Source organism: Pan troglodytes, chromosome X (assembly GCF_028858775.2).
Source record: "Pan troglodytes isolate AG18354 chromosome X, NHGRI_mPanTro3-v2.0_pri, whole genome shotgun sequence".
Classification (NCBI taxonomy): Eukaryota; Metazoa; Chordata; class Mammalia; order Primates; family Hominidae; genus Pan; species Pan troglodytes.
In genome coordinates this window covers 3,962,781-4,034,869 of record NC_072421.2, presented here as the reverse complement: position 1 = coordinate 4,034,869, position 72,089 = coordinate 3,962,781, and the positions used below count along the sequence as shown (strand labels likewise).

Sequence of the window (72,089 nt, the reverse complement as noted above, 5' to 3'; positions counted from 1 at the left end):
AAGAGGCAATTGGAATTTTTTCAGACTAATTGCTTTCAATCCCAATTTGATCCCTCTCCCCTCACTGCTATTTTCTTAAAAATCCTGTCTCCTTGGTACTCTCTTAAGACTAAGAAAACATGGATGAACCCAGAGGACATCATGCCAGGGGAAATAAGCCAGGCACAGAAAAACACCCTATGATCTCACTTATATGTGGAATCTAAAAAATTGAGCTCATGGAAACAGACAGCAGAACAGTGGTTCCCAGGGGCTTCGGGGTTGGAGATCAGGAAGATGGTGATCAAAGGGTACAAAGTTTTAGTTAGAGAGGAGGAATAAGTCTTAGGGATGTATTCTACAGCATGGTGACCATAGTTAATAATAAGGTAATGTATATTTCATAGTGGCTAAGAGAGTGGATTTTAAATGTTCTCACCACATATACAGAAATAATAAGTAGTTGATGTGATGAATACAGCAATTAGCCCAATTTAATCATTCCACAAGGCCGGGCAGGGTGGCTCATGCCTGTAATCCCAGCACTTTGGGAGGCCGAGGCGGGCAGATCACTTGAGGTCAGGAGTTCAAGAGAAGCCTGGCCAACATGGTGAAACCCCGTCTCTACTGAAAATACAAAAATTAGCCAGGCATGGTGGTGCAGACCTGTAATCCCAGCTACTTGGGAGGCTGGGACAGGAGAATAGCTTGAACCCGTGAGGCAGAGATTGCAGTGAGCGGAGATCCCACCACTGCACTCTAGCCTGGGCAACAGAGCAGGACTCTGTCTCAAAAAAAGCAACTAAAAATCAAAGTGGCTGAGAGAGTGGATTTTTAAATGTTCTCACCACACACACAAAACGAATAAGTAGGTGAAGCAATGAATATGGCAATTAGCTCAATTTAATCCTTCCACAAGGTATGCATATTTCAAAATATCACACTGTACTCCATACATACATACATACATTGATTGTTTGTAAATTAAAAATTAAATTTATCTGGGTGCATTAAATTTTATGGTTCACTTTTGCTCACTTTTGAATCATAGTTATTGCTAACATAGCACATACTCTCCTATATATTTTTTTCTGCCAATTTTGAATTTCTAAGATTCACCCATAATGCTGCCTGTAGATTTAGTTATTAAGCCTGGAGACCCAGGAGGGCTGATGGTATGAGTTCCAGTCTGAAGGTCTGAGACCCAGGAGAGCCAAGGGTGTGACTTTCAGTCTCAGTCTGAAGGTCTAAGACCTGAGAAAGCCAAGGATGTGAGTTCCATTCTGAGTCTGAAGTCCTGAGACCCAGGAGAGCCAATGGTGTGAGTTCCAGTGTGACAGCCTGAGATCCAGGAAAGCTGATGGTGTGAGTTCCAGTGTGATGACCTGAGACCCAGGAGAGCTGATGGTGTGAGTTCCTGTGTGAAGGCCTGAGACTGAGAAGAGCTGATGATGAGAGTTCCAGTCTGAGCATGGAGGCCTGAGACCCAGGAGAGCTGATGATGAGAGTTCCAGTCTGAGTCTGAAGGTCTGAGACCCAGGAGAGCTGAGGGTGTGAGTTCCTGTGTGAAGGCCTGAGACTGAGAAGAGCTGATGATGTGAGTTCCAGTCTGAGCATGGAGGCCTGAGACCCAGGAGAGCTGATGATGAGAGTTCCAGTCTGAGTCTGAAGGTCTGAGACCCAGGAGAGCTGAGGGTGTGAGTTCCTGTGTGAAGGCCTGAGACTGAGAAGAGCTGATGACATGAGTTCCAGTCTGAGTATGGAGGACTGAGACCCAGGAGAACTGATGGTGAGAGTTCCAGTCTGAGTTTGAAGGTCTGAGTCCCAGGAGAGCTGAGGGTGTGAGTTCCAGTCTGAGTCTGAAGGCCCAAGACCCAGAAGAGCTGATGGTGAGAGCTCCAGTCTGACTCTGAAGGTCTGAGACCAGGAGAGCCAATGGTAAGAGTTGCAGCCTGAGTCTAATGTGGAGTCAGGAGTAAAACTATTGTCCCAGCTTGAAGACAGGCAGAGAGAGCAAATTCTTTGTTACTCCATTTTTTTCTTTGTTCTATGTCCACCCTCATAACAGAGGACAATCCTTTTTCATATAATGACTTTTTTTCTTCTGGATAGATACCCAGGAGTGGGGTTGCTGGATCGAATGGTAGTTCTACTTTTAGTTATTTAAGGAATCTCCACACTGTTTTCCACAGTGGCCAACAACTTTTCTGTTTTCTTGTCTTTCCTCCCTGTTCCCTAATGACACCACCGTTGAACCAATTGCTCTGTTACCCACATAACAGAAGACAATCCACTCTACTAAGTCTACTGATTCATTCATTAATCTCAACCAGAATAATATTCATAAACACATCTAGAGTAACATTTGACCAAATATGTGGGAACCCCATGGCGCAGCCAGGTTGACACATATAATTAGCCATGACAATGCCTATGTATGTACTTGTTTGTGTGTGTATGTATGTATGTATGCATGACTCTTACTATGCATTAAGCACTGAACTAGCACAGAATAAAAAATATTATACCTTTTGCTGGAAAACATTCACTGTAGTAATATTCTGCGGTCATCTGAAAACAGTGTTTGCTGTTTCCAAATACAAATGAAAGAATGAAGGATCAGAAAAAAATAGATAATGTAGCCATTTAGCCAGCAATATGGAATGGATAACTGTGATTCCATGTAAAAAATCTGTGCTTAAACATTGATAAAAGACTAATGCAGCCACTCTCTAAGGTGTTTCTGTGTTTTCTGGGCCCCTCATTGCTCAGAAAAGGATGCCCCTCTGGTCATCCTGCTGTGCCCATGGCATTTGGAGCACCTTCCTCCTGGTAGCCTTGCTGCTAGAAGGGGTAACTGAGACTGCTTCCTCCGTCACGTCCCTCTCTTGAAAACTTGTGTTCCCTGTTTATTTATTTGTCACAATATTTGGTCATGTTTACATATTGCTTAAAGATTCTTTGCACCTTCTGCAGGGTGGATTCAAACTCAGCTTCCTTGGCAAAGGTGACAGCCCTTGGCAAAATGCATTTATTCATTTTAAATAAGTTTTTCCTCTCCATCACCAATGAAACTGTCAGCCTCACCATTCAGGTCCCATTCACCCAACGTGGGAGATGATGCATTCTCACTCTGTTTCATGAAGATGCAATTGCTACTGTCACTTCACCCAGGCATTCTTTTCACATTGGAAAGGCGATGGTTTGTAAAATTGTCTCTGAATTCATAGAAACTACCAAATAACCTTTAACTTGGCAGAAGATCAAAGACATAACAATCTATTAACCCAAAAGGCACAAGTGGCAAAGAATCTTTATGCTGTATATCAACATGCCCAAATATTGCAATAAATATTATGCGAAACATATTCCTTTGGGCTGGTATGTTTTTGAGAAGCAAGCTTTGCTATGGCTCTAATATTTCAAACCACAGTAGAATTTCTCTTTGACGGGGTCACCCAGGCACCTTATCTGTCAAAGTTCGATGAGGCAAACAAACAGGGCATGTCTCATCATCTGCGAAATCCAAATACGCGTATTTCCCACTAATGAATCCCTAATTAGGTCTAATAAAATGTTATTCTGGTCAACAATCCCATGGTAAGACATACCATGAAGTGACTCAACACAGCTTGCTCATGTTTTCTGTCGAGAAACCAACAATTAATTTCAGCTATGGAACTTTGCATTTAAAGCTGGGCAGAGAAAATTTATAATAGGAGTAGACTTTTTTTTTTTTTTTTCTTGAGATGGAGTCTCGTTCTATCACCCAGGCTGGAGTGCAGTGGTGCAATCTCGGCTCCCTGCAAGCTCTGCCTCCTGGGTTCACACCATTCTCCTGCCTCAGCCTCCCGAGTAGCTGGGACTACAGGTGCCCGCCATCACGCCCGGCTAATTTTTTTGTATTTTTAGTAGAGACGGGGTTTCACTGTGTTAGCCAGCATGGTCTCGATCTCCTGACCTTGTGATCTGCCAGCCTCGGCCTTCCAAAGTGCTGGGATTACAGGCGTAAGCCACCCGCGCCCAGCCAGGAGTAGACTTTTAAACTCAATTTGACAAGCACCATTTGGTCTTTTTCTTGAATACTAGATTGATAGTTAATGAGCTGGAGTCTTCCCTCATCCTGACTTTTGGGTAGGTCATTCAGTTGTAAAGAACTTGCCTCCATGTTTACAATAGTCATAGCTCATGAATGCATGAATAATAATAAGTATTGAGACATTAGTATTAGTAGGTAGTGTCTGTCGTAATAGACGAATCACTTGTTTAGGTTGATTATGGTATGCCCATTCTAAACTCATATGGCATATTTGCCATATGAAATATTGATGAGTATTGGTGCTGACAAGATAGAGACGGTAAAGAGTAGAGAGTGGTCCAAGAAGGCTACATGCACCAGCTAACAACCAGCTCCTTTCTGTTGGATTATTTCTGTACACTCTACTTCACCTTCCACTCTGTATTGCAGCAGTCCCCAACCTTTTTGGCACCAAGGACAGGTTTCATGTAAGACAATTTTTACAGGGATCTGGGGCAGGACAATGGCATCGGGATGATTCAAGCACATTACATTGATTGTGCACTTTATTTCTATTACTGTTACATTGGAATACATAATGAAATAATTCTACAACTTACCATAATGTAGAATCAGTGGGAGCCCTGAGCTTGTTTTCCTGCAACTGGAAGGTCCCATCTGGGGATGATGGGAGACAATGACAGATCATCAGGCATTAGATTATCTTAAGGAGCGTCAACCTAGATCCCTTGCATGGGTAGTTCACAGTAGGGTTCATGCTCCTATGAGAATCTAATGCCACTACTGATCTGACAGGAGGCGGAACTCATGTGGTTATGTGAGCGATGGGGAATGGCTGTCAATACAGATGAAGCTTTGCTTGCTCGCCCACCTGCTGATCACTTCCTGTCATGTGGCTCGCTTTGTAACAGGCGGTGGACTGGTACTGGTCCATGGCCTGGGGGTTGGGGACCCCTGTTCTATTGGATGGGAATAAATATTACCAAAGTGACCATAGAGAGAGAGATTGGATGCCAGGTCTACAAGCAAAGAACACCAAGGGATTAATGAAATTCACCAAAAGCGAACAGAGCGGCAGATTTTTTCAGAGCCTCCAGAAAGAACCAACTGTGCCGACACCTTGATTTCAGACTTCTGCTCTTCAGAGCCGTAAGGCAATAAATTTATGCTGTTTTAAACCACTCGTCATACAGAATTTGGTGATAGCAGCCCTAGCAAAAGAAAAAATGCACCCAACTTTTTTGGTAAATTGTGTCGTGGAGAGAGTGGAAGTTTTGGGAATTTTCACAACCCATCAGACACAGGGGGAGATTGTCCTAAACATTATGAAATGCATCCCAACATTGCAGTTGCCCGGACATACTTAGCAGCAGTACCAAGGATTGCTTGCTCTTACTGACTCCTTAACATTCTGTCCAGCCTTATAATTCAGTTATGATGATGTTTTATGATTTATTATTATTATAAGTCTTGTTATAATAAGCAAAAGGGCCAATCAAAATATCTGCATCCAAAGCCTTGCAAAATTACAGTATCACACAAGCTCAAAAACATGTAAACATTGGCTCTGCGCTCCGAAAATTTGCTGCCAAACACGAAAGATAAATTATTCCTGAGTGTGGGCCCATACGCAGTCATCAGCCAATTAGACTTTATCTTGTATTTCTTCCACTGCCAAAAGGTTTCTTAGTAGCAATTAAGGTTCAGTTCCTCCAGTGAACGTTGCAGGGAGGGGACTTCAAGAACCTTTTCCAGGATGAGAGCAGGGGATGAGAGTTCATGCTTTCATGGAGGCACTGTCATGGATGCCAACGTCCAGACGGATTCGTGCACTACAGGATGAGCTGTGGTCTTCACTGCTCTCACCTCCCCTGTCCTATCTGTTTCGTGTGTGCATGTTCTCAGCCACTCTTCCTGAGTTCATGCCAGTCAGCCTTTGTTTCCATTGACTGCATCATCATGATTGCAGTGGGGACTCCTCTGACTCAAATGGCCGTGAAGGCAGTAGACCTTTCTTCCTCCTCCTCCTTCTCCTCTGCCGCTTCCTTTTCCTTTTTCTTCTCCTCTCTTCATCTTCTTTCTCCTCTTCCTCTCTTCCTCCTCCCTCTGCTCTTCTTTCTCCTCCTCTCTTCTCTTCCTCTCTCCCTCTGCCTCCTCTCTTCCTCCTTCTCCTCCTCCTCTTCTCTTCCTCTCTCCCTCTGCCTCCTCTCTTCCTCCTTCTCCTCCTTCTCATCTTTCTCCTCCTCCTCCTCCTTCTTTTTCTCCTCCTCCTCCTTCTTTTTCTCCTCCTCCTCCTTCTCCTCCTACGGTGATACCCTGCAGTTTTTCTTCTAATCAATCTTCCTACTTTATCCTTCGTAAAGCCATCTTGTCTGTTAAATGTTGCGACTGAATTTTAAATATGCTCCAAAGAAGACTTACAACAATAATGCAAACCCTCATGGGTCCACCATTCAGCTTAAGTGATAGAAGCTTTCTAGTCTCCGAGAGAATGCTGGCATTTTCATGTCCCCCCGGAGCAATCCCAAGCTTCCCTTGTGTTTCTAACTCATCTCTCTCTACCTGAAGCCATCCACACCTACAATTTCAATGACCACTTATGCATAAATGATTCATATATGTACCCATAGAAATATATTTATATATACACATGCATATATGTAAGTGATATATATAGTCTGTATAATATACATTTTATATTATATAATGATTATATATTACATTATATAATATATTTTATTGATATATAAAAACATATTTATATAATTATATATTATATTAATATATAATATACATCATCATATGTTATATATCATATTTATATATGATAATATATTATATATTACATATTATTATGTATATCATCTAATATTCCCTTTTGTGAATATTATATATTTACATATATTATGTAATATATAATAAATTTAAATATATTAAATATATTTAATATAATAAAAATTAATACATTATGCAAATAATATATTATATATTACATATATTATGCATAATATATGTAATATATAATATATGATATATGATATTTTAATTGCAAAACATAATTAACAAATGTATGCATAATGTCTCAGTTTTTCTGTCTAATATAATAAATACTGACAAGTGTAAGCTCCATCAGTAAAACCTCTCTGAGGTCCTTGGTAATTTTTTAGAGTGCAAAGAGTGCTTGAGACCAAAAGAGCTTGAGAACCAGGGTTTGAAGACGTGCAAGGAAAGCTAGGAAAAGGCTCTTCCAAGGATGGTACAAAGCACAGGGGGAAGGTTTTCTGGATATATTATGTAATATGTATAATATTATACAATGTTATATAATGTATAATAAAATATATTTTCTGTTTTATATAATTTCTATGTAGTATATAAATATATTCTGTACAATATTTATTTTATATATAACATATAAATATATGTTATATATTATGTTATATGAAAATACTATATATAATTATATAAAATAATAGATATATAATAATCATATAAAATATAAATATACTATATGAGTATTATTATATGGTATTTACTATATATGATTATTATATAGTATATAGTATATATTTTATATTATATATAATATAATAATAATATACAACATACGATATATAATTTATGAAAAATAAATATATAAAATATAAATATATTAGTAATATATCATCATATATAACACATAGCATATAATATTGCCTTGGGTAAATATATAATATATTATATATAATATGATATATAATATATTATATATAATATGACATATAATATATTATATATAATATGATATATAATATGACATATAATATATTATATATAATATGATATATAATATGATATATAATATATTATATATAATATGATATAATATATTATATATAATATGATATAATATATTATATATAATATGATATATAATATATTATATATAATATGATATAATATATTATATATAATATGATATATAATATAATATATAATACATATTACATATAAATGTATATTATACATTATGTATATATACATTACATATAATATGTATTATATAATGTATTATATACATTACATATATAATATGTATTATATAATGTATTATATACATTACATATATAATATGTATTATATGCTGTATTATATACATTACATATATAATATGTATTATATAATGTATTATATACATTACAAATATAATGTATTATATATTATATATTATATAATAATATAGTGTATATATATAAAATATATTATTATGCATAATATATCATAATATATGCAATATATAAAATATATATACATAATATATTGTTATGCATATATTATATATATTGTTATTATGCATAATATATGTAATATAATATGTTATGCATGCATAATATATGTAATATATAAAATATATTTTTGCATAATATATGTAATAGATTATATTATATACAATAATGTATTTTATATAACAATAATATATTATATATTATTGTACATAATAATATATATTATATACAATAGTATATTATATAAAATAATAATATATTATATATTATTGCACATAGTAATATATATTCTATATTATATATAATAATATGTTATATATAATTAGACATAATATATTATATATAATTAAACATAACATATTATATAGAATACATAATATATAATATATATTATACATAATATATAATATATAATATATATTATACATAATATATAATATATAATACATAATATATGTAATATATTATATAGTTACACAAGGCAATATTATATGTTATGTATTATGTAAGATGATATATTATTAATATATTTATATTTTATATTTTTTCATAAATTATATTTTGTATGTTGTATATTAATAATATATTATATATAATATAAAATATATAATATATACTATATAATAATCATATATAGTATATAACATATAATACTCATAATATATTTATATATTTTATGATTATATATTATATCTATCATTTTATATAATTATATATAATATTTTCATATAACATAATATATAACATATATTTATATGTTATATATAAAATAAATATTGTGCATAATATATTTATATACTACATATAAATTATATAAAACATAAAATATATTTTATTATACATTATATAACTATTGTAGAATATTATACATATTACATAATACATCCAGAAAACCTTCCCCGTGTGCTTTGTACCATCCTTGTAATAGCCTTTTCCTAGCTTTCCTTGCACATCTTCAAACCCTGGTTCTCAAGCTCTTTTGGTCTCAAGCACTCTTTGCACTCTAAAAAATTACCAAGGACCTCAACGAGGTTTTACTGATGGAGCTTACACTGGTCAATATTTATTATATTAGACAGAAAAACTGAGACATTATACATACATTTATTAATTCACTTCAACATCACAAAATCCCTTATGCATTTTATACAATTCACATTTTGAAATAAAAAGTTATATTTTCCAAAACAGAAGAAAAGAGTTAGCAGAATGGCATGCCAGTGAGCTCTACAATGGGATGAAGGCAGAGTTTATGAAGGGACCTCAGTGCTGTCTGTAAAATCCAGGGTTCTGGAGAAGATGCAGCAAAGACCCGCTTCAGTTCTACACGCGTGCAGTGAAGAAGCAGAAGTCCAACTCATGCACGTCCAGGTTGGACGTGAACAGCAAGCGGTTCTTGGTCATTTTGAGTCAGAGACCTCAGTGAACCCTTGCAAATCCGTCCACTTTTGACCAGATCAAGCCCTGCTACCCACCACCTCAAAGTTTACAGTCCATTCATGGCTTGAGAGTGTATTCACCCTCAAGTCTATTCACCCTTGACCTTGCAGAAGTGAGACCTGGTGGGGATTCCCTCTGCATCCCCTGCCGGAGGAGGAGAGGGTTGCAATGACCTGGGAAGGCTTTGGCAGAGCTTAGGAGCAGGACCGAGACAGGGAGCTGAGAACCCAGAGTGGCCCCTGACTGCACTGCTGGCATTCTTCCCCCGATTCTCAGGAGCCTGGGAATTAATCACATTCCATCTCATTTGCCTAGGATCCTTTGCATCCCACTCAGAGGGAGGTCATAATAGGCAAAATTAAAGATGGCATATGATGACAGTTTGAAAATAAAATATAACTTATACAAGACAAGTAAAACTGCTTGGGGAAACATTTGTCCATTTTCATGCAAAAATTTGCCATTTTTTTTTCTTCCAGGCAAAACTTAGCAAATGCGCTCTGAAAGTTTTAGGCTATATCTATATCAAAGAAGTGTAACCACTATATGGTTTAAATCAATCCCAAATTTACTTGGTTATTGTAGCATCTACTAGATTGCACTGTTCAACATGGAAAGTGAGATTTCGACTCAAAAAACCACCTTCATTTGTACTTCTGTGGATTTAAAGGGAAGGAAAAAAAGAGCTGAAATAACAGTATCTGTAATCGTGCAGTGTTTTAAAAGGAAGTAAACTTTTCATAGAATCTTGCATTAGTTTTGCAGTCATGAAAGTTCTTTTAACTTTTGTGAGAAATTAACTATAAACATGAGGATTGCAAACATATTTCCATAGCTCTCTATGTGGAATCATTGCAGGGAATAGATCCAGGAAGCTCAAATCCAGGGAAGGCATAAATAATAGGGAAATTTTCTTTCCTGAAACTCTCATTTTTCATATTGAAAACTTCTCTTAAAAGTTTCTGAAAAATATTTGGTGCAGAAAAACCCATATTGAGTATTCAAAAAATAATCTCCAAATCTCAGCAGATTAGTACAAAAAAACCTATGTTTTGCTCCCAGGAAGTCCAGTGGCATATTCTTCATTGGGTGGGTCTCTTGGGAATACTGTGGGGCCATCAATAGAGGGTTTCCCTACAACTTCATGAGACACCTGCCCCAGAAACATCCAGCTAAGCCTCTCCAAGAATCCTGATCTTTGGAAACTGCATGGTATAATAAATGTCTGTTCTTTGAAGCTGCTAAATTTTGGGGTGATGTGTTACAGAACAAGGGATAACCAGTACATCTTTCAAGCAATAAATCAGGAAAGTAACTTATTCCATTTGGGGACACCACCATTTAAGCCTCTCATTGTTGGCAGAGAAGGGACAAGATCAGTGGTATATCTACTATATCTGACACCGGGAGTCAATTATATTATAATACCCCTTTCTTTATAAAACAAAAGAATTTTCAACAATTGTTATAGAATTAGAGGAAGAATAATAAGGACAGGAAAGAAACATAGTGAAGATTGTCATTTATGGGACTGGTAGGTATGGTCATGTCAGTAAAAATAATAAAAATAAAATAACACAGGTAACAAAAGCAAAACTAGACATATAGGATTGCATCAAACTAAAACAGTTCTGCACAGCCACTGAAACAATTAACACAGTGAATAGACATAGACAACCTGTGGATTGAAAGATAATATTTGGCTGGGCATGGTGGCTCACGCTTGTCATCCCAGAACTTTGGGAGGCTGAGGCAGGAGGATCACATGAGCCCAGGAGTTCAAAATCAGTCTGGGTGACATAGGGAGACTCTTGTCTCTACAAAAAAATAAAAAAAACTTTAGGCAGGCATGGTGGTGCATGCCTGTGGTCCCAGTTATGGGAGGCTGAGGTGGGAGGATTGCTTGAGCCCAGGAGGTAGAGGCTGCGGGGAGCCGTGATCACAGAACTGCACTGTAGCCTTGGCACCTGAGGAAAACCCTGTCTCAAAGAAAAAAGAGAAGAAAGAAAGAAGAAAGAAAGAAAGAAAGAAAGAAAGAAAGAAAGAAAGAGAAAGAAAGGAAGGAAAGAAAAGAAGAAAGGAAAGAAAGAAGAAAGAAAGAAAGAAGGAAAGAAAGGAAGAAAGAAAGGAAGGAAGGAAAGAAAAGAAGAAAGGAAAGAAGGAAAGAAAGAAGAAAGAAAGAAAGAGAGAGAAAGGGAAAGAAGAAAGAAAATATTTGCAAACCATACATCTGATAAGAAGTGAATATCAAAAATACATAAGAAACTCAAAAGCTCAACAGCAGGAAAACAAATAATCCAATTTAAAAATGAGCCAAGGACCTGAATAGGTGTCTCTCAAAAACAGACACACAAATGGCCAACAGATATATGAAAAAATGCTCCACATCACTAATCATCAGAAATGCAAATGAAAACCACAGTGAGATAAGGTGATATAAGGTGAGATAAGTGATATAAGGTGAGATAAGTGATATAAGGTGAGATAAGTGATATAAGGTGGTAACCTTATACCTGTCAGAATGGCTACTTTCAAGAAGATAAAATATAAGTATTGGTGGGGATGCAGAAAAGAGGGAACCCTTGCACACTGTTGGTGAGAACGTAAATTAGTATAGCTATTATGGAAAACAGTATGGAGTTCTCTCAAAAAATTAAAAATAGAAGTACCCTATGGCCCATCAATCCCACTGATAAATATATAGCCAAAGGAATTGAAATTAGTGTTGTTAAGAGATATCTGCACTCCCATGTTTATTGCAATGTTATTCATAATAGCCAAGATATGGAATCAACCCAAATGCCATCAACAGATGAGTGCATAAAGAGAATGTGGTACACATACACAATGAATTACTACACAGCCATAAAAAAGAATAAAATTCTGCCAGGTGCAGTGGCTCATGCCTGTAATCCCAGCACGTTGGGAGGCTGAGGCGGGCAGATCACCTGAGGTCAGAAGTTCAAGACCAGCCTGCCCAACATGGTGAAACCCCGTCTCTACAAAAATGCAAAAATTAGCCAGGTATGATGGCAGGTGCCTGTAATCACAGCTACTCTGGAGGCTGAGGCGAGAGTATTGCTTGAACCCAGGAGGCAGAGGTTGCAGTGAGCTGAGATCACGCCATTGTACTCCAGCCTGGGTGACAGAGTGAGACTGTCTCAAAAAAAAAAAAAAAAAAAAGAGAGAAGAAGAAAGAATAAAATTACTTCCTCTGCAGTCTGCAGCCACATAGATGGAGCTGGAGGACATTATGTTAAGTGAAATAAACGAGGTACAGAAAAACAATCATCACACGATCTCAGTTCCATGTGGGATCTAAAGAAGGAAGCCCTAGAAGTAGAGAGTAGAATGGTGGTTCCCATGAGCTGGGGAGTGGGGTAGGGAATTAGGGAAGATGTTGGTCAGGGGATGCAAAATCTCAATGACGCAGGAGGAATACGTTCAGGAGATCTACTGTACAATGTGGTGACTATGGTTAATAGCATGGTATACTTGAAAATGGATAAGAGAATAACAAAGTTTAAAATATTCTCACCACCGATACAAAAATATGTCGGGTGATGAATAAGTAGCCTAATTTAATCATCCTGCAATGTGAGCAAATATCAAAACATCATATTGTGCCTCATAAATCTCTACAATAAAATTAATATTACTGTATAAAGGGGAAAAGTAATGGATTAATACATTCTAATTATGTCAATTTTTGGAGAAAAGGGAAAAGCCACATGCAGAAATGCTTGCAAATAAGTGAACTCTACATGGTTCAAAGATTAACTTGGGCCAGGCGTGGTGGCTCACACCTGTAATCCCGGCACTTTGGGAGGCCAAGGCGGGCGGATCACTTGAGGTCAGGAGTTTGAGATCAGCCTGGCCAACATGGCGTCTCTAGTAAAAATACAAAAATTAGCCAGGTGTGGTGGTGCACACCTGTAGTCTCAGCTACTCCGGAGGCTGAGGTAGAAGAATTACTTGAACCTGGGAGGCGGAGGTTGCAGTGAGCCAAAATTACGCCACTGCACTCCAGCCTGGGTGACATAGCAGTTCTCTGTCTCAAAAAAAAAAAAAAAAAAAAAAATTGGACCCTAACCGCTGTTATTTTTTCATTACGTTTATCAGTGTTGCTTTCCAGTCCACACTTCAAACCCGAGAGTATTTAGAAGCATGGGAAATACAGACCTAAAATGAAGATTCTGCACTCGTGCAAATCTATTCTCAAAAAGAGCACGTGTCTTTGAGCCTGTCTGTGTTGCCGGTTGACTGTGACAGTTCCCTGAATCTTCCTGTGGAACGCAAGGCTCATCGAAGGACAACAAATATCTTGATGCTCTCATATACAATATTATTATTAAAACGCAAAAGCAGCTGTATCAGTTTGCAATAATATCAGCTTTGTACTTTGTAAATAAAGTTGTGAAGAATGACCGATGCGTGGTGATAACTACAAACAAGCCCACTTGGGTTCGTTTTAATATTATGTTAAAATTCCCTATAGATATGGATCTGCTTCTTACCTATTTGTGGAACAGAGGGCTGCACCCTTAGGATACACCGTTAGGATGCCACTGGTTGGGAGAGACTTGGTTATTTTTTTGTTTTGTTTTCATTTTTTGGGGGGCAGATTCAGGATACACACACACACACACACACAGATATATGTGTATATATCTCATTATGTATACATATTATAATATATATATTTAATGTTAATTAAAAAATAAGGCCGGGCATGGTGGCTCATGCCTGTATAATCCTAGCACTTTGGGAGGCTGAGGCGGGTGGATCACCTGAGGTCAGGAGTTCAAGACCAGCCTGGCCAACATGGTGAAACCCCGTCTCTACTAAAAATATACAAATTAGCCAGGTGTGGTGGCAGGTGCTTGTAATCCCAGCTACTCAGGAGAATCACTTGAACGCGGGAGATGGAGGTTGCAGTGAGCTGAGATCGTGCTACTACACTCCAGCCTGGCGACAGAGCAAGACCCTGTCTAAAAAACGAACAAAAAATTGACAAATAACAACAGCACACATTCATGGGGTACATAGTGATGATTCAATACATATAATGCACAGTGACCAAATTAGGGTAATTAGCATATCAAAAGTGATTTATTTTTAATGAGGAAGGTCTTGTAGCCAAACTCCATTGGCATTAATTAGGTCCTGACAACTTGGTCCTGACTGCAGGTTTGGGGCCAGGGGTGGTGAGTCTGAATTGTGTGTGGTTTTCCGGTGTGCCCGGGACAAGAATGCATTTTTTATGTGTGAATTCTCCAAATTCTTATTCATCGGAACTCTCATATCTATGCAAGATTTCACGTTTTGATCAAGAAGATATATTTTCAAATTCTGCACACAATCCTCTTGCCTTTTATTAAAAATCAGAGTTTCTGGCCAGGCTTGGTGGCTCATGCCTATAATCCCAACATTTTGGGAGGCCAACATGGGAGAAAGGCTTGAGCCCAGGAGTTCCAGACCAGCATGGGCAACATAGCAAGACCCCATATCTAAAAAAAAAAAAAAAAAGAAAAAAAAATTAGCTGGCCATGGTGACACGCACCTGTAGTCCCAGCTACTTGTGAGGCTGAGGTGGGAGGATCACTTGATCCCAGGAGGTCAAGGCTGCAGTGAGCCATGATTGTGCCACTGCACTCCAGCCTGAGTGACACAGTGAGACTCTCAAAAAAAAAAAAAATCTGATTTTCTAAATATTACATTACTTTGGGATTCAGAGTCAATGGTGCTTCAAAATATTAAATGCCTGCTACTTCTCAGGGGCATTTTATTATTAGGATAATCAGAATACATTTCCTGTTTTTAGGAACTCGAGTGCCTTGTGTATATTCCAAAATTCAGATTCAAATTCCCAATCAATTTCATAATTTAGATGACATTAGATTATGAGGAGATCTTTCAGGCTAGTCGAAGATAATGATGTAATTGTTTTGGGACCAGGCGTGGTGTCTTACCCCTGTAATCCCAGCACTTTGGAAAGCCAAAGCAGGAGGATTGCTTGAGTCTAGGAGTTCGAGACCATCCTGGGCAACAAAGTGAAACCCCTCTATCTCTACTAAAAAAAAAAAAAAAATTGTTCTGGGAAAATTTTACATATTGAAAAGCAAATAATAACTACCATTTTAATTAATGCGGATTATCCTATAAGTTTTCTATTTTTTTCCACCTTTATATCATTTAGAAATGTCCATCACAGAAGAAGTTCAGATCAATGATTGCTTTGCAGAAATTGAAGTTACAGTTGGAAAAGCCGCCTTAACTCCAACTGCGAGGTTAAGTCTAGGTCTTGTTCTCAGTAGTGCTGCCATTGTGTTTTTGCCAGCAGACGTTCTGGTAGAGGAGAGTGAAGGCTGTTACATTCAGGCCAAACACAAAAACCGAACAGTGAATTCCTTATTCCTTATTTCTCCATAAAAACAGCTTTCCCCCATACTGTTTCAATCAGGCATTTGCACAGTAAATGACGTATCATACTAAGTTAAATATTTGGGTGAATGTGTTAGTAAATTTCCTCCTAGAAATATAGACAACCTCTTAAAATCCATTTTTGCTCTATGGACGTACATATTTGAGTGATTTACAATTGTCAGATCATCGGTTTCTCCACGGCCTGGCATCACAGTGTGTACAACAAATACTAATGAAGTGGTACAAAGCACTTCAACCCAGCTTCTGTAAGATTTTGCACAAGAAATTGTGGTTGGACTTCTTCCAACTCCCTCTCTCTCTGTTTTTTTTTTTTTTTTTAACATACAACCATGCTTTATTTATCCATTCGACAGCCTTACAATAACAAAGCAGAAACTGAATTTGTGTGATACATTTTTAAGCAATAAACAGGTTGATTTATTTGTTTAGTGAGTTGTATGATGCTATATGCTATTTCTTGCTAAGAAAAGAGGTTACATTTTCCTCTATATCCAAATAATCAAAATATTATAGATGGTACAAAAATGGAAAACACAGCATAACACAAAGAGATTTAAAGCTCTGACCCGCAAGGCAAACTTTCTATTCTCCTAATTGAAAAGTTTCAATTTACTCTAATGCATAGGCTGCACTGTATTTATTCCATTGTCACTGGTTTGAAAGACTTCTTGTGGCTCCACTGGAAAATATCCCAGGTCATGCATTTATCTCCATTTTTCTTCCATGTTAAATTCATTCTGCGTCATTTTACTGTTGAGGGAGGAAGGAGGCATAGCTCTTATTCTCATTTGCAATTCTGGCCATTCCTGTGGGGAAAGATGGAGAAGGAAGATCAAAGGGATAGTTTTGTATGATCCTCAGGTCTTTCTTATGTTTACTACCCTAAATCCAGTTTTTACTTTGTTAGATTTTCTTAGATTGACTTTGTTAGTTTTACTTAGATTGTTAAGATGTATCACTGCCCAGTAAATACAAAGGGATGATGTCATTATTGCTGATACTACAAGAATATATAATTGAACTCCTTAGCTTTTGGTAGTAGAGTTTTATTCTTTCCATTACAAGAGATTTTCCTAAACATAAACTCCAGTTCGGAAATTTAGGTGCTTAGAAGAGCATGGCATAAGAGAATAGAATAGATCAGAAGCAAAATAGCCTCCTACAATGTTATTAGAAAGCAACTCACATGAAATTGAGTGAGCAGTCCTCTTATGTCTGCAGAACACAGTTTTCTCATTGTAATTTTCCACTTTCCAGTATAGTGAAAATAATACTACCATACACTGAGATTATGGCGTACCGTTAGTGGTAAAATGAACAGAGATTTGACTGTAAAAATCCTGAATAATGGGGCTTTTTTTTTTTTTTCCTTTTCACTATAACCAGCAACTATATGAGTGTCTCTATTCTGGGAAAATTAATGGCCATCGGAAACCTGGCTTATTTGATGCAAACTAGAGAAAACACCGGTAATAGTCACAAAACCCATTTTGCCTTTGATGAGAAATTTATTGTCCGCATTTACTCAATGAAAAAGCTCCTTCTGGAAATCTGTCAAAGCAAGGAATAGAAAGCAAACAGAACGTTTTGCTGTGGATCTTTGGTCTGAGATAAAAGCTAGGCTCTAGGAGCTAGCCAAGAGTATTCCACTCTTCAGCTTCTATGAGAGTCCAGATTTCCATCCACATGAGAAATGAGGTGTGATGTCCCTGTTTTCCTTTCACTGCAATGTTGTCACTTTGCAATAGGCTCTCCCAGTCAAATATGCAACTCCAGATGTTCTCAGCTCAGAGCTCAGAGCTCTTTGCCATAGAGAAAGGACCACAGCAGAGCAGCCCCCTTCACTTTACGGGTTGATTGAAGCTCCAGGAGTCTGACAGCGAGCAGTTGTTTGTGAGGCAAACAAGAACTGTGGAATGTGGCATGATTGGAAGACATGGACTTCCAATGATGCGCTTTATTACAAAAGCAGAGGCATAAACATCAGCAAGGAGTCATGGTAACTACCTCCTCCTGACCTCACTGTGGATGGAAACGGTGTGCTGAAAGACCGTGGGAAGATGGGGCCGTGGAGGAGAGAGGGAAAATGATTTTGCTTTAGGTGAGCAATGGAAAGAAAAAAAAAACATTATAGTGGAATGGGAGGGGCACAATAGAATAAATTCATAGTCATATTTGAGGGTGGAAAACGGAGTGACACTATTCACAATGGCAAAAACATGGAATCAACCTAGATGCCCATCAGTGGTGGACTGGATACAGAAAATGTGGTACATGGACACCCTGGAATACTATGCAGCCATGAAAAAGAATGAAATCATGTGCTTTGCGGCAACATGGATGCAGCTAGAGGCCGTTATCCTGAGTGAATCAATGTAGGAACACAAAACCAAGTACTGCTTGTTTTCACTTCTAAGTAGGAGCTAAACCTTGGGTACTCATGGACATAAAGTTGGGAATGACAGACACTGGGGGCTACTTGAGGGTGCATGCGGGGAGGAGGGAGAGGATTGAAAAACTACCTACTGGGTACTATGCTTCCTACCTGGATGATGAAATAATCTGTACACCAAACCCCCTCGACATGCAATTTACCCATGTAACAAATGTGCACGTGGACATTCTGAGCCTAAAATAAAAGTTGGAAAGAAAAAAGAAGAGAAGGAAAATGGAGTGACAAGGTGCAGGAAGACAGCCATGTAGTGGGGTTGGAAGCTGTGTCTTGAATTGGAAGGAGCATGGTGGACGCTGTGCAGTGTAGCATTAGAGAAGCTCACTAGGGTGGAAATGGCTGTGTATTGGCGGCGTCCTTAAGTGACCATGGGAGTGACTGATGCTCACCTGGACTGAAGAATCTCTACTGCATGGTCTCAACTCTTGCCTCTTCCAACTGTGACAGTTTCCCTCGTTTTGCTCATTTTATAGAAGATAAATTAGGGCTTTGAGTTTTGGATGAAGAAGCTGAGACTAATCAAAGTTCTATAAGTTTTCCAAGATGACGTACCCTCAAAGTAGAATAGTGAGAATCGGCTTGGCCTTGGTAGATATTTGGTTACCAAAAAGCATTGCACTTCCAAATTTTATGTAGCTCATTCGATTTTCTACTTTCCGCCTCCTCCGCCTCCTTCTTCTTCTTTCTTCCCTCCTCCTCATCTTCCTTTTCCTCCTCCTTCTTCTCCTCCTCCTCTTCTTCTCCTTCTCCTCCTCCTCCTTCTTCTTCTTCCTTCTTCCTCATCTTCTTCATTTTTTAGAGACAAGGTCTTGCTCTGTTGCCCAGGCTGGAGTGCCGTGGCATGATCATAACTCACTGCAGTGTTGAATTCCTGGGCTCAAGCAATATACTCCCACTTTTGCCTCCTGAGTAACTGGGGACTACAAGCACATGCCATGATGCCCAACTCATTTAAAAACTTTTTTTTTAAGAGATGGGGTCTAGCTGTGTTGCCCAGGCTGCTCTCAAACACCTGGCCTCAGGTGATCCTCCTGCCCTGGCCTCTGAAAGTTCTGGGATTACAGGCATGAGCCACCAGGGCTGGACAAGCACATTTTCTTTATCCATTCATCTGCACATGGACATTGGCGTGGTGTCCACATCTCACCTATTGTAAATAATGCTTCAGTGAACATGAGAGTGCAGATATCTCTTCAACACCCTCATTTCAATTATTTTGGATCTGTACCCAGAAGTGGGATGGCTGGATTATATGTGTAAGGGTGTTAAACAGAGCGTGGCTTCTAATACATCACAATCTCAGCCTCAGGACTCAATGAGGGCTCAGGGAAATAAATATTTGTCAAGTGGAGATGTAACTGCATGATGGGTTCTTTCTGACCCCCTGCACAGACAAAACCAATTTGCCGAGACCATGACATTGAAATAAAGCAAGAGCTTAATAGACACAAAGTCAACCATGCCACATGGGAGACAAAGTTATTACTGAAAAATTGGAGGCTAGGGTTTTTTAAAGGTAGTTTGGGGAAGGAGTCTGGGTGGCTAGGCAATGGGTGCCTGCTGCTGATTGGTTGTGTCAGAGATGAAATCATAGGGAGTTGAAGCTGTCCTCCCGGGCTGAGTTGCTCCTGGGTGGGGCTACAGGAGTGTGGGGCCCTCAGTTGGTGGGTTCAGGTGTTGCCATGGGTGTCAGACATGCAAAAACACCTGAAAAGACATCTCAAAAGGCCAGTCCTTTGGTTCTGCAATAGTGATGTTATCTGCAGGAGTAATTGGGGAAGTTGCATAGCTTGTGACCTCTGGAATAATGGCTGCCAATCATTTATGTCTGCGCTTTAGCAGAATTCAGACTTCTCTGGCCTAGCCTGGTGGTCTCTCATTAGCTTTACAAAGGCGGTTGAGTTTTGCGGAAGTCCTATTATCACTTAAACTATAAGCTAAATGTCTTGCAGGTTGGAGGCTAAAGGCAAGAGGGGGGTTGGCTAGATCAGATCTCCCCCACTGCCGTAATTTTTTTCACTGGTATAATTTTTGCAAAGGCAGTTTCAGAAAGCTGAGGTGTCATTCTCTTTAAACCTTCCATTTCCATTCTATGATTTCATCATCTGTTCCTATGAGTTTTTACTTGATCTTTCTTTTCTTTTTTCTTTTCTTTCTTTTTTTTTCCCTTTTGAGACAAGGTCTCCTTCTATCACCCAGGCTGGGGTGCAGTGGCATGATCAGGGCTCACTGCATCCTCAACCTTCTGGGCTAAAGTGATCCTCCCATCTCAGCCCCACCCCCCGAGTAGCTGGGACTACAGGTGTGCACCACCATACCTGGCTATTTTTTTTTTTTTTAATTTATTGTAGAGATGGCAGTCTTGCTATGTTGCCCAGGCTGGTCTTGAACTCCTAAACTCAAATGATCCTCCTGCCTCAGCCTCCCAAAGTGCTGGGATTACAGGCATAAGCCACCACATCTGGCTGGTCTTTCTTCAAGATGCTTTTTGTTTCTATAGTATTTATCAACAGAGTTACACCCAGAAGTTCACTCTTCTCTATTTTACTAGCAATCATGCCATGGAATGCTTCTTAATACCCTGTTTTCCTAATTTGCTTTTAGTACTTATTGCTCATAAAAGCATTCCTGACTTTAATCACCTTTTTTCCATCTTCCCTAAATGGGCTTACTTCACAATGTTTTCTTCCAAAATGACTTCAATATCACTTCTAACAGGATAACTTGTAAACCTAAATCTCTAGCCCTACCAATTTTTCTACATACAAACCCACATTTGAACACAATTATTTGCTGCCATTGTTACATAATAGCCAATCTTGCTCATTGATTGAGATTGATCTTGTTGATCAATAATGCAAGGTGATACGTTATGGGATTTGGGGGAATAGGAGTATAGAGGAAACAATAAAACTGTCAGGCCTCCGAGCCCAAGCTAAGCCATCATAACCCCAGTGACCTGCACGTATACATCCAGATGGCCTGAAGCAACTGAAGATCCACAAAAGAAGTGAAAATAGCCTTAACTGATGACATTCCACCATTGTAATTTGTTTCTGCCCCACCCTAACTGATCAATGTACTTTGTAATCTCCCCCACCCTTAAGAAGGTTCTTTATAATTCTCCCCACCCTTGAGAATGTACTTTGTGAGATCCACCCCCTGCCTGCAAAACATTGCTCCAAACTCCACTGCCTATCCCAAAACCTATAAGAACTAATGACAATCACACCACCCTTTGCCAACTCCTTTTTCAGACTCAGCCCACCAGCACCCAGGTGAAATAAACAGCCATGTTGCTCACACAAAGCCTGTTTGGTGGTCTCTTCACACGGACACGTGAGACATTTGGTGCCGAAGACCCGGGTCAGCGGGACTCCTTCGGGAGACCAGTCCCCTGTCCTCACCCTCACTCTGTGAAGAGATCCACCTATGACCTTGGGTCCTCAGACCAAGCAGCCCAAGGAACATCTTAAGCGGCCTCTTTTTACTCTCTTCTCCAACCTCTCTCACTATCCCTCAACCTCTTTCTCCTTTCAATCTTGGTGCCACCCTTCAATCTCTCCCTTCTCTTAATTTCAATTCCTGTCATTGCTAAAACTTTAATGTGCCATTTTAAGCCAAAAATAAAATTATAAGACTCCTCAAATACCTGAATGGACTTCGTCCTCCAGGGCACTTTAAAATTTAACCCAGGCTGGGCGTGGTGGCTCACACCTGTAATCCCAACACTTTGGGGGGCTGAGGCAGATGGATCACTTGAGGTCAGGAGTTCAAGACCAGCCTGGCCAACACAGTGAAATCCCATCTCTACTAAAAATACAAAAATTAGCCGGGTGCGGTGGCACATGCCTGTAGTCCCAGCTACTCAGGAAGCTGAGGCAGGAGAATCGCTTGAATCTGGAAGGCGGAGGTTGCAGTGAGCCAAGATCATGCCACTGCACTCCAGCCTGGGCAACAGAGCGAGACAACGTCTCAAAATAAACAAAGTAAAATAAAATAAAATAAAATTTAACCTGAAAGACTGGTTCAAGCCATGATGAGAAGTGGGGGTTAGACATGTCTCAGTATAGACCTCCAGCATTAACATCAAAACAGGCCTTACTTCTGATAAGAAACATTTACAATCTATTCTCTCTGAAGCCTGCTACCTGGGGGGTTCATCTGCATAATAAACTTCAGTCTCACATCCCCTATCTTAATCTAGATATTTCCTTTCTATTGATCCCAGGTCTTTAGATAAACTCAACCAACTGCCAATCAGAAAAATTTTAAATGTACCTATAACATGAAAGTCCCCTGACTCCTAGCCCGCTTCAAGTTGTCTTGCCTTTCTGGGTACAACCTTAAATGTATTTGACCAAAGTCTCATGTCTCCCTAAAATGTATAAAACCAAGCTGTGTCCCGATCACCTTGGGCACATGTTCTCAGGATCTCCTGAAAGCTGTGTTATGGGTCATGGTCATGCATATTTGGCTCAAAGTAAATCTCTTCAAATAATTTTGCAGAGTTTGACAGTTTTTGTTGACCCATTTTTGAGAAATGTAGTGTTATGTAATTTTCCACTGCTTAAAAATATGCTCCAGTTGTCACTGAGTTAATGATTCTCCAGTTGCATGTTTCTCTGCTCCCAATTCCCTCAGATGCATGATTCCACGAGAAAACACACTTAACCCAGCTCTATTAAAAATCTGTGGTCATGGAGATTGAATTGGCATTAAATGTTTTGTCAACATCCTCCTTGAAAGGAGAACCCCTGGCCTCAGAATGTCCAGAATCCATTCTTTAAGGGGAGCATTTCATGAGTGAAGTGACATATACATCACTTTCAAGGGAAGATGGAAGATTCTGAAAATATTTAAGAACTAGCAAATTGGTTTTCCAGAATAATTTCTACTCTACTGGAAGGACAAAGAGGCATAGCTGACTCGAACAAAGCCAAACCAAACCATACACGTGTGCATAAAAAGAATCATTTTCTAGAACAAATGCATTGGATATGCTAAATCCTCTAGCATTGAAGAGAACACTTGCAAAGCCTGTACATTATTCCAGAGTTAACATCCTTGACAAGGATTGAGTAACATGGCCCCTATCAAGTTAATTACTAAAGGATGCTCAACAGCAGAGAGAGAGGGCCACCAATTGCTCCTCATCTGCACCATCTGCCCAAGGGATTCAACATTTTGATGATGACGACACATTCACCTTTAATGCATGGAATACTTTAGACCAAAACACTTGGGCCTTGATGTCTTGAATCCCCATGCAAGATCATACTCATCCTAAATTGCATTCCATAGGCAATTTCTCAGCCATCTCTCTCCTTTCTGTTGATCAAAGGCCAATGTGAGATAATTCCTAAAAGAACTCTATAAAATCTCCAGGATATAACTTCAGCATTGCTCAGATCACATTGTTTTGTGATTCCCAGCTTAATTAGTTGTGCGTTCTCTACTCCACGAAGACTGAGAAGTGTTTGACCACAGGGATGTTGCATCACACATATTTGTGATGAGAAGCAGTTTATATAGAAATATATTCAGATGCTTTTTCATACCCTGTGAATGCTCTTTCTCTCGGGCCTTAGAATGCATGGAGGCAAAGAATTCCAGAGCTTCAAGAGATGGGTGGACACTCCCTTAGAAAAAAGCAACATTCCTCTGCTTTGACTCTCGAATTATTATTATGTTTTTGTTTGAATCCCTTTCAAGATAGTTGGCTTGAAAGCCAGCATTTATAGAGGAAAAAAATGTCGAATATCTTTGTGTATATTGAGACCAAGATGCAGTGAACTGATCCATACATTTCTTTAATCTTCGAAACTTTTAAGAACTTTAAAAAATTAACCTTTTAAATTTGAGATAGTTTTAGGTTTACACATAGTTGTAAGAAATAACACAGGGATTTGGGAGGCCAAGGCAGGTGGATTATTTGAAGTCAAGAGTTTGAGACCAGCCTGGACAACATGGTGAAACCCTGTCTCTACTAAAAATACAAAAATTAGCCGGGCGGTAGTGGTGCGCTCCTGTAATCCCAGCTACTCAGGAGGCTGAGGCAGGAGAATCACTTGAGCCTGGGAGGCAGAGGTTGCGGTGAGCCGAGATTGCACCATTGCACTCCAGTCTGGGCAAGAGAGGGAGACCTTCTCTCAAAAAAAAGAAAAAAGAAAAAGAAAAGAAAAGAAATAACACAGGGAGATCCCTGGTACTCTTTACTTTTCCCCCAGGGGTAATATCTTGCAAAACTGTTACCAAAAAGGGGTCTCAATCCAGGCCCCCAAGAGACGGTTCTTGGATCTTGTGCAAGAAAGAATTCAAGGCAAATCCATAAAGTTAGAGCAAGTTTATTAAGAAAGTGAAAGCATAAAAGAATGGGTATTTCACAGGCAGAGCAGCCCTAAGGGCTGCTGGTTGGCTATTTTTATGGTTATTTCCTGATTATAGGCAAAGCACGGGGTGGATTATCCATGAGTTTTCTGGGAAAGGGGTGGGCAATTCCGTATAATGAGCAATGAGGACGATCAGAGGTCACTCTTGTCGTCATCTTGGTTTTGGTGTGTTTGGCCGGCTTCTTTACCGCAGCCTGTTTTATCAGCAAGGTCTTTATGACCTGTATCTTGTGCCGACCTCCTATCTCATCCTGTGACTAATAAAGCCTAACCTCCTGGGAATGCAGCCCAGCAGGTCTCAGCCTCATGTTACCCAGCCCCTATTCAAGATAAAGTCACTCTGGTTTGAAGGCCTCTGATAAAACTACAGTACAATCTCACACCAGGATATTGACCTTGGTACGGTCAAGGAACAGAACATTTCCATCACCACAAGATCTACCGTGTTGTCCTTCTAATATAACCACATACACTGCCATGCTTGATGACAGGCTTTAGGACCCAATGAATGAGGCAAAAAATCCCACTTCTCAGAGCCAGCTGAGCTCAGATAAATGTTTGCAAGAGATTGCTCCAACACTTGTGCTTATAGGGGATGGCATTGACTTTGGGTTTGATATCTGTCTTAGTCTGTTCGGGCTGCTATAACAAAATGCCTTAGCCTATAATATGGTTTGGCTGTATCCCCACCCAATTCTCATCTTGAATTGGAGCTCCCACAATTCCCATGTGTCATGGGAAAGACCCGGTGGGGCAGGAGGTAATTGAATCATGGGGGTGGGTCTTTCCTGTGCTGTTCTCATGGTAGTGAATAAGTCTTACAATATCTGATGCTTATATAAGGAGGAGTTTCCCTGCTCAAGCTTACTTCTTGCCTGCAGCCATGTAAGATGTCCCTTGCTCTTTCATCATGATTGTGAGGCCTCTCCAGCCATGTGGAGCTATAAGTCAATTAAACCTCTTTCCTTCATAAATTACCTAGGTTTGGATATGTCTTTATTAGCAGCATGACAGCAGACTAATACAGCCTGGGTGGCTTACAAACAACAGGCATTTATTGCTCACAGCTCTGGAGGCTGGAAGTCCAAGGTCAAGGCATGGCAGATTTAGTGTCACTCTCTGCTTCCAAGATTGTGCTTTCTTGCTGCATCTTTACACTGTGGAAGGCAGTCTCTTTTATAAGGGCACTAATCCCATTCATAAGGCTGGAGGCCTCATGATTTAACCCCTTCTCATAGGCTTCACCTTTCCATACTATCACATTGCAGATTTGTATTAGTCAGGGTTCCCTAGAGGGACAGGACTAATAGGATAGATGTGTCTATGAAAGGGAGTTTATTAAAAAGTGTTGACTTACATGATCACAAGGTGAAGTCCCACAAAAGGTTATCTGCAAGCTGAGGAGCAAAAAAGCCAGTTCAAGTCCCAAACCCCCAAAAGTAGGGTAGCCAATGGTGTAGCCTTCAGTCTGTTGCCGAAGGCCTGAAAGTGCCTGGCAAACCACTGGTGTTAAGTCCAAGAGTCCAAAAGCTGAAGAACTTGGAGTCTGATGTTTGAGGGCAGGAAGCACCCAGCACAAGAGAAAGATGGCAGCCAGAAGACTCAGCCAGCCTAGTCTTTCCACATTCCTCTGCCTACTTTTATTCTGGCTGTACTGGTGGTCTGATTAAATTGTGCCCACCCAGATTGATGGTAGGTCTGCCTCTCTCAGTCCACTGACTCACAGCCATACCCAGAACAATACTTTGCATCCTTCAATCCAATCAAGTTGACACTCACTATTAACCATCACAGGATTCAATTGCAACATGTGCATTTGGGAGAGGACACAGACATTCAGACTGTAGTAATATCACTGCAGGAATGTTCAATCGCTTCCTTTTCCCTTTCTCAGTCAGAGAACAAGGGGATCTGGAAGGCTGCAGAGCTTGACGTGCAAGGCAGCAAAACACCCGGAAGGTACAATACACATTCATGAGCTCCATTCCCTTATGGGGCATCAGCCCTGTGGACCTAGAGCTGGTGGTGGTAGGCAGGTTATCATGAAGAGCTTGTCTTCCCTCTTAGGTTCCACAATCAAGTCTTGGCTTACACCTCTTTGGGTTGTGCAAGATGCAGCAGCGGAAATTACCTGGGACCAGGGGTGTTCAATGTCTTTGGAGTAAGAGCTTCAGTCTTGATGGGGTGGAGGGCGTGGGGACCTCATATGTTCATTTGAATGTGGATCTGTTTGGTGAGTGGGATCTGCAGCAGCAGCAAACACAGAATGTGCCTGAGAAGCGTGGATGTGATGGCACCAAACAAAGGGGCTGGCACCAACCACGTGCCCACGGATTCATTCTAAAGCCACATTCATGCTGGAGCCCTTGCTGTGGTGTGAATTGCTCATGTCTGGGATATGTGCATTAGGGCTGGCTCTGTCTTCAAGAATATCTCCACTCCACATTTAGTTTCTCTATGTATCCCTTGGGCTGCTACCATTCTCCATGTGACAGTTGTCACAGCCTGGACCATGCAATTGCTCAGCTCAGTTCTGGAGAAGTCAAATGAAAGCATTAGCCCTTCACTGCCATTCCTGAGGAGGACAGATGAATTTTAGTGCAGATTTTCTGATGCTCTAAGAACTTAGAGATGTTCATGAATTCAGCACAGCATTCCTACTGGAGAGGTTGCTTTGTATTTGAAGGATCGCCTCTCAGTTTAGTGACATTTTCTTAGGGTCCATCCTGCATATTTGCAACAGGTCTGGCCCAGAGCGGAACTGGAAAGAAGTCAGGATCTGGAGCAGTAAGGTCTGCAGATATCTGGGCAGTTTGCTGGAACACAACTGGGGTCATGTCTGCAAATTCCAGGGACAAGGTATCCCCCTGGCCAAGCTCAACCTAAGTGCCTGAGCTTGGTCTCTCATGGTTCAGCCCAGGCGGACATCCAAGCACTGGTAGAATGGTGAGGATTTTGCCCCCTTTCCACAAATTCCTGGAATTGGGATAATTCTAAAAAAATTATTTTATCAAACACTGGGGCTTATACTCACCAACCTTTCTTTATTCTGCCTCCCACCCACACACCCTTTCCAGCCTCTGGAACCTATCATACTGCTCTCTATCTCCATGAGGTCATTTTTTTTTTTTTTTTTTTTTTGAGACAGGGTCTTGCTCTGTTGCCCAGGCTGGAGGGCAGTGGCACAATCACAGCTCACTGCAACCTCGACCTCCCCAAGGCTTAAGTGATCCCCCCATCATGAGGTCAATTTTTAAAGTTACCACATATGAGTAAAAACAAGAGGCATCTGTCTTGCAGAGTGGGGTGACTGTATTTAGCAATAATATATTGTATATTTCAAAGTAGCTGGAAGGGGAGATGATATGTTACCAACACAGGGCTGGGCCCAGTGGCCCACACCTGTAATCCCAGCCATTTGGGAGGCTGACATGGGAAGATCCCTTGAACCCAGGAATTCAAGACCAGCCTGAGCAACAGAGCAAGACCCTCATCTCTACAAAAAATTCTTTTTAAAATTAGCTGGGTGTGGTGGTGCACATCTGCAGTTCCAGCTACTCAGGAGGCTGAGGCAAGAGGATCACTTGAGCCCAGGAGGTAGAGGCTGCAGTGAGCTGTGATTGAACCACTGCACTCCAGCTTGGGCAACAAAGTGAGACCCTGTCTCAAAAAAAAAAAAAAAAAAGAAATAAAAAATACTCCAGGTGATGGATACCCCAAATACTCTGACTTAATCATTATACATCAATAAGAAAATTTAAAAAATTGAAACTTCCTTTTTCAAACGTGAAAAACATGTGAGCCTTGTACCCATTTTTAACTTTGTTTCTTGCAACCTTGCAGAGCCCATCCACACATGGCAAAAAAATCTCACAATGAGTTCCCATCCACAGCCTCAGCAAAGGGCAGGTGTGTCCCCAGAGAACGTCAGCTGATGGACAGCAGTCTGCAGCAGAAGGTGAAACCCCTAATCTGGAAGGAATTGAAACATGAAAAGATGCTGAGTTCACAATGAAAACAGAGACAAAGTCCTCTGGGGAAAAAATATTGAAAAGGGGAGATATGCAAAGAACACAACATTTCAGTTATAGGAAGAATAAGTTCAGGAGATCTGTTATACAACATGGGGATGCTAGTTAATAACGATGCATGGTACATTTGGAAATTGCTACAGGAACACCCTTTAAAGATTTCCACCCTTCCCTTGAATGATAAGTATGAAAGGTGATGAATGTATTTCTTGGCTTGATGTAGCCGTTCCACAGTGTGTGCATATATCAAAACATCATGTTGTATCCCATAAATATGTATCTTTTAAATTTGTTAATTGAAATAATAAATAATAAAGAACAATGGGATTTTTAAAATAATCAAGTGTATTTGTAAATATATAGGTATATATGTATATACACATATGTATTTATAAATTATATGTATGTATACTTATATAAATATATCAGTATAAACACATATGCACATACATACTGACAAATACACATATTTGTATAATGCATATACATACATATTTGTAAATATGCAGGCATATATATTTACATAAGCATATAAACATATGTACACATGCTTACAAATACACATATATGTATATATGTATATATGTAAACATACATATGTATTTCTAAATATATAGATCATATAAGTATATATACACATATATTTACAAATACTGATATGCCTAAATGTACAAATACATGTATTTGTAAATATATGTATATATACTTATATAAGCATATCATACAAGTATATATATACATATGTACATATACACATATGTACATATATACTTAGAAATACACGTGTAGATATGTACACATACCTATATATTTGTAAACATATATATATATTTAAATGATCATATAAACATATGAGTATATATACACTTATGCACATGTATATTTACAAATACACGTGTGTGTCTGTGTGTATATATTTTTGTGTACACACACACATATTTGTTGAAATAAGCAAATAACCCAAAGGATTACTTGAACCAAAAAAGCAATTCAGAGGCCAGGAGATAATTCCAAGCTCCAAGAAGTTCTGACATGGCAAATACGAAAATGAGTTTCAAAGCCGCAGAACAAAGGAGGTGGTGTCGCCAAAACTTTTACTCAATGCCCCTAAGGGCTGTTTGGAGAGGACAGGGCTCGGCCATATTTAAACAAACAATGGTTGATTATTTTCTCAGCTCCTCCACAGAATTTCTTTCTTCCAGTAAAAGAGTATAAGTAAAAGCCAATACACAATACTCAGGAAAAATATGGGAGCCCCCAAAACAAAGAAAAATCCTTTAAATAGCCAGACAGGTGGCCCCCAGACACCCTGCATGACCTGGAGAAGACACCCCAGCAGGGTTGGGAGGGCCCTGGGAACAATGGGAAAAGGTCTTCAGAGCCCTCAAGGGGAATTCCTGACTGCGGACAGCTCTACACTGAGCTCGGCTCTTCCGAGTAAGCAGGAAATAAATGCACCACTTTGGAGCCAGAGTGTTTTCCACTTACTTCGACTCACTGTTGGAACTACTCAAAGATGCTCTATAGGGAGAGAGGTACCAAAGCTGGAGGAAGGCAGAAGATGCAGGAAATACGGGGCATCCATGGAATCAACCTGATGTAGCTTGGCCCTGTGTCCCCACCCAAATCTCACCTCGAACTGTAAACCCCATAATTCCCACGTGCAGAGAGAGAGCCCTGGAGGAGGTAACTGGATCATGACGGCGATTTCCCCCATGCTGTTCCCATGATAGTGAGGAAGTTCTTATGGGATCTGATGGTTTAAAAGTGGCAGTTTTCCGGCCGGGCGCAGTGGCTCACGCCTGTCATCCCAGCACTTTGGGAGGTCGAGGCAGGCGGATCACTTGAGGTCAGGAGATCGTGACCAGCCTGAGCAACATGGTGAAACCCCGTCTCTACTAAAAATACAAAAATTAGATGGGCTTGGTGGTAAGCGCCTGTAGTCCCAGCTACTCAGGAGGCTGAGGCAGGAGAATCGCTTGAACCCGGGAGGCGGAGGTTGCAGTGAGCCGAGATCGCACCATTGCACTCCAGCCTGGGCACAAGAGAAAAACTTTCTCAAGAAAAAAAAAAAAGTGGTAGTTTTCCCTGCACTCTCTCTTTCCTGCCGCCTTGTGAAGAAGGTGCCCTGCTTCCCCTTTGCCTTCCGCCATGATTGTAAGTTTCCTGAGGTCTCCCCAGCCATGTGGAACTATGAGTCAATTAAACTTCTTTCCTTTATAAATTACCCACTCTCAGGGAAGTTCTTTATAGCAATGTGAAAACGGAGTAATACACAACCTAAATGCCCATCAATGATAGACTGAATTCAGAACCAGATCATGTCCTTTGTGGGATCATGAATGGAGCTGGAGGCCATTATCCTTAACAAACTAATGCAGGAACAGAAAACAAAATACTTCATGTTCTCACTTACAAGTGGAGCTAAATGATGATAACTCCTGGACACATAGAGGGGAACAACGGACACTAGGGCCTTTTGGTGGGTGAAGAGTGGGAGGAGGGAGAGGATCAGGAAAAACAACTAATGGCTACCAGGCTTAGTACCTGGGTGACAACAAATCCCTATGACACAAGTTCACCTATATAGCAAACCTGCACTTGTACACCTGTACTTAAAATACAAGTTAAGTAATAAAAAAAATTACTGGTCATCAGAAAAATAGAGGAACCGGAGTTAAATCGAAACTAGTGTCAGCCATATAAAACACCATCACCATCCAGCACCAATAATAAAAGGATACCTCCATGGAGGGTCCGTTTTTTATTTTATTTTATTTTTTATTTTTTCAGATGGAGCCTCACTCTATCACCCAGGCTGGAGTGCAGTGGCACATTTTGGCTCACTGCAACCTCCACCTCCCGGGTTCAAGTGATTCTCTATTGAGGGTCTAAAAGGAAGATGGAACTAAAATTAAAGGTCATAATAGCTTGTAGGAGAAAAATGCAATGGTCAGAGCTAAAACAAGTTATTTCTTTGTTTGGAAGGAGAGTATAAATATTAGCTTTATTTTATTTCCTGTGAATGTCACTATGCATATTAAATTTATTGCCAGTCTAAAAGAATACAAACTGAAAACAGCTTTCTCAAAAAAGAAAAAAACTTTTTAAAAAACCCCACTTAGGTATCAGAAAATAGAAATTATCGAAACAAAGAAAATGAATGGTTAATAGAATGTACAAAATTGAACACAAGAAATACATTGTAAAACTGTTATCAACTGTAATAAATATAAATGGTCTGAAAATATATCTTAGTAGGCATGAACTCTCAGATGAGATTGAAAAAAATCTAGGTCTTTGCTGTTTCCAAGGGTCTGAAGGCCCAAACAGAAAAAGGCCAAGATCAAAGGTATGGAGAAAAAAATAACCTAGTAAGTAAATAACAACATTTCTGTAGTTTGGTTAACAAGAAGCAGAAAAGAAAGGAAAAAGGCTCAGGGGTTTCAGACCAGCTTGGGCAACATAGTAAGACCTCATCTCTACAAATAATTTAAAAAAATTAGCTGGGCATAGTGGCACACACCTGTAGTCCCAGTTACTTGTGAGGCTGAGACAGGAGGATCTCTTGAGCCTGGGAGGTCAAGGCTGCAGTAAGCCATGATCACACCACTACATTCCAGCATGGGCAACAGTGGGAGACTCTGTCTCAAAAAAAAAAAAAAAAAAAAAGAAAGAAAAGAAAAATAAAGAAGGTTGTGGTTAAGTTATAAAAAATTTTGTCAAAAATAATTATAAAATGTTGAACTTTATAAAATTATAAAATAAGATTATAAAAATGTTGAACTTTTTTTCAGCTAGTAGCATAGCATCCAAATTCATAAAGCAACATTTGGGAGAATTAGAACACATTATCAAGCCTCATCTTCTGCAGATCTCTGCCTATGGGGAGCTAGTTTTCAAAAAAATGAGAAAACTTGTATTTGTGTGTGTGTGTGTGTGTGTGTGCACATGCATTTGCAGCTAAACTTAAATTCCTTCCTGTATTTATCTTCCTAAATTAATGTAATATTCTTGAATACCTGCAGCTTGTCCATATCTCCTCAAATTCCTATTTTGAAACATTAACTCCAAAGGTACTAGGAGGTGAGGCATGGGGAAGTGATGAGGTCATGAGCATGGAGCCTCACGAATGGGATCAGTGCCCTCATAAAATGCACCCCAGAGAGCTCCCTCGCCCCTTCTACCATTTGAAGACACAGTGAGAAGGTGCCGTCTGTGAACCAGGAAGCCCTCACCAGACACTGAAACTGCCACACTTTGGTCTTGGACCTCCAGCCTCCAGAACTGTGAGCAATAAACGCCTGTTGTTTATCAGCCCTGACTGTGGTATTCTCTTACAGCAGCCTGAAATGGACTAAGACAGCTTTCCTCTGTGCTTCAGAAGAGGAAAAAGTTAAGTCTAATTATTGTAAAGATTAATATTTCAGATGCAGTAAAAACTGAATAAAGCTTGTATTTATTTTTACTGATTGACTTTTCGGGCACTCCTTGCAAATCTAAAGGACTTGCTATGCTAAGTCAAGCCTGGGGTTGGGGGAATGGGGAACTGATACTACTCCAAGTTCCGTCTTAGTGCTATGAAATATTGATACCTTAGCCACACTACAACACGTGGGATCAATTAAGAAAGATTTTTGCAAGCGTCTGAACAAAGTAGGAGACAGAGGGTTTCTACCATCGATGCACTTTTAGAGAACTGTGTGACATAGTTTCAGGGATGGCCACCAGGACACTGGAAAAAGGGTTGCATCAATTAAAATGTTTCACCCACTGGCCGCTTTGAAAACGAAAGCTACCAGAGGAAAAGAAAAATACAGACCCAAATCAAAACCAGATGTATGCAGCTTTGAGGATTTCTCAGCCCTTCGTTTTCTCTCCATTTTATTTCATATGTCTTCTAAAATGGATGCGACTTCTGAAAAGGACTTTGCATAACAAGGTCCCTCCTTTGTTTGGGAAAACCCAGTTAAATAGGCAAATAAACAAACTGCCTGATGATGAGTCAGTGGGGGGAGATTGAAGTATATTGTTTGTTCAAGGAAATGTCTGGAAGAAATTAGACAAATTGATTTGTTTCTAAGTAATACCCATGCAGGCAGTAGCTTAAGAGAAATTTATGCACCCCCAACCCCGCCCCAATTCTTCTCTGTCTTGGGCAACCCCACCCAGTGTAAATCTTTAACCCAGTCAGCAAGCCCTCGAATTTTATGCATTTGACACTTTTGTGAGATTTACCTCATCTTGTCTTTCCGTTGTTCTAGAAGATGTCTTGCTGGATAGATAGCAATATACCCACTCTATAAAAATCATTAATCGAATTAGACGTCAGCAGGGGACATCTTATGTTCAGTTTTTTTTAAGTTTCTGGGCATGCATACTTATGTAACATTTGTTTTGAAAATCAAGTTAAATGAAAGGATACTGTAGTTTCCACAGGCAGGAAAGTACTTTAGACAAACCCCGAGCGGCACACATTTAGATTCAACTCTGGGGTTTGACACTTACCTGTGTAATTTCAGCTTTCTCACCTGTAAAACCAAGAACAAGAAAGAGAACACACTGGTTTGCTGCGAGGATCCCATGAAAAAAATATAAGGACATAAAGCACCCAACCCTCTGAAGAAATGTTTGCTCTTTCAGTTTGTGCAAAAACAAACAAACAAACATGCAAAAGAGCCTTCCTTCTAAAATAGTCCTCATATTATGATCTACCTGATGTGCTTCCATTTTCTTAGCTCTGAGGAAAGTTGACATAATTTATAACATGTTTTCCTTTAAAAACAAAGTAATCCAATGATACACTCACACAGCTCCATCATTTTAGCTTTGCTTTAATAAAAGGCAGCTGTCAGGCAAACAGAAACTTATTTTAATGACATTGCTTTGATGTTATTTTCTTTGTTAGTCAAAGTCCATTGTCCAGGGTGGCCCGATTTTCATGACAATAAAAATATTTTAATAGTACTATAAAGCCAGGAACAAAAGTGAATGCATTATAGAGTTGATGTTGCCTAGTCTCTTGAGGGAAATCCAGTTTAGCCACAACCCTTGTAAATAAGAAACATATCTTGTTTGGGGATGCTAGAAAATTATGACCACCATATTTATTTTACCTCATGTGAACTTCCAACTTGTTCTTCAGTTTATGAAGAACTTCAAAAAAAATCACAGAGAAAGAAAACAATGGTGAAGTACAGACGTAGTAAACTTGTGGCCAGAAGTTTTTCTCAGAAGTTTCATCAGAGTTCGCCAAAAGAAATTCCGTTCACCTAATTTAGAAAGGGATCGGTTAATATTCCCAAATTATAGATTAGTTGGTGGTTTTTAAGAATGCTTCAGATGTTAAATGATTTACAGTTATATTCATGAATCTGTGGATGAAATAGTGACACTCCATTTGCAGAAATTGAGTTTAATTTTACAGGGTGCTATAATAAAATGGAAAAACCTTGGCATTTCTCAAAGCAAAGCATAAAAAGGAATACCTATCTGATTGATTCCACTGCTTCTTTCATGAGGAGTAAAACTGTTTTGCAAGAAATTCTTCTTTAAAGGGATCTAAGATGATTTTGTTTTCCCCTTTTTTCTATCATATTTTAGAAATTGTGCTGCGTAATTTCACTCTTTCAATTATAGGAACTTAGCTCTTAGCTTGATCTGTGTGTTGCTGTTGCTGAGAAGCTACAGAGATGCTCAACTTCCCCATGCCCTGCAGCCAAGGTATTGCCACAGCCCAGAGGAATTTGTTCTAATCCTACTTGCCGTTGGAGTCACTGAACTTTTCTTTCCCTGGCCCCTAGCAATTGCTCTCTAAAGGCAATTTCCATTACCACACCGTCAAATGCACCAACATCCACTGAAACATAAAGTACATTCCATGGTGGCATATTAATATATATTGACCTTGGCAGTCCATCTGATTCCATCGTCAAATCCAACAGGGAAGAAAAGGAAGAACCAGTTTTCTGACTGCAAACCCCAGCAATAAAGCAGCAGGAAGTCAGAGACAAAGGAACTATTCCTTTGCTACGTTCCCATTTTAGTTTGGTGTTCCAGGAACTCTGAGTTTTCTGTTTATTGCCTGCATATCCATGAAGTAAGGGACATGTTGAGCTGAAGATGAAATGTGTGATAGCTTTGAGCCATTTATGCTTAGCGTTCCAATGGAACGCTGAGCACGTCGGAGTTATTTATATCTTACTGCTCAGGTCAACGCCAAGGTCTGATTGCAAAAATTCAAAATATTGCAACCTCAAGCATAAATGGGTTAAGTTTTGGGGTTTTTCTTTGGAAATGGCCAGCTCATCTCTTCTGTGACATGTATTATTGAGTTTATTTGCATGTGTGAGATCCTACCAAGGCTCTAAATGCAAACACGAATGCTGTTGCAAACAACGCTGTTGTTATTAAATCTCCCATCATACTAGAGGAGCAAGATGGAGATTTGCAAATGATAAATAATTATTTCTTGATTATTATTGTCGGGTGAGCAGAGAACATTTAAGTAATTGTTAAGTAACTGTTCTTAAGTAATCAAGAACAGTTAAGTAATTCTTGATTTTTACCAGATCTTTGCCCTGATATATTCTTGTCTCCCTCAGCACAAAACCTTGACTTTGCAACCCTGGGACTCTTCAGAGTCTTTTTTTTCTTTTAGGTTTTAAATTTATTTTCTAAATTAATTCTTTAAAATTGATATATCATAGTTGTACATATTTCAGAGGTACATGGGATATTTTGATACAGGAATACGATGTGTAATGATCAAATCAGAATGATTGGGATGCCCAGAACCTCACACATCTATCTTTTCTTTCCGTCGGGAGCATTCAAATTCTTCTTTTCCAGCTATTTTGAAATATATGATAAGTTATTGTTAATTTTACTTTCTCTAGTGTACTATTGGACACTACAACTTAGTTTTTCTATCTAGCAGAATTTTCTTATGTTACTATGCCTGCACCCCACCTGCATTATGAGATATGTAAATCTCATTTTTTTCAAGGGACTAGATTGGTCTTTCTTCAGCTGGTTTTAATTGGGTGAGCTTACAAAGCCTGCTGTAAAATCCAGTCATCCAAGTTACTAGTCAACATACTTAACGATCCAGGAGTGAGGTCGTTTAAGTTTTCCTAGGCTGTTTGTAAAGACAGAACCCACAAAGAGGACTTCGTTACAAACTCGATATGGGATCTAAACTGTCTAGATAGAACCAGGCATTCATTTGCTCATGTGTTTGCCTATAACCTACTTAGAAATACCCTGCTTTAATGTACATTTAAACATAGAGACAAAAAATAGATTAGTGCTATGCAGGGGTTGCAGGGAGAGGAGGATGGGGAGTGACTGCTTAACAGGTACAGCTTTGGGGTGATCAAAATGTTCTGAAACCAGATAATGGTGATGGGTGCATCACGTTGTACAGGCACCAAAGTGCTGGTGAATTGTACAATTTAAAATGGTTATGAGAGTATTATGGGTCGAATTGCAACTCCCACCAAATTTATATATGAAATTCCCAACTTCCTGTGCCTAAGGATATGACTTTATTTGGGAATACAGTTGTTGTAGACATAACTAAGTTATACTGGAGCACGGTGAGCACCTAATTTAATATGACTGATGTCCTTAGAAAAGTGGGAAACTTGGACACAGAGAAATGCGCACCTAGAGAGAGTACCATGTGAAGGTGAAGGCAGACGCTAGTGTGGGTGATGATCTATAAGCCAACAGACGGATACCAAGGATTTCCAGCAGGCTCTGGAAGCTGGGAGAGAGGCATGGAACAGATTCCCCGTTACAGCCTCCACAAGGATTCTCCCCCAGAGCCTCTGAAGTGAGCATAATCCTGCTACAACCTTGATTTCAGACATCTGGCCTCTAAAACTGCAAGATAATAGATTTCTGTTGTGTTAAGCCACTCAATTGGTGGCTCTGTGTTATGACATCCCTAGGAAACTAATAGAGAAAGTAAAACGAATAACATTTCTTCATTAATGGATGTGAAAGGGAAGAGTGAATATTGATTCCAGGTATTTGACCAGAGAATGGGGAAGGGTGGAAGGGAGACATTTTCAAAGGTAGGCCAGGGGTTTAGTTCTTGACATGCTGAATTGGAGATGTCCATGAACAAGGATATAAATGATGTGTCCACTAAGCACTCAAGTGGAGGTGTTGAAGTGGGTGGTTGAATATATGCAAGTCTGGAGTTTGGCAGAGGAATCAAAGTTAATGATATAAATTTGAGGGTTGTTGGCCAACGAAAATATTTAAAGACATGAGATTACATAGTTCCCCTAAGGAGTAGCAAAGATAGAAAAGAACAGGCTGAGCCTGGGACTCTTCAAGAGTAGGATGACATTGAGGAGATTTGGAAGATAAGATTGAAGGTGTGTTAACTGTATTAGTAGAAAAGCAAGAAGAGTCAGTGTCCTGAAATCAAATGAACACAAAACCAAAAAAGAGGGAGGGACCCATTGTGTGGGGTAACGTATCATCCCCATTTGCCTGGGACTAATGGGGTTCCCAGGACACAAGACTAAAGCCGGGACAGTTATGGGCATACCAGGATGGGTGGTCCTCCAACCAGTGTGTCCACGGTCACTTAGAGGTTGCTCAAGTAAGATGCAGTGTAAGAACAGATCACTGACTTTCTCCAACATAGAGTTACTGGGTGTACTTGACTTCAGTAATTGATCTCATGCAACAGAGATATCACACAGACAGGACTTCAATCTCCCCAGTTTCTAGGATGTCTTAGTCAATTTTGTACTGCTATCACAGAGTATCTGAGATGGAGGTAATGTGGAAAGAATAGATATTCATTTCCTACTGTTCTGAAGGATGGGAAGTCCAAGGGTGAGGGGGTTGTGTCTGGTGAAGGCATTCTTGCTATGCCATCCCATGGTGGAAAGCATAAGAAAAAGAGAACAGGCACAGGCTGGGGGGAGAGAGACAGAGAGAGACAGAGAGAGAGAGAGAGAGAACACTAAACTGTTTTATAACCAGCTAACAAGTCCGCTCTGGAGATAACTAACTCCCTTCTGCCATAATGACAATCCATTTATGAAGGCAGAGCCCTCAAGACCTAATTATCTCCTATTGTGCCCAACTTTCCAACACTATTGCACCGGGGATGAAGTTTCCAACACACGAATTTAAGGGGATGGATTCAAACAATAGAACAGGAATTTATAACTTTTAAACCACTTTCACGTGCAAAACTATATATCCCTCACTTGAAAGCTGAGGAGGTGTAAAAAAAATTAGAGAAGTAAATAAGCTATCACTTTTATTTTGTAGAGTTTTCTTGCATCTCTCAAAAGTAGAGAAATTGAATTCTTTGTGGTGTCTTTTCTTAAACAAACTGCGGATTAAGAATATTAGCAATAAAGGCATTTACACAGGACTGACAACATGTGAGACTCTTCTTCCTAAGTACATTGTGCATATATATTTATTCAGAAGACATTATCTATTGGCCACTATCTCCGTTTTGTTGATACTCACACAGAGGGAAAAGAACTTGGTGCCAGAGATGCAGATGACAAGTGAGCCGAACTAGATGTGAATATGGATGTCTTCAGTTCACACTCCCAAAAGTGACAACATCTCCCTATCCTGGGCTTGCTTTTACTGACAGCATTGGAGCACCTTGGTTTTTCTGTGGTGCATGTGCAAAAAGAAAAGTCCACAATTCTGAAAGCAAATAGTAAACAGATTTACTGCAAGCGTAAATATAAAATTCTTCTGAAAGCAAATAGTAAACAGATCCTGCAAGTGTAAACATTATGACAGATGCTTATGTCCTGAGATACATAATAGATTGTGTTCTAGGTTCCCTAGATTAAGCCTGCCACTCTGCCATTCACATGTTTATCCCAGGAAATTCCTTCATAATACAATTCATCATAGTAATATCAGACTCCTTCAATTGCAACCTCACTGAGCACAATGCACTAGAAATACATTATATTTAAAGAAAAGGCAAGAGTACATTTGGATTTATATCCAAGAGTTCCATACCCACGGATTCAACCAACTGCCTGTTGAAAATATTTGAAAAAATATCACATCCACGTTGAACATGTACAAGCTTTTTTGTGTCATTATTCTCCAAACAATACAGTATAATCACTATTTGTGTAGCATGTTCACTGTTTTCAGTATTTTAAGTAATTTAGAGATAATTCAAAGTATATGGGAGGATGTGCATAGATTATATGCAAATACTACATCATTTCATGTAAGGAACTTGAACATCTGTGGATTTGGGTATCTACAGGAGGTCCTGGAACCAGTCCTTCATGGATACCTAGAGACAACTGTATATATCCTGCCACCAACAAAATATAGCACTATAGTTCTATCATGCTCAAGGATAAGAATCCCCTAGTTTTATTTATAATCAATAGACAATAAGAAAGCAACTTTATGTGTGGCCTTTTCCACCCTTAGCTATGTTTCCTTTCTAATTAATCTTTAACATTTTGAAGGCAAGATTGTATGATTTTCAAGAAATAAACAGATTAAAAAATTTGAACCAGTGGAGAAGTCATCAATACAGATTTTTATTTCACAGTGGTAAGAGAGAACCACTGAAACAATTTCAAACTTTTCCTTTATGGTGAGTTTTACATTTTCTGAAGCACTTTTATTATATTTTATCTCTGTAAACCTGGTGGCATCCTTCTTGGAAAGCTGAGGATATGAAATCACAGAGAAATTCATAAACTTGCTCAAGATCATTCACAATGCCAGTCTGCAAACCCCACTTCTAATATCTGAATGTGTTGAGAGAAGGGACAGTGCCTATTTCAGTCTCAGGCTCTCATAGAATGTTGGCTTATGAAGTATAAGTTAGCTATTGCTGTCTAACAAATTATCACCTACTTAGAAGCTTATAAAACATATGTCTTTTAACTCACAGTGTCTTTGAGTTGGTAAAATTGGTACAATTCAAATGGGGTATGTCCTCGGGCTGGGGTTTCATCTGAAGGCTGAAATGGGGCAAAATCTACTTTCAAGGTAATTCATGTGGTTGTTGGCAAGATTCAGATTCTCATAGGTTTTTGGACTGAGAATCTCCATTCCTAGAGACTGCCTTTAATTCCTCATGATGTTGACTTCTTCATAGGGCAGCTCACAACATGGCAGCTTGTTTACCGTACCCAGCAAGGGAAAGAGTCAACACAGAGAGGCTGCTAGGAAGATGAAACTCACAATCTCCTGTAGTGTAATCACAGAGGGGACGTCCCATTGCCTTTGTCATATCGGATTGATTAGAAGCAAGCCATGGACCCCACGGACACTCAAGGAGAGGCGATTATGTAATAGCATAAATATCAGGACATGAGCATTATTGGAGCCATCTAAGAGTCTGTCTGGCCCCTGGAGGAGCAATAATACATGTTTTCTGAAGAAAAAAAACCAAAACAAAACAATTATTGCTAATTGAAAAACTGAGACTGAACCTGGCTTTCTGAATTGGAGGTTAGAGTTCTTCCAACACCAGCTTCTGTGCTGACAGAAAGGTATCAGAAGAGAAATGGACCCTAGTGGACAGCTTGAGGAAGTGGGGTTAGAGGACAAAAGGATGCAATGCAAGGTGGGTGCACACAGCACTCAACCTTGACTATCCCTCTGTCATTTTTAGACCATGCTAGTATGCCTTCTAACCCAATCTGGCCCATTGTTTTACAACCCCTAATATAAAATTAGCCATGATGTTCTTCAGTTCAACACTTGGCTTTAAAAATATCTGGGATTATTGTTTTCTACATCATAGGAAAACAGAACTTGTGGGGCTTTTTCCCCCAGTCTTTGTTATATTATAAACAGCAAACTCAGAAGGATTCAGTAGGACCCACACCCTTCTTGAGCCCCAAGCTAAGGGCAATGTGGCTTCCAAGGCAGAAACAGACTTGAAATGTCAGATCCACTTTAGATGTTATTTATTCAGCTGGAGAATAAATATTCCTTCAGTGAACTTCAAAAACAATGGGGATTAAAACCTTCCATACCCTTGAAATAAGTTAATTGACCTCTATTTTTCAAACCATATAGAAACAGAAGTCAAGAGCAAACTCTAAAAACTAAATTATGGATTAATGATTTTAACATACGTCTGAGAAATGTTACTCCCAACTAACTTGCCTTTTTAGAAACTCTTTTAAATGTATATATTCCCACTGTAATTTTAAAAATCTTGACTGAAAAATATTTGCTTTAGACTAAGGTTTCTCAACAAGAGAAACAAGACATTTGGGACCAGATGATTCTGTGGTGGGGCTGTCCTATGCACTGTAGGGTGTTGACCAACGTTCCTGGGATCCACCCACCAGATGCCAGGAGCACCCCTTCACTCACTGAGACAAGTGAATATGTCCTCAGATATTACCCGATGTGCCCTGGGGAGAAAACTCCCCCCATTTGAAATCCACTGTCATAGATAGATAAATGGCAGAGATAGCCAGATAGATATAGATAGATGATAGATAGATAGATAGATAGATATAGATAATTGATAAATAGATATAGATGCCAGACAGATAGATGATTGATAGACGGATGATAGATAGATAAATAATAATGATGATAGATAGTGGATAGATAATAGATGGATAGGTATATAGATGATAAACAGACAGAAATAGACACATGGAAATATAGATTATAGATAGATTGATAGATGTAAATGATAGATGGATGGATGATAGATGGGTAGACAGATACATAGATGATGGATAGATAGATGGATAGGTAGATAGAGGTGATGTATGAATAGATGATAGATACACAGATAGATGATAGATTGATAGATGATAGATATGATAGATGATAGATAAATATGATAGATGACACATAGATGACAGATAAATAGATGATAGATATGATAGATTATAGATAGATAAATATGTTCGATGATAGATATGATAGATGACAGACAAATAGGTGATATATATGATAGATAATAGATATGTAGATGATAGACATGACAGATGATAGATGACAGATAAATATGATAGCTGATAGATATGATAAATATAGATGGTAGTTACATAGATGTGATAGATGATAGATAGATAGATAGATAGATAGATAGATAGATAGATAGATAGATGTGATAGCTGACAGATAGATATGGATAGATGTTAGGTGTGATAGATGACAGAAAAATGGATAGATAGATAGATAGATAGATAGATGAAGAATCTCATGGTCAGGCAGTGTTTCTCAGCCTCAGCCCTATTGAAATTTGGGGCTGGATGATTCTCTGTGGTGGGGCCGTTTTGTTCACTGTAGGATGTTGAACACCATCCCGGGCCTCCACCCACTAGATGCCAGTAGGACCACCCAGTTGTGACAGCCAAAAAGTTTCCAGACATTCCCCAATGTCCTCTAGAGGTGTCTTAGAAAATAGATAGAAGACTATTCAGAAGAACAACATGCCCTCCCTGGACTGCTGCATCTTTTGCAAGCATATCTCCGCAGCACTTTGGAAATGGGAGAGGCATCTCTCTATGACATTAGCTGTGATTCTGGATGTCCACAGAAAACACAGACCTTTGTACAAAAGGCAGAAATGATCTTATGGACTTCAAGCAATCATTTTTTTCCCTGAATATTTTGTTTCCTTGGCAAAACCTTAAATATATATATATACTTTTTTTTTTTTCAGTGAGACGTCTACAGTGTCAAAGCAGTACCAGCATATTCTCCTCACGGAATATTTGGAGAGAAGCCAATTCCTGTTCGAGGAGCAGCTGCAACTAAGGACATGACATGGCTTGCCGTCAATGCTTACCAGATGCTATGATACAGCATCTATGTTTCTGTCATGTGATACAGGAAACATCCACAGACTCCTTTAAAAATAGAAATTCATGGGTTTAAGGTTATGCCTGTTAGAAGCAGTAGAAGCGTGAACATGTTAGTTCACACGTGTTAGAATAATTCTGGCAACGTGTTCATATTGATGCTATCAGGGCTCATTAAAATTTGCTAGTACACCTATAAACACACTCAAATATCCAACAAGATTAGGATAGTCTGTAGTTTACAGACATCATTCTGATAGTTCCACAACATTTAACCAATGGCAACATGTGTGCAGGTATGTGCATGGAAGACATGTTCAAACGCTAATTGAAAGAGATTTTTCTTCCACAGAATTATATAATAGATAAGAAAGTGGCTTCCCTAAGAAGGGAAGAGGTTACAGGAAGGCAGGAAAAAACAGGAACTGGGAGAAGGAGGGAAGAAGCACATTCATTTGATTTATAAGGCTTTAAAGCAAAATAATTGGCAAGTCATATAATTGGCTAGAGAGATTGGGTCTTGCCAGTGATTAATTAGGACCTGTCTTTGTGTGAATCACCTGGTTTCCTGCCAAAGATGAAGATGAAACATTTCCATGAGCAGGCAATTCAGTCTGAGTGTGTCTAATGTTATTTTCAGATGAGGAGACTCCATGTGCACGGTTGCAGCAGGCATTCTTGGGAGCTCATGAGCTGAATTTCAGGAAAAGCCCAAGAAGATTCCACATTTCCCTCAGGATATCCTCAGGAAAATGTCCGCAGGCCTGGAAACACTTAGCCATCACTTGCTTACTTGAGAGAAGTCAAAAAGGATTATGGAAACAGATTGGAATGTTGAACCACATTTATAAATGTTCCTAAGCTGTTTCCATTAACCAAAAAAGATGCTGAATAAACAGAAAAAAAAAAAGATCAGGCTGGGAAATATCACTAGGACTGGCCCCCCACAAAGGAGGAAAATGGCTGTGAACATTTAGTGGAAGAGAAAATGGTACACATTGACAACCAAGGGAGTGAAGAAGATAACTTGTCAAAGGGAAGTGTTAGAAAATTAACTTTCTTAGAGGGCTGAAATAAAACAGATATGAAAAAGAAAAAAAAAAGTAAGTCCTTAATCCATTTTATTTTGATTGTTGTATATGGTAAGAGACAGGGGTCTAGTTTTATTCTTCCATATGTGGATATCCAGTTTTCCCAGCACCATTTATTGAAGAGATTGTCTTTTCCTCAAAGTATGTTTGTGGCACCTTTGTGAAAAATGAGTTCTCTTTAGATCTGTGGATTTATTTCTGGGTGCTCTAGTCTGTTCCATTGGTCTGTGTGTCTGGTTTTATATCAGTACCTTGCTGTTTTGGTTACTATAGCTCTGTAGGAAATTTTGAAGTACTCCATAAATACATTAAAGAAAAATCCAACCGAGGACTCTTATCAGTTATGATATCATTGGGTAAAGGTAAAATGCGTTCATTCATGAAGCAAAGACACTGTTTGAGTGCCTGGTATATACCAGTCAATGTGCTAGGTGTGGGCCGAGTATAGTGAGAATGGAAATGTGTGAAGAAGGAAAGAAAGAGAGCATGAATTCTTTGACACTGTGGGAGAGAGAGCACAATGATCTTGTCTGCTTGGAAATAGGAGAGCTTTAAGGTACAATATTGAGTCATTCTTTTGGACAGAATTCTGCAAAGGTGGTAGGCCAGATATCCTTCTTGGTTCTGCCTTCCTCATTCATGAAGACTTTTTAAATTATGATTTTTGAGTATGGGTAACTCCAGCTGTTACCAAGACTACCAGGAAAAGGGAAATAATAGGGAATCTGGTGAAGACAATGAGAAAGTTATAAGATTGGAAGCTGTGAATTCATGCCTGCACAGACATGAAAGCAGAAAATGGGGTGAAAGATGAATAGAAGCAACTATCCAAGTGTAAGAAAAGTCAAGCTAAATGAGATGACATTGATGCCGCGATGTTGGCCAAGCCACGAATGGAAACTATTTCCCTGAGGTCACAGAAGGATATCTTGTTATTGATGTGTGTCCTCTACATTGGGGACTTCTTAGGATAACAATAGATTCCTCCACTTTTTGGCTCAGAGAAATTCCACTAATCCTTTTCTTGTGAACTTTCATGATTTTACAGAAATATCTCAGGCTGTAGCCAAGGGCATTGCAACTCTTTGGATGCAATTAGATTTGGGTCAATTAGGAAATAAAATGCTGTAATTACCTCATATTCTGAGGTTACTCAAGTTGCCCAAAGTTACACAATAGAGAAAAATTTGGAAGTCTATCCAGAGCGAATGTCTGGCTGAGATATTTTCTCAGGGAAGCCGAGAGGGCCCTACCTAAGGGGAGTCTAAGCTCCCCATCCCAACCCCAAGAGCTCTACATGAACTCAATCAAGATAAGGGTCCTCAAATGTCAGACAAGGCGCTTGCAAGCAAAGTCTCCAGTGGGGGAAGAAAGTGCACATGGAAGAAAAACTTTCTATTAGGAGAAAGGTCAGATACTGATTCTTAAAAGCCTCAAATCACATTCACTCCTCTTGTCTTTCCGACACCTCTGCTTCAACCTAACTATGAGTGAGGTAAGAACTTTCCTGAATCGCAAGCATACCTAGCAATTTCCCAGAGAGCAAAAAGCATAATTTCTACTCTCCCCAATCAGAGGAGTATAAAGCAATTTTATTTAGATGTCGTTCCTGTGGCCTGGGTCCCAGAGAGTTCTAAAGGTGTGGTTCCTTCCCACCATTGTTAGGGAGAGGATATTTGGTGGACGTATACCAAAACTCACAACAATTCAGGCATTGCTTCTTTGCAATGCTGAACTATATATTCCAGTATATATTTTTCCCCAAATGCATTGGTTTAAATATAGTTGTTTGTCTGATACATGGAAATCTGCTTAAGCTAAATAACAGACTCGTCTCTTCCTTGACAGGAAGCTCTTATTTCCTGCACACACTGGGAAGGCCATTGTTTCCCTCACTCTTGCTCCTGAATGACATATTTCAGCCCATGCAGTAGCATCAATGATAGGAAATTTATGGAGGTACCTGCTTATTAGATGTGCTGCGTTATCATCAACTGGATTCATACAAATGGCCAGATGGCAAAGAGAATGTGAGCCTACACGACTGTTCCTGGAGTTTCAAAGAGAGCCCAAGACACACCTCTGTGTACTTGGCTATTTAGCGTCTGGCCTAAACAAAGCAGGGATAAGAGCTTGAGTTTCCACATTCCTTTCCTTATACCTGGGAATATCCAGGATTGACCTCGAATCCTTTGAAATCACTCACAATGTACCCCTCAGAGTGCTGAATCCAAATGAAATCTGTGCATGGGGAAGCTCTGATTGACTACACACTGAAGCACATTTCCATAGTAGGAATAGTTAGAGAGAGAGATGATGGATAGATAAATAGATAGATGATAGATGAATAGATAGATAGATAGGTAATAGATTTTATATAGATAGATAGATGATAGATAGATAATGGATAGATAAATAGATGGGTGATAGATGATAGAGACATAGATAGATTGGTGACAGATGATAAATACATAGAGAAATAGATGATGGATAGACAGATGATGGATAGATAGATGAATAGATAGATATAGATGGATAGATGGGTGGGTGATAGATGATGATAGATAGATAGATAGATAGATGATAGATAGATAGATAGATAAATAGATGATACATAGATAAATGACAGATGTCCACCATGAGGTTCTGGCTCTCAGTGGTTCCCCAGAACCCTCTGTTTATGACTCTGTCTTCCAGCACAGTTAATCTGTCAAATGTCAATTCCAGGAGCATTTTACCAGAAAGTTCCCCACCCTGTCAGCAAAGCACGAGCCCTTCCCCTACGAGGCCACACTGCCACCAGTAGCAGGGCTGGCTGGGCCCACACAGGTGTACACACTCAGGGAGCATTACCCAACCCAGAGCCTATGCAGAAGAAATCAGTGAGGAACAAATTGTTTCCCGTGTCCCTTCTGCCATCTTGGCAAAAATAAATGCTGAAGAATTAAAACGCTGCCTACACATGTACCCATGTGCTTCCTCTGGGTCCTGGGGATGGGAAGTGGGAGCTGTACCTTAACGACCATAGTAGGATCCTCTGGCTGACCTCTTCAGCTGGCCGATGTCCAGTTGCTTCCTTTGGAGGCCTATCACTCAACCATATTGCAGATTGTATGATCCATTTGACCTAGCAATAGATAAGTGAGGGGTTAGACACCCAGAGATGGTCTCTTAGCTCAGGATGCTCAACAAAGTGTGATAGCCTTGGGGGCTTAGACCACAGACGTTTATTGCTCACAATTCTGAAGGCTGGATGTCCAAGACCAAGGCATGGCAGATTCAATGTCTGGTGAGGACTTGGTTCTTTGTTCACAGACAGTGCCTCCTTGCTGGTTCCTCACATGGTGGAGAGGGTGAGATGGACAGAGTGAGGGAGGGAGGGAGGGAAGGAAGGAGAGAAACATATATATAGAGAGAGATTGAGACAGAGAGAGAGAGAGTGAACTCCCCAGAGTGTCTTCTTATAAGGACACTAATCCTATCGGATCAGGTCTCCATCCTTATGGCATTGGTATTAGTTTGTTCTCAGGCTGCTAATAAAGACATACCCAAGACTGGGTAATTTATAAAGAAAAAGAGGTTTAATGGACTCACAGTTCCACATGGCTGGGGAGGCCTCACAATCATGGCAGAAGCCAAGGAGGAGCAAAGTCCTGTCTTACATGGCAGCAGCCAAGAGAGCATGCGCAGGGGAACGCCTCTTTACAAAACCATCAGATCTTGTGAGACTTATTCACTACCACAAGAACAGCATGGGAAAGAGCCACCTTTATGATTCAATTACCTCCTACTCGGTCCCTCCCATGACGTGGGGATTATGGGAGCTACAGTTCAAGATGAGATTCAGGTGGGGACACATCCAAACCATAATATCATTGAATCTTAATTACATCTTGTTAAATTAAGTTTAGCCTAAAGCTGCCTCCTCACATATTTTAAGTTCAGCCTCAAAGCTTCTCTGCACACAGTGCACTGTAACCTAACTGGATGTGCAAACATGCAAATGGACTGGAATCCACTCCTGTGCCAACCACCAAGTTTTGACCAGTCAAAGGTGGCCAATGGTACAAACTGTGTTCAAATAAGGTAAATGCCAAGCTGTAACCAATCCAGCTGTTTCTGTACCTCACTTTCATTTTTCTGTCCATAAATCTTTGACCATGCAGCAAAGCCAGAGATTGAACCTATTCTGGTTTTGGGGGGCTGCCTGATTTGGGAATCATTCTTTGCTCAATTAACCTCTGTTAAATTTAATTTGTCTAAGGTTTTTCTTTTAACAGACATTATTCCAAATACACCCACACTGGCAGTTAGAACTTTGTCATATGGATTTGGGGGGAAGGGAAAGAAACATTGAGACCTGAACAGATGGACATATCCAACAGCCAGTATTCTGTGTGTTGAAGGTAGGGCTACCCACTTCCATTAATTAGCCTAATAAATGGTTTGGTGAAATATTTCCCAAAAGTAAAAAGAAAAAAAAAAAGAAAATAATCACCTGTATCAGGTGGTCCTTCTCGAGTTTTATGTTTTCAGTTTTTTGTTTTTTTTTTTTTTGCACATGGATGAAATGTAGAATGCAGTCCTACAAATAAGCTTACTCTTTTGCCAGCACTGGGCTCTTTTCCAGGTGGGCATATGGGCTAGTTTAGTATTTTCCCACCTAGTCAGAGCTCAATAAAAATTAAAATAGAAAAAGTGCTGAATCGACACAGATGGTTACAGTGGTGCATGGTTATGGTAGTGAGATAAAAGCCAAATTTGCAAATGCAATTTGATAGAGCCCTTGGCGGTCATCGTTTGTCACTGTTAACATTAGCTGTCCTTCCTGGACCACAACTGTCCTTCCTGGACCACCCTGATGGATTGGGTGTCAAAGGTTACTGAACTCACTTTTAGGCATGCAAACTGCAAAATGTGCACACTTAGTATCTGTTCGCTAATCTGAAGGGCTGCAAATCTCCCACTAAGCTGGAAGAATGGGGTGGAGTAAATTCAGTGCAAAGCAGAGACCCTCTTGGTGTGTCCGTATGTTCATGGTTCCTTCTGGGGAAATGCATGGCCTATTCTTCATGTCTTGCCATCAGCCATCATCACCAAGAGCTTCTTCAAGCTGAGGTCTGGAAGTGAAATGTGGGGAGCAAACTACATCCTAGCCATGGAGAGAAGGCCTTGAGTTAAGGGAGGCTCAGCAGAAGAATAGCTGGGCTGCTGCTTGAGCCTTGTCTGGCTTCATCCACCTGCATGCTGCTGGCACTGGGGCTGGAGCCTGCAGCCTGTGTACCTGGGGTTTTGGCCTGATCAGGGCTCCATTGCCACCCATATGGACCCTTTGAGTCTCAGCTATGTCCCCCATCTGGCCCTGACCTGGGTGACTCACCTTGAGACTCTGTATGTTTATGTGTCTGTATGCGTATGTTCTGTATGAACTTGTGTACGCACATGTATTTCTGTGTGTTCATGTTTGTATGTGTAGATGCACAAATGCATGCATTTCTGCATGAGTGTATTATGTATGTGTGTTTGTATATGCACATGTGTTCCCATGTATGAGTGCATGGGTGTACATTCATGCAGGCATATGTATGCACGAGTTTCTGTATGATTTTATGTATGCATGCATTTGTGTGTATATATGTGCATTCATGCAGGTGTATGTATTCATGGGTTTCTGCATAAGTTTATGTGTGCATGTGTTTGTGTGTATAAATGTGCATGCATGCAGTTGTATGTATGCATGGGTTTCTGCTTGAGTTTATGTACGCATGTGTTTGTGTGTATATATGTGCATGCATACAAATTTAAGTATGCATTAGTTTCTGCATAAGTTTATCTATGCATGTTTGTGTGTATATATGTACATGCATGCAGTTGTATGTATGCATGTGTTTCTGTATAAGTGTAAGCATGTGTTTGTGTCTGCTTGTATATGTACTTGTGTCTGTGTGTGTCCTCCAAAGCAATCCTCTCTTTCCTCTCATCTCCATTTTCTTCTGCATTCTTTCTTGCTCCCTAAGTTGCAATTCCCAACAAGAATGCAGAGATCCAGCTCATTAGAACATCCTTTCTTTATAGAGTAAATCGCGCATCCAAATGGCAGTTGTTTTTATGTTGGTAACAGAGAGTTTTGAATGGGTGATATAAGACATAGGAGGTTAATGTTGAAATTAGTCCTGAGTTACAACACACCATCAAACAGGCTTTCAACAGAAAAAAATTTCACCAAGCTAAAATTCTGACCGATAAGTGTGAGATTGCTTAAATAGCGAAAGATCAAGTCCCAAAATGGATTCAACAAACACATCCACATCTGTGTGTCACATGTATCAATGGGACACGACGGATAATGGCAAAGGATTTCTCTTCAGAGCATGAACATTTTATTGAATATTTTCACTGATACCCCAGTGAATGTAGCTCAAAAGCCTATACTGTCTCAAAAGCACAGATAAACACATACAGATTCTTGAAGCCTCTGAGAAAGTTGCATGCTTCCAAATTTTACATATGATTAAAGTCCAAGCCAGGAGGTGAATGGATGGTTCTCTCCCCCAGAATAGCATAGCTTTTATTATAAATGCACTCTCTGGCCAGAGATAGGTTTCAGGGTAACACAATTTGGCTCCCTAAGGATTAGAACAGGAAAAATATTGATATGGTTTGGCTGTGTCCCCACCAAAATCTCATCTTGAATTGTAGCTCCCACAGTTTTCACATGTTGTGGGAGGGAGCCAGTGGGAGGTAATTGAATCATGGGAGTGGGTTTTTCTTGTGCTGTTCCCATGATAGTGAATAAGTCTCATGGGATCTGATGGTTTTATAAGGTGGAATTCCCCTGAACAAGCTCTCTCGCCTGCCACCATGTAAGATGTGCCTTTGTGTCCTTCACCTTCTGCTGTAATTGTGAGGTCTCCCCAGCCATGTGGAACTGTGAGTCCATTAAGCCTCTTTTTCTTTATAACTTACCCAGTCTTGGGTATGTCTTTATTAGTAGTGTGAGAACAGACTAATACAAATGTCACTGTGACAACTACTGTGCATGAAGCACCTATCTGATTAGGGCAACTGAGGAATGCATGCCTCAGAAGCCCTTGCCACAACCAGGAAATCATCCATAAAAGTATAGCAGAGAAATAAGTCCTTCCCTGGGCCCATAGAAGCAGCCGGTGCAGGTATTAGGCATGAGAACTGCTGACATGCTGCTCGATTTATAATCCTGGAAGATGTCTGTGCTGTGCTCTGGGACTCTGGGCAGACAGCTGTGCCTCAATCCTTCCAGGGGCTGACATCAGCGGTCTGGAACCTGCAGGCGAAAGCTGAAAGCTGTGGGGATGAGAAACTGCCCTGTCTGTGGACATTTGGGAGGGTATCTTAGATCCTTTACTGGCTTTATCTGTCACCTTTCCCCCCACCAAAAGCCCTCTGATGGGCTATTTGTAGCATCCCTGCTAATTCTCCATATGTCACCATCTGGAGAAGAGAAAAAAAAAAGCACCTTCTTGAAAAATGTTATCTTTGCAGGCACTTACTTTCTGATTATGACCTCTTGCAGCTACAAAGAGACTCTCATCAGGAGGCCAGATTGACAGACTTTTGTTTGAGAAAAAAAATTGGAAAAGATAATGAAAAAACAGGAAATTTTCTCAAAGTGAGCCTTGGAAAGTTTGGCATTGTTGACGGTTAATGCATTGGGCTATTCTTAGGATATTACCGGTGAAGCCACTTGGACGTGAAGGGCCAGCCAGCAACACCAGTGGAGATGGTCGGCTGGAGAAAGCCACTGACTTCACTTGTGTGCTTTTGCCAAATTGGCTTGTCTCTCGCCCTCCTGGAAAATGCAGTCTTTTTGGCAGGGGCCCACCTTCTGCAGAGGTACAGATGGGGTGAAGGCGCCATTGCACTCAGCTGTCTGGATGGCTGACTGCATCCAGAAAATCCTGAGCGGAGAAAGGCCCAACCAGATCTCGTGTTTTCCACTCTCCATGTATATTAGATGGTCTAGAAAAAGTTTTGGAAATTTATGATAATTTGTTGGCAATGCCACGAAAGACACAGGCAACAAAAGGAAAAAAAAAAAAACAGGTAAACTGGACTGCACCAAAAACAACAACAACAACTTTTGTTCATCAGAAGACACAAGCAAAAGGGTGAAAAAACAAACCACAGAATGAAAAGATATATTTGCCTATCATGTATCTGATAAGGGATATATGTGTTAGAGTTCTCCAGAAAAATAGAAGGAATAGGACAGACAGCTATAGCTATAGATACAGATGATATTTATTACGGGAATTGGCTCATGTGATTATGGAGGCTAAGTCCCACCCATCATATTCTACAAGTTGAAGACCTAGATAAGGTGGTTGATATGGTTTTTCTGTGTCCCCACCCAAATCTCATCTTGAACTGTAGCTGCCATGTAATTCCCATGTGTTGTGGGAGGGACCTGGTGGGAGATAATTGAATCATGAGGGCAGTTTCCCCCAGACTGTTCTCGTGGTAGTGAATAAGTTTCATGAGATCTGATGGTTTGGTAAGGGGAACCCCTTTTGCTTGGCTCTCATTCTCGCTTGCCTGCTGCCATGTAAGATGTGCCTTTCGCCTTCTGCCATGATTGTCAGACCTCCCCAGCCACATGGAGCTTTGAGTCCATTAAACCTCTTTTTCTTTCTAAATTTCCCAGTCTCGGGTATGTCTTTATCAGCAGCATGAAAACGGACTAATACACCTGTGGTGTAAGTCAATCGAAATCCTAAGGGCTAAGAACAAGGGGTGCCCTTGGTACAACTCCCAATCCTAAATGGTCCTTATCAAAAGTATTTAGTGAAAGCACAACCCAACCCTACTTCACCCTCAGCAATCACTCAAGGAATAAAATGACAGGCTTTACACGACTTTTCACATCCACATTAGGAAAGAATATTTCTAAATGGTCTCAGCTTCCAATCACACGAACGTTTCATTAAAGAAAGACGCGGGGGCGGGGCCAAGATGGCCGACTAGAAGCTGCCGCGTTCAGAGGCTCCCATTGAGAAAACCATAAAAAGCATACAAATCCTTCACCAACAACCAAGGCATCCAGGTTCCCTCATCAAAATTGACTAGAAGGCCGGGGCGACCCACGAAGAGAAGGAAGAATAGTATGGTGTGGTGGCCCACCTGAGAGTCACACAGGGGAGGGGAACCCCTTCCCCTCAGCCAAGGGAGGTGGTGAGTGAGCCTGCTACCCAGCCCGGGAAACTGTGCTTTCTCCATGGAACTATGCAACCCATGGATCGGAAGATCCCACTCATGATCCCAAAACCCATGCCACCAGGACCTAGTGTCCCAACCCCAGAACACGCAGATTCTTACAGCCTCTCAGCTAGAATCTGCTTAAGCCTACCGAACTCCTGGGGGGAGAGGCGACCAGCACCAGCTGTGGCTGCCTGCTGTCTAGGCTGCCTGCTGTCTAAGCCCTTTGAGCTCTTTGGCGGAGGGGCAGCAGCCAGCACTGTGACTGCCTAACATGCTAAGCTCCCTGGGCAGGGGAAGGGTGTCATCCATTTCTATAGCTCCAGGCTGTGCTTTCCCCCTGTTGGAGCCAGGGAGGCTGGATGGCTTGGTCCCAAGACTTGTCCCCACAGCCCAACACACTGGCTGTGGCAATCTGTGGCCAGAGTGCCTCTTCAGGCCTAACCCTGACCCATCCTTCCTCAATGGGCAGGGCTTTCCTTCAGGATCTCCAATAACTCCATCCAGAGGCTCAGGGACAGAATTTGGATCTCCCTGGGCCTTAGCACCTAGTGGGAGGGGTGGCCACAGTCTATGTGGACCAGCAGACTTAGTCTCTCCTCCTAGTAACTATAAGGAATCCAGAAGCCCAGATGAGTGAATTTCCCCCCAGTGAAGCACACCCCCTCAACCAAGGGACAAAGTGCTTCGTTCAATGGGGCCTGCTCCCCATGCCACCCAACAGGGTGAGACCCTCCAACAGGGGTTGTCAGACGCCCTATATAGGAGGGATCCTACTGGCATCAGGTTGGTGCCCCTGAAGGACAGAGGTCCCAGAAGAAGGAGCAGGCACCCATCTTTGCTCTTATCCAGCCTCCTTGAGTGACATCTCCAGGCATGTGCGTGAATCAGATGAATAGAGCCTGAAGTGAACCCCCAGCAAACTGCAGCAGCCCTACAGAAGAGGGACCTGACTTTTGAAAGCAAAACAAACAAGCAGAAAGCGACAACAACAGCATCAACAACAACAACAACAACAAAGCCCCCACAAAAACCCCATCCAAGGGTCAGCAGCCACAAAGATCGAAGCTAGACCAACTCATGAAGATGAGAAAGAATAACAAAAAAAGTGCTGAAAACCCAAAAGGCCAGAGTGCCTCTTCTCCTCCAAATGATCACAACACAGAACTGGACGGAGGATCAGATGGATGAATTAACAGCAGTAGGCTTCAGAAGATGGGTAATAAAAAACTACACTGAGCTAAAAGAGCATGTTCTAACCCAATGCAAAGAAGCTAAGAACCTTGATAAAAGGTTCGATGAATTGCTAACTAGAATAATCAGTTTAGAGAGGAACATAAATGACCTAATGGAGCTGAAGAACACAGCACAAGAACTTCATGAAGCATACACAAGTATCAACAGCTGAATCAACTAAGCAGAAGAAAGGATATCAGAGTTGGAAGACCACCTTACTGAAATAAGACATGCAGACAAGAATAGAGAAAAGAGAATGAAAAGGAATGAACAAAGCCTCCAAGAAATATGGGACTTCATAAAAAGACCAAACCTATGATTGATTGGAGTACCAGAAGGAGATGGGAGAATGGAAACAAGCTGGAAAACACACTTCAGGATATTATCCAGGAGAACTTCCTCAACCTAGAAAGACAGGCCAACTTGCAAATTCAGGAAATACAGAGAACACCATTAAGATACTCCAGGAGAAGATCAACCCCAAGACACATAATCATCAGATTCCCCAAGGTTGAAATGAAGAAAAAATGTTAAGGGCAGCCAGAGAGAAAGGTCAGGTCACCTACAAAAGGAATCCCATCAGACTAACAGTGGACTTCTCAGCAGGAACTCTACAAGCCAGAAGAGATTGGGGACCAATATTCAACAATCTTTTCTTTTTTTTTTTTTTTTTTTTGAGACAGAGTCTCACTCTATCGCCCAGGCTGGAGTGCAGTGGCGTGATCTCGGCTCACTCCAAGCTCCGCCTCCCAGGTTCATGCCATTCTCCTGCCTCAGCCTCCCGAGTAGCTGGGACTACAGGCGCCCGCCACCACACCCAGCTAAGTTTTTGTGTTTTTAGTAGAGACGGGGTTTCACTGTGTTAGCCCGGATGGTCTCGATCTCCTGACCTCGTGATCCGCCCCCCTCGGCCTCCCAAAGTGCTGGGATTACAAGCGTGAGCCACTGAGCCCAGCCTCAACATTCTTAAAGAAAAGGATTTTCAACCCAGAATTTCATATCCAGCCAAACTAAGCTTCACAAGGGAAGGAGAAATAAAATCTTTTCCAGACAAGCAAATGCTGAGGGATTTCGTTACTACCAGGCCTGCCCTGCAAGAGCTCCTGAAAGAAGCACTAAGTATGGAAGGGAAAAATAGGTACCAGTCACTGCAAAAACCCACCAAAATATAAAGACCAATGACACTATGAAGAAACTGCATCAACGAGCGTGCATCGAGTAGAATGTCCTCCAGGTTCATCTATGTTGCGGCAAACGACAGAATCTCCTTTTTCCTGTCTTTGTTTATTAACACATTTCCTGTTTAGAAAAAAAATGCATCTCACTGCCTGGGCAGTATTCTCAGGACAAAGGAGAAATGCTTTAAAGCTGAATAATATTCCATCGTGTGCATAGAGCACACTTTCTTCATTCATCTATCCATGGACACTTTGCTTGTTTCCATAGCTTGGCTATTGTGAAGCCCCCAGCGTTTCTGCTCCATTGGGTCTGGAGCGGAGTCTGGGGATCTTTGTTGCTAGGATGGGCATAGGTGATGCTGAGGCTGTTGTTGCAGAGGTCACAGTTGCAGATCCACTGGTTTGGATGCCGCCCTCTCTGCTGAGCAGGTGCGGTGAGAATCCATGCTCATCTTGATTGCTGGTAAAATGAGTGGGTTGAGTCATGAAAACAACAAAAGAGCCAAACTCCTCTGCCTCCTTAAACCCTTCTAGGAAGTCCTGAGTTATGGAATTTGGACCATGCCTTGCAGACCCGTGCATCCTCCTGGAGTGCTGGGCTCACATGCAGGTGCCTGCCTGAGACAGATGCATCCAGGCACAGAGCATCACTAAGAAAATCCCTCGTGGGCAAGGCAGCGTTTGTCTAGCTGGACTGCATGTCCCAGCAACTCAAGCATTAGAGGTTAAGAACCGCCTTGCGTGTGGTTCCTCCTCTCATCTCCTGGGGCTCACTCGTCAGCAGGTAACGCTGATCTGCAAGCATCCGCCTCCTCTTGTGTTTCTTCTTATGGGTTCCAGGGGTGAGCAGGGCAAGTGCACATGCAATCCAGCCACAAGCTTCATCACAGTAGCCCAGGGTAGAGTGAAAGCCCAGCCACTGATGCATGCACATGCACACACACAGACACGCACTCCAACATGCCCAGGCACACACACAGGTATCTATACACACAGACAGACGTGCACGGACTTACTTATACAGACACACATATGCAAACACACACACACAGACACACTCAGACATGCCCAGGCACACACACAGGTATCTATATGCACACAGACAGATGTGCACACACCTCCATATACAGATACACCAACAAACACACACACACACAGAGACACACTCCAACATGCCCAGGCACACACACAGGTATCTATACACACACAGACAGATGTGCTCGGACTTACATATACAGACCCACATATACAAACACACACACACAGACACACTCAGACATGCTGAGGCACACACACAGGTATCTATACACACACAGACGTGCACAGACTTACATATACAGACACACATACATACACATACACACAGAGGCACACACACACAAAGACACTCAGACATGCCCGGGCACACAGGTATCTATACACAGACAGTATGCACAGACTTACATATACAGACACACATACACACACACACACACACACACACACACAGGCAAACAGACACTCTCAGACATGCTTGGGCACATACACAGGTATCTATAAACACACAGAAACACACATACTTACATATACAGACACACATATACAGACAAACACATGCACACAGAGACACACAGGCAGACAAACACACAGACACTCAAACACACTTGGGTACACACACGGACATCTTCATACACACACTCACAGAGACATATATACACACATGCATATATGCACAAACACATATGCAAAACCACAGACATACATAGAACACATATGCACATACTCATCCACACATACAGGCATACACACAGAGACACACATAAAACACACAGTACACTAGCACAATGCGTACTTACCCACAGACACACATGAATACATACAGAAACACACATACACACATACATACATGTGTGCACATAAATACACAGGACACAGACACACATACACACACAGAGAGACACACGAGACACAGACACTCTCAGACGCACTTGGGCACACATACAGGCATCTATATAGGCACAGACACACAGAGACATATATATATATATACACATACACACACACACACCTGTATCACAGACACATATGCACAAACAGACACACAGAGAACATATATGCACATACTCATACACACATAGATGTGTATACACAGAGACATATGTAAAACACACAGCACACCTATTACAGTGCACACCCATACACAGACACACATGAATACATACAAGAATACACACACACATGTGCATGCATGCAGACACACACATACACAAGACGCAGACACACATACATGCTCACAGAGACATACAGGGGCATATACACAGACATACAGAACACATCTATACACACATACACACACCAAACCACACAGATACACACAGAACAGACACCGAGGCACACAGACACCCACACCCAGCCACTCACCATCTTTGCTAAGGGGAACAGTACTTTCAGAGTCTTCAGACTTACTTACAGCCGCATCCCTCCTTACATGAACTGGATCCCACATGCCGCTGATACACCCAGCCCTGTGACCGTCAGAGGCCCTGTCTCCCCTTTCTTGAGGGAGCCACCCCCTACCTGGCTCTCAAACTCATTCTCTACCTGGAAAACATAAAGCTCTTCTATGGCCCTCCACACCATCGTCCAGCAAGCCTACTGGACACACAACCGCACTTTAGCGTCCCGCTCCTTCCGGAACCTCCCTAAAGGAATCTAAACAAGGACCACTCCAAGCTGCAGCGTGGAAAGCGGCCGTGGTGCTACCACGCGCCACCGTGGTCCGTCTCCCATGTGGCGTCCACAGTCCGTTCAGACTCCGGCAGGAAGCCTCGTCCCTGGCAGTAGACAGAGCCTTTTCCCCAAGCTTTCCTGGCTGCGGACATCCCGCTGCTTGGTGTCCACCGCCCTCTGCTTGGGAGGGAGATGAGAGCCCGGCCAGCGAGCTACCGCACATGGCTCCTGGGTCCTGCACGCTGGCCAGGAAAGGAAGCACCTTAATTAAACACACTCTGCGCTCATCTGAAATCAGCTTCACACATTCACAGGGAGAGGTCTTCATGAAGAAGAAATCGTGTTTTTGCCTGTAGAAGAGCAGCCACCGCCACAACAGCATATTCAAGTATTTCCTTTTCCGAAAACAAAAAAATAGTTATTTGCATGGAAGGAGAAGAGAGATCTCGGGCTTGGAGACCAAGGTCTGAGCAGAAGTGGATTTAGGATGAGGAGGAGCTCTGGAGAGAAGAGAATTTCAGAGCTCAACTGGGGCCTGTGTATTTTGTGTAGGCCACTGCATCAAATCTTCTAGCACTACGGACAGATCTGTGCTGTCTAGAGATTGAATGGATTTTCATCAATTATGCAGAGCTGGGAACAGGATACACCTCATCCCTGTTTCTGGGCCAGAAATCTCTCTATGAACCTATCTGCTCTAAATTGACCACATCTGATCTGTCCCACCTGCTTTAAATAGAGCACACGTGATTGGCCCTGCCTGCTTTATGTATACCACGCCTGCTTTCTCTTATGCCACCGGCTTTAGATCACGCATACCTGATTGACTCTACATGCTCTACATAAACCACACCTGATTAATCCCACCTGCTTAAAATAGACCACACCTGATTGACCCTGCCTGCTTTGAATAGGCCACAACGCAGCGATTCCGCCTGCTTTAAATACACCGCACCTGATTGACCCTGCCTGCTTTATGTAGACACATCCGATCAATCCCACTACTTTAAACAGACCACGCCTGCTTTATTTCCCCTGCTTTAAATAGACCATGCCTGCTATATCTCACCTTCTTTAAATAGAGCATACCTAATTGACCTTGCCTGCTTAATGTAGACCACACCTGCTTTAAATCACCCGTACCTGATTGACTACATGTTCTACATAAACCACGCCTGATCAATCCCACCTGCTTTAAATAGACCATCCCTGATTGACCCTGCCTGCTTAATGTACACCACACCTGCTTTATCCCACCTGCTTTAAATACACCACACTTGATTGACTCTACATGCTCTAAATAAACCACACCTGATCAATCCCATCTGCTTTAAATAGACCGCACCTGATTGACCCTGCCTGCTTTGAATAGCCCGCATCTCAGTGATTCCACCAATATGCCATACCTGATTGATCCTGCCTGCTTTATACAGACACATCTGATCAATCCCACTGCTTTAAATAGACCATGCCTGCTTTATCTCACCTGTTTTAAATAGACCACGCCTGCTTTATCTCATCTACTTTAAACCATCCATACCTGATTGACTCTACATAAACGCTACATAAACCACACCTGCTTTAAATACACCATCTCTGATCAACCCTGCCTGCTTTGAATAGACCACATCTCAATGATTGCACCTGCTTTAAATACACCACACCTGATTGACCCTGCCTGCTTTATGTAGACACATCTGATCAATCCCACTGCTTTAAACAGACCACATCTGCTTTATCCCACCTGCTTTAAATCATCCATACCTGACTGACTCTACATGCTCTAAATAAACCACACCTGATCAATTCCACCTGCTTTAAATAGACCATGCCTGATTGGTACACACCTGCTTTAAAGGCCACACCCAATTGACCCCCACATGCTGTAAATCAGCCACAACTGATGAAGCCTACCTGCTTTAAATTGACCACATCTGTTTTATCTCATTTTCTTGGAACCACACCTCTTTTAAATAGACCACATCTAATTGACCCCAATGCTCTAAATAAGCGACACCTGATTGACGCCGCATGCTGTAACTAGATCACACCTCATTTGTCCCACCAGCTTTAAATGAACTACACCCACTATGGAAAACAATGTGGAGGTTCCTTAAACAACTAAAAGTAGATATACCATTTGATCCAGCAATCCCACTTCTGGGTATCTACCCAGAGGAAAAGAAGGCATTATATGAAAAAGACTTGCCCACGCATGTTTATAGCAGCATAATTTGCAATTGCAAAAATATGGAACCAGCCCAAATGCCCATCAATCAACAGGTGGATAAAGAAAATGTGATATAGATAGATAGATAGATAGATAGATAGATAGACACCATGGAATACTACTCAGTCATAATGGCATTTGCAGCAACCTAGATGGAATTGGAGACCATTATTCTAAGTGAAGTAACTCAGGAATGGAAAACCAAAGATCATATGTTCTTGCTCATAAGTGGGAGCTAAGCTGTGAGAATGCAAAAGCATAGGAATGATACAATGGACTTTGGTGACTCAGGGGAAAGTGTGGGAGTGGGGTGAGGGATCAAAGACGGCACACTGGGTAGAGTGGACACTGCTCGGGTGATGGGTGCACCAAAATCTCAGAAATCACCACTAAAGAACTTATCCATGTAACCAAACACCACCTGCTCACCAATACTTATTGAAATAAAATAAATAAACCATACCTGATTGAGGGCACCTGCTTTAAATCATCTTCCCAAACATTCTTAGACATACTCAGCCCTGGTTCTGAAGAGAACAGCTCGAGGGCCCACACAATCTGAAAGGGAACTAGGGAACTCAGTCAGGACTTGTTCTCTTTCCTCGTTAAGGTCATGACGGAAGAACCACAGCTGCGTCTGCAAGGCAGGTCTGAACACACCGTGCTCTCAAGATGGATCTAGAAACTCAATCCCACTCTTTTTCTTCCCTCATTAATTATAGTCCATTCTGCATTAAGGGGACAGATGTGTTCCCCTAAATCACTGTGCTATGCAAAAAACACTCAATAATAACCACAGGGCTTATGGAAAAACCGTGCTGTGGAGCAGCCCTCAAAGATGTTATCACTGATGCAAAGAATATACAATTTGTCAATTAAAAATGAATAAATAGGGTCCGGTGCAGTGGCATCCCAGCACTTTGGGAGGCTGAGGCGAGTTGATCTCTTGAACCCAGGAGTTTGAGACCAGCCTGGGCAACATAGCAAAACCCTGTCTCTACAAAAAATACATGAAATTAGCCAGGCATATTGGTGCGCACCTGTAGTCTCAACTACTCAGGAGGCAGAGGTGGGAGGATTGCCTGAGCCCAGTAGGTCGAAGCTGCAGTGAGCTGAGATCACACCACTGCACTTCAGTCTGGGTGACAGAGCAAGACCCTCTCTCAAAAAGAAAAAGGAAAAAAAGAATAAATAAATAAACAAGGAGATAAAAGACTGTTAAAATGGTAACAGTTTTGCATGTGCTTATTTGTTAAGGCATATGTAAACTTTACAATATATGTCAGCAGACCTTACCCAGAAAAAGACCTGATATTAGCTGGTGCACGTGGGCCTCAGAAGGGTAGCCACTTGGGAGATATTGTAAAGTTGAGGAAGGCAGTGCTATGGTCTAAACGTTTGTATCACCCCCAAAATTCCTGCATTGAAACCCTCACCCCCAAGGTTCTGGTGTTAGGAGGTGGGATCTTTGGGAAGTGATGAGGTCGTGAGGGTGAAGCCTTATGGATGGGATTAACGCCCTTATAAAAGAGACCCAGAGAGCTCCCTTGTCCCTTCCACCATGTGGGGACACAGCAAGAAAGCACCATCTATGAACCAAAAAGCCAGTCCTCCCCAGACACTGAATCTGCCACAACTTGATCTTGAACTTCCAGCCTGCAGAACTGTGACCAATAAACGTCTGTTGTTTAAACCACCCAGACTGTGGTATTTTGTTATAGCAGCCTGAATGCAGTAAAACAGGCAGGTTGTCTAAAAATGGATGGGCAGTTTTCACCCTGGTCAGGAATGGGTGCATGCTGCTCCTAAGACACCTGTAAACTGAGGAAGTGGGTATATGTTTGAGGTGTGGAAATGTGTGCTTTTTCTTTATTCAGGTGAAGTTTTCTGGTAATGCAATTCTCTTTGCTCACCTGTGGGTTTTGCTGATGTTGTCTTACTTTTTTGTGTGTGGAGAAAGTTATGCAAAATCCAGTGCAAAATGTGCAGTATGTTCAAGTGTGCCCTCATATGTCAATTGCATTGGAACCCATTTGTGTTTTCCAAACAAGTGTTATAGAACAATTGAGTGTTCATTACGTGTGTATGTGTGTGTGTGTGTGTGCGCGCCTGTGTGAGTGAAAGACAGAGACAGAGTTAAATCCACCTGTTGCTTTTTCTTCCACATGTCAAGGACAATATTAAGCTTTAACAATTCAATGCAATACAATAACATGCAAAATATAATGCAATGTACAAGATAACACAAGGTAACACAGTACACTACACTACAGATGACTCCTCCCAGGTTTGAGTGGTATTCTCCTTCCCCTACAATGGGTCTATGCTTGTCTTCTAACTGAATACGTGTGCGCAGACACGCACGCACACACACATACATGCATTTCCCCCCTCCCCCCCAGGGAGAAGATACATTACTTTTCTTTTCTTCTTCCTTTTTATTTTTTTTTTGAGATGGAGTCCCACTCTGTCGTCAAGGCTGCAGTACAGTGGCATGTTTTCAGCTCACTGCAGCCTCTGCCTCCTGGGTTCAAGCAATCCTCCTGCCTCAGCCTCCTGAGTAGCTGGGATTACAGGTGCCCACCACTACACCTGACCAATTTTTGTATTTTTAATAGAGATGGGGTTTCACCACGTTGGTCAGGCTGGTCTCAAACTCCTGACCTCAGGTGATCCGCCTGCCTCGGCCTCCCAAAGTGCTGGGATTACAGGTGTGAGCCACTGTGTCCAGCCACATGACTTTTCTGATACCTTTTATATTGCTTACGTATTTCTTATTTTCATTCAAAAGTGCCCTCCTTTTGTCTGGAGCAGTTAGCTGATGACTGAATAGTTGCAGAACGAAAACGCACTTGAAGGCGTTGTCAGGAAGTCCTACCAAGGCTGTTTTCTTTGCCGGTGACCAACTTTTTCTCCCCTGAGAGACAAGCAGGGCCAAGAAGTCAAGGATATTTTGGAAACTTCAAGGAGAAAACTGAGTGGAAGATGGTGAGAGAATTCTTCCTACCCAGAGGGATTTGGAGAAGGTGAGAATCATGGGACCATAGCCTGTTGCACAGGAATGAAGAGTCCTGGGTGGTGTTGAAGTTGGCCAAGTATATGTGTCCTGAAAGTTAAATATTGAGCCAAAAATGCATTAATAGCCCCTTCCATTAGGGGGGTGTGTGTGTGTGTGTCCAGGGTTGGTGGAAATTTAAGCAGGATACACAGGAAGTTGCTGTTTATAAGGGGGCTGTATTCATCTCCTAGCGCTGCCATGACAAAGAGCCACAGACTGGGTGGCTTGAACAACAGAAATTTATTTCCCCACTGTCCTGGAGGCTGGAAATCTGAGATGAAGGTGTGGGAAGCACTGGTTCCTCCTAAGTCCTCTCTCCTTGGCGAGAATCTCCTTGGGGATTCCAAAAGCAGGAAGGGAGAGAGGAGGAGAAGGGTTGAAAATGTATTTATTGGGTACCAGGCTCACTACCTGGATGACAGGTTCATTAGGAGCCCCAACCTCAGCATCATGCAATATACCCAGGTCAGAAACTTACACATGTACCCCCTGAATCTAAAATAAAATAAGTATCAATAAAAGATAAGGTGAAACTTCAAGGATACCTACACTGGCACGGATCAAGGGGATACTTGGGACTACATTTTCAGATTCCGGGAGAATAGAATCTTTCCCTGCTATGTGCATTTGCATACATTGTCTTCTTATGAGATGCCACATATCTTGAACACTTACGTATCCCACTCATGGTTAAGTTTTATCAACTGAAAAGCAGGAACTCTATACCCATCTTGCCAATGGCTATGAGAATAAGTGATACTTGCTGTGATGCAATTAACCCCAGCCTGACCCATGCCCAGCACTCGCTTGTGGTGGTTATTACTACATTTCTCTCCAAATGGAAAGAAGAATGTGGACCTCTCCTAAATCACTTGGCTTGTTGGTCCTGCCTTCTCATGTTAGACTTAAACAATTATTGAAGCTTTAGCCTAGAGTAGAATGATTTTGTATTAGTCCGTTCTCATGCTGCTAATAAAGGCATACCCAAGAGTGGGTAATTTATAAAGAAAAAAGATGTCCAATGGACTTACAGTTTCACATGGCTGAGGAGGCCTCACAATCATGGCAGAAAATGAAGGAAGAGCAAAGGGACTTCTTACATGGTGATGGGCAAAAGAGAGAGGACTTGTGCTGGGGAACTCCTCTTTATAAACCCATCAGATCTTGTGAGGCTTATTCACTATCATGAGAGCAGCATGGGAAGGACCCGTGCCTATGATCCAGTTACTTCCCACCGGGTCCCTTCCACGGCACGTGGGAATTGTAGGAGCTACAATTCAAGATGAGATTTGGGTGGAGACACAGCCAAACCATATCACAATTCTTTTGCGAAATTTCTTATTCATCAAAGCACTTAAAGAGATTTGTGTCTTAAAATACATTTTTAAAAAATAATTTCAGTTTAGGGCCAATCACATCTTTTGCTAAGCAAATGGTGCTGAATTAATTTTCCTACAACAGATGCATTTGTATTCCTAACTGATATCTCTTAAAGTGAGTTGAATTTGGGACTGGTATTGAATTGCTTTTAATGCTTTATTATTATTTCCTTGAGCCTAAAGGATTTGTTTGCAAATGTAGCAGTTTCAAGATAAATATACAAAGACCATCTTTCCATCGCCTCTCAAATAATTTTTAATACTTTTTAAAAATTAAGGTAAGAATAGTCTTGATTCTTTTCAATACTACTGGTTTTTAGATTACGCATTTTCCTTCAGAATGCTTCATTTTCATCAGATTAGTCAGCAATTGGCAAATGACTAAAATTTTGATCAAAAGCATTTACTCAATGGCTCAGACACATTTTTAAACTACAGGAATATGGTCATCTTTTGTACTGTTTTGTTTTACTTCATGGATTAATGTTCACAGTGTTGAGTGATTCCAGGACATGAAATATGGCCTCCTTCCTCTTCCTGGCTTTTATTCTTTTCTCTCTTCCAAGAGTAGACACATTCCTGGAAGTGAGTGGGAGTGAAGCCCACAGCATTTCGTATGCTGTGGTGGGGACCCTCCCAGCTACTATCAATAGACTATTTCAGTGTCATCCAATTTCTCTTCTGTAATGACTCATGGAGTCCTTGTGCTGAACCATGAGCCTCGTTGTCTATAAAGAGGTTTTGTCCACCCTGGTCTATTGGCCAAGACCTACATGGTTTACCATCAGCTCTTTCAAATAGCTTAAAAAAGTATGCTAGTCACAGCCCTTCTGTTTTCAAGTTCCTTCCAGGATAATGTTCATGGATACCCTATGACCTGTGTTGGTCTGAGCTAAAATTATCAAACCATCAAGTTGAACATGGATGCACTTGAACACCTCAGGTACCTCCCTGCATATCTTTTTTCCTACCTGGTGCATCTTGTTCAGGTAGCTAGAATAGAATTCTCAGGAGATCATTTTTGTCTGTTCAAGGTGGTTCCTGTAACAACCTTCCCTCAGTGGTCAGCTCTATTAACTGTTTGCTGCTGTTAGAACATAATAAGATTATGGAAAACAACTCGCAAAAGCCAAAACGATTCCCAGACACAGATTCTAGATCCTTCTGATGGCCTCGAAGATCCGGAGAACCTACAATGGATTAGACATAGTGAGAAGCACTATGTGTATATTATCTCAATTAATCCTTATGACCTATGATAGTGGCCACTATTCATTTGTGCCACTGCCTGGCCTCTCTAGAAAACAGTGCCCTTGGGGAAGTGGTGGAGATTTTGATCTCAGGGAAACAGGAATAAAGGAAGAGGGGAAAGTGCTGGGAAAGAAGGCAAGAAAGCCAGTGGGAGGGAGGGTGCCCTGATCTGTCCCTGGCTTTGTAGATAATTCAGCTGACTGTGTTGTCTCTTGAGAAGACCCTTTGGAATCACGGTGCACCTGTGATGTTCCAACAAATGGGGGTGGAAAGTAGAGTTTTTCCCACCAATTTCCTTCCATCTCCTGAGCCATTTGGCCAAAGGTTGCCCTATGGCCAGTTAAGTCCATCCTTTGAGTAGCATCCCCAGGTTCCTCCAGGAACCATTGGGAAAATAAGATTCACGATCCAAGGCTTGGTGCTACATCTGAGTCAGGAGGCATTGGGAAGAGCCCAGGGCCTCTCCCTGGCTGGGGCCTGTAGGGGCCAAGGGAAAAAGTCTCCTTTGCCCTCTGAAGTTTCACTGAAAAATCAACAAAGGGTGGATGAATAGGAGCAAAGGCATACAAATATATTAACTTACACATGGACACATGGAGGAGAATCACAGAGTGATGACCCCAATTTCCCAATGAAGTGTAGAAGCTTACACACCATCTTGAGGTTACAGAAAGAAGGGGGACTCAGATCATGGTCAAAAACCGGTTATAGTGGTGAATCAGGTTATGATGGCCAGGTAGGTTATGGGAGAGGGAGAAGAGGAGGTCTGGCTAGCAAAGAGGGTCATGTTATGTAGATGAAAAAATCACAGGTAACAGCCCCAAGAGAGAATAAATGGCAAATGTTTCATTGCGACTTGAGAGTATTAGAGTCTCAGTTCATCTTTTTCAGGCCCAGACAAGGTAAGTCCTCAGAAAAGGCCTGTTTACATCAATGCTGATTCTCTACAGGTGCAAATCTCCCCACTAAATACGGCTTTGCAGGGCTGCTTCTGTTTGCTGTCCCTCTGACTGCCATCCCAAAATATGTCAAAGAAGTATATTTTGGTGTAAAATATTTTGATTTCCTTCAGGCCTTGGCATTAAAACAAGCCTGGCCCATGTGGAATCTGTCAAGCAGTGGCCACTGGGGCAGAATGATTCTCCAGGGACCCTGAAGATGAGCAAGACAGGAGGATGGGAGGCCAATCATTAGAAGAATCAGATCCAGACTCCCTTTTTCAGACGTGGAAACTAAACAAGTGACAAGCCGACCCTACCAATCATCATTATCATCATCATGGCCACCATCACCATTGCCATCACCATCATAACTCACCATCATCACCATCACCATCATCACCATCATTATCACCACCATAATTATCACATTATCATCATTATCATTACTATCACCATCATCATTATCACCACCACCATTACCATCATCACCATCATCATCACCATCATCACCATCACCACCATCATCACCATTACTATCATCACCACCATCACCACCACCATCATCATCATCACCATCATCATCACCACCATCATCATCACTACCACCATCATCATCATCACCACCGTTATCACCATCATCATCATCACCATCATCATCATCACTGTCATCAACATCATCGTCATCACCATCATCATCATCACTGTCATCAACATCATCATCATCACCATCACCACCAGCACTATCATCACCATCATCATCACCATCACCACCATCATTATCACCATCATCACCATCACCACCAGCACTATCATCACCATCATCATCATCACCACCATCACTATGACTATCATCAGCATCATCACCATAACCACCACCATCATCATCAGTAGCATCACCACCACCACCACCATTATCACCATCACCAGCATCATCATCATCACCATCACAATCATCATCAACATTGGCAAATGGTGACTTGGACTCAGAACTATCTCAGCTGAAGACTCAGCAGTTTCAGAGACCTAATGTAACAGAGTAAAATGATGCCTCAGTTTCCTTATATAACTGACATAGGCACTTGGATTCAGGAACAAAGCATTTCCTTTTCACATTGTAAGGTCTTTAATGTACTGATTTAAAAAATCCTCTAATTCCTTCTATCTCTCCATCCTCCATTTCTTTCCATTTCTCTATAGCAGCAGCTTTCCAATCCCTAAAACTGCCCTGGTAAAATTGATCCTCCATTATATAGTTATTTATGGCCTACCATGAGATAGTCCCTTCCCATCCCATAAGACAGCAGGAGGGATACCTGTATCTTTTCCTTCCCTGGGTCAAGCAGCCAATCCCAAATTCACTACAGTTAATCTGCTAAACACATTTTATTGTATACATTATTGCTCATGGAGTCCCAGCTCTTCTTACTTTATCACAGTAGACCCACATCTTAGCAGATTTGTAACAAAATAGTAAGAGTGATCCACTCATTTAAAACTCATTGTTTCAGAATTTTAGCAGATGCTTTTCAACTTGTTTCATTAACCTTCCACAAAGTTCTGTGAAGTAAATGAAATTGAACAACTATTTCACACATGCACACACATACACACACACAGAGAATGAAGGCACAGAAACTTAGCAAAGATCGCACAGCAAAACATAAGAGAAAAACAGAGATGGAAATTCACAGGACTGCATGCCTATTATAGGGACCTCCTAGCAAGCTTAATTCAGGCCCTATAAAGTGATTTTGGAACAAGATATCTATAAAGGTATGACCTACTTTAGCTCCTTAGATTTCTGTACCAGAAATGTTTATAATGATTTGCCCAATACTGAGCTTATCTGATGCCCACAGTCTTTGAGGTAACTAAAAAAACTCGTTTTAGAGCCAGGATCTCTTGACTTGCAAACATTCATGATCGATTTGGGTTCACTCTTTTCCTGAGTCTTGACGTTGGCTTCATCCTTGTGGGCTTAGACACGCCTCCAGCCTTAGACAGATGAAGAAAACTCACTCGGATTGACAGAAGAGAACCCAGTCTTCTGGCTTTTCTCATCTCTGAGGGTCCCCTAACCACACAGTGCTTATCATGAGTGCTGGGTTTGCCTTCCATTTATGTGGAAAGACAAAAGCCATTACCTGGGTTGATTTATGATTCTTCCCCCCTGAAAATTCTTGACTCTGTTCCAACTCACACTCTGACCTTGGAGGAAATTACGGCAGCCCCTTCATGCCTAAATCTGTCCAAGCTGCAGCACCAGAGAGGGCTCGTTGACTTTTGTGTAGACACAAACCCTACTGCTTCCGTGGATGTTGGAAGCCCATTTCTCCTGGGGAGGCCTTTCAGCAAACACACAATTACCTTTCTAGCTTATAAAAACACACACCCTGGAGGAACGTCAGCTTATATGCTGCCGGTAGGAATGTAAATTAGTACAACCTCTACAAAAAATAGTATGGAGCCATCTCAAAGAACTAAACATAGAAGTACCATTTGATCCAGCAATCCCACTACCCAAAGGGGAAAAAATCATACCAAAAAATACCTGCACATGTGTGTTTATCACAGCACCATTCACAATAGCAAATTCATGGAACCAACCTAAGTGTCCATCAGTGGATGAGAAGAGAAAGAAACTGTGGGATATATATAATACACAATGAACTACTCTTCAGCCATAGGAAGAATGAAGTCATGTCTTTTGAAGTAACATGGATGGAATGATGAGCGTTATCCTTAGTGAAATGACTCAGAAACAAAATGTCAAATACTGCATGTTGTCACTTATAAGTAGGAGATAAACAATGTGTACACATGGACATAGAGTGTGGGATAATAGACACTGGAGACCGGGAAAGATGGGAGGGTTGTGTGTGAGGGATGAGAAATTACTTATAGGTGCAATGTAGATTATTCAGGTGATCGATGCACTAAAAGTCCTCCTCCACCACTATGCAACATGCCCATGCAACATCACTGCACTTGTACTTCCTAAATTTATATAATTTTCTTTTCTTGAGACTGAGTCTTGCTCTGTCACCCAGGCTGGGGAGCAGTGGTGCAAACTTGGCTAACTGTATGCTCTGCCTCTCGGGTTTAAATGATTCTCATGCCTCAGCCTCCCAAGTAGCTGGGATTACAGGTGTATACCACCACGCCTGGCTAATTTTGGTATATTTAGTAGAGACGGGGTTTTACCATGTGTCTCTGGTCTCGAATTCCTGACCTCAGTGATCTGCCTGCCTCGGCCTCTCAAAGTGCTGGGATTACAGATGTGAGCCACTGCGCCCAGCTAAAATTTAATTTAATCTCTTTTTTTTTTTTTTGAGATGGAGTTTCACTCTTGTCACCCAGGCTGGAGTGCAGTGGTGCGATCTTGACTCACTGCAACCTCTGCCTCCCAGGTTCAAGTGATTCTCCTGCCTCAGCCTCCCAAGCAGCCGAGATTACAGGCGCCGCCACCATGCCCAGCTAATTTTTATATTTTTAGTAGAGACAGGGTTTTACCATGTTGGCCAGGCTGGTGTCGAACTCCTGACCTCTGGTGATCCACCCATCTCAGCCTCCCAAAGTGCTGGGATTACAGGCGTGAGCCACTGCGCCTGGCCTAAAAATTGTTATTTTAATAGATTTGGTTAACATAAAGGACACACTGAAGAGATTTAAGGTTTAGTGTATGCTTATATTTACATATTCAATGCATAATTTATACATACTTAAGGCAATTTATATGTGGTTTATAAATTATAACACATGCAATTTAATACATAACACATTCTTTCCATACAGAAGAAAGAAGGAAATCATGTCTTTTGCAGCAACGTAGATGGAACTGGAGGCCATTATCTTAAGTGAAACAATTCAGAAGGTCAAACACCACATGTTCTCACTTATAAGTGCGAGCTGAAT

At 41.0% G+C, this 72,089-nt stretch overlaps 1 long non-coding RNA gene across 1 annotated transcript; it reads right to left on the bottom strand.

Moving 5' to 3' along the window:
* Nucleotides 1–32,810: 32,810 nt before the first annotated feature.
* On the bottom strand, nucleotides 32,811–62,113 carry LOC104003829 (uncharacterized). Its single transcript, XR_001713951.4, has 6 exons — nucleotides 62,009–62,113; nucleotides 47,973–48,085; nucleotides 39,558–39,746; nucleotides 35,162–35,317; nucleotides 34,284–34,576; nucleotides 32,811–34,094 (listed from the first exon to the last, which is right to left on the bottom strand). It is a non-coding gene; the product is annotated as an uncharacterized LOC104003829 (long non-coding RNA).
* Between the last annotated feature and the right edge of the window lie 9,976 nt (nucleotides 62,114–72,089).